A 71,894-nucleotide genomic window follows, 5' to 3' on the forward strand; every position below is an offset into this window, starting at 1 on the left:
GTCTTCTTGTTGTAGTTTTCCCTTGACCAATATAAAGTGACCATCTTTGTCTTTTTTGACTTTAGTTGCTTTAAATCCACATGTATCTGAAAATAAGATTGCAACTCCTCTTTTCTTCTGAATGCCATTTGCCTGAAAAATTGTCTTCCAACCCTTGACTTGGAGCTTTAATTTGTCTTTTGAAGCCAGGTGTGTTTCTTGCAGACAGCAAATGGATGGCTTGTGTTTTTTTTTTTTTTTTTTTGCTTGTACAAAAGATTTTTATTGGTGAGGGAGGAATGCAGCAGAGCAGCACCAAAGAGGAGAGAAAAGAAGAGAGAGGGGAGAAAAGAGAGAGAGAGGAAAAAGAGAGGGGGAGAGAGAGAGAGAGAGAGAGAGAGGAGAGATTGAGACAGAGAGAGAGAGAAGAGAGAGGAGAGGAGGGGAGAGAGCTGGCTTGTGTTTTTTAATCCAGTCAGCAAAGAGCTATGACAATCTATGTCTCTTCCTTGGGGAATTAAAGCCATTAACATTTATTGAGATAATTGATAAGTGTGGTAGTATTCTATTTGTCTTATTTTATGAGAGTCCATTGCTTAGTTTTATCTTTTGCATCAGTGTGGAGGTTAGGTTCTGTCGTTTAATTTCTGAGTTCTTACTTTGCTGCTGATCCATTGTGGTGGTCAGTGTGCAGAACAGGTTGAAGTATTTTCTGTAGAGCTGGTCTTGTTGTGGCGAATTTCCTCAATGTTTGTATATCCGCAAATGATTTGATTTCTCCGTCAATTTTGAAGCTTAGCTTAGCAGGGTACAGAATTCTGGGCTGGAAATTGTTCTGTTTAAGTAGATTAAAGGTAGATGACCATTGTCTTCTTGCTTGGAAAGTTTCATTAGAGAAGTCTGCGGTCAATCTGATGGATTTGCCCCTGTAGGTCAACTGGCGCTTACTCCTGGCAGCTTGAAGAATCTTTTCTTTTGTCTTGACTTTGGACAGGTTCATCACAATGTGTCTTGGAGAAGCTTGGTTAGAGTTGAGGCGACCTGGGGTCCAATATCCCTCTGAAAGCAGTGTGTCAGAATCTTTGGTGATATATGGGAAATTTTCTTTTATAATATTCTCTAGTATGGTTTCCATTCCTTTGGGGCATTCTTCTTTCCCTTCTGGAATTCCTATAATTCGTATGTTGGAACGCTTCATAAAGTCCCATAATTCTGACAGTGAACGTTCTGCTTTCTCTCTCTTCTTTTCTGCCTCTTTTACTATCTGAGTTATCTCAAGAAGTTTGTCTTCTACCTCTAAAATTCTTTCTTCTGCATGGTCTAAGCTGTTGCTGATACTTTCCATTGCATCTTTAAGTTCCCTAATTGACTGTTTCAGTTCCTTCAGCTCTGCTATATCCTTTTTATATTCTTCATATCGTTCACCTCTTATTTGATTCTGTTTTTGGATTTCCTTTTGGTTATTTTCCACTTTATTAGCAGTTTCCTTCATTGTTTCCATCATTTCTTTCATTGTTTTCAACATGTGTATTCTAAATTCCCTTTCTGTCATTCCTAACATTTCTTTATAGGTGTAATTATCTGCAGTAGCTACCTCATGGTCCCTTGGCGGGGTTGTTCTGGACTGGTTCTTCATGTTGCCTGGAGTTTTCTGCTGATTCTTCCTCATGAGTGATTTCTTTTATCTGTTTCCTTGCCCTAATTTTCCTTTCACTTCCTCTTGCTCTTTAAGTTCTCATGCCTGTGGACTAAGGGTTACAGGACCCGAAGGTTGAGAAGGTTGAAGAGCAAAAAAGGGATGAAAGAAAGGAGGACCGAGTGATAAGAAAAAAAAGAAAAATAGAGAAAGGAGAGGGGGTGGGTAAAAGGAATATTGACAAAAAGAAGAGAGGCACAGAAAGAGGGAGACAGAGCAATATAGTTGTACAGTAGGGTACTTTGACACAACCTTAAAAAAACCCCACCTTCTGGGTGTGCCCAGTTGGGTGGTTCCCTTGAGGTCAGCAGCTCTTTGCTAACCTGATCAGACACAGTACCCCACCTCCACGAAGTAGAGAGGAAAGACAAAAATGCTATAAATCAAACCAAAACAAGCAAACAGAAAACTTTACGGGATAAAATTGGGTGAAAAACCAAATAATAGTGGTAGAAACACTAGCAAAAATGAAGTTCTAGTTATTGAAAAAGGCAGCAATGGGAAATTATAATTAAACTAGAAAAATTGAGAAAGAAAAAGGATCTGTATGGAAAAGGTTGAAATTAAAAAATAAAACAACATCAACAACATCAAAATAAACAAAAAAAACAACCAAACCGAAAAAGAAAAAAAAAAAAAACACAACCAAAAACAAAGCAGTATGTATATGTTATTGAATATTGTCTGGGCAACACGTGATTTTCCGGGGTATGAAATGTTAATCACAGTTCTGATATGACTGGAGGCTGCTGATTTCTCAAACCCCAGCAGGTAGACACCCTAAATCTCTCTTCAGCCCACTTAAAAGGCATTTTGAACTTGTAAGCTTGCTGAGCAGAAGCTTTCCCAGGAAAGTGCTTGTCTCTGGAATCACTGCTGAAGTGGCTATCCACTTACCCAGTGTGCCAAAACCGGTCTCACTCTGCCCCTGAGGGTTAGGGCTGCAAGGTGGCTCAGACCCCAGCCTTAGGCTACTTGGTCGCTGGATTACCAGCTCCCACCCGATTCTAGCTCTGCGACCCTGAGGGCAGAGCTTGCTGGGGCAGATCGCTCACAATGGCTCCCTGTGACCCACAGCCGAACACTATTAGCTCCGTCTGGCTCAGCAGCTCAGACTGGGGCCCTAGACAACGGCCAAAGTTCTCCGCAATCCCGCTCAGGCTCTCCCCAAGGCAGTTCAACTGAGTGCCAAGTCCAAAGACACCAAAACAGTTCACAGGTAAGGCCTTTCTGGTTTGCAGTCTCGCTGCTACTGAACTTACCGTTGCAGGCGGGTTTAGACGGATTGAACACACGCGACCACTTGCCATTTTTCCACTGTTTTAGTCCTCCTCTTGGGGTCCAGAAGTCTCTCGCTGACTCCCTGTGTCCTCAGAGGGGTGATGATAGGCAGATCCCACCAGCCAGAGATGCCTGGAGTCCTATCTCCCCAGACTCACAGTGCCCAGATGCAAGGAAGCTGTTACTCAGCTGCCATCTTGCTCCGCCTCCCGATGTTGAAAATCTTTTTTTTTTTTTTTTTTTTTTTTTTTTTTTTTTTATTGTTGGGGATTCATTGAGGGTACAATAAGCCAGTTACACTGATTGCAATTGTTAGGTAAAGTCCCTCTTGCAATCATGTCTTGCCCCCATAAAATGTGACACACACTAAGGCCCCACCCTCCTCCCTCCATCCCTCTTTCTGCTCCCCCCCCCATAAACTTAATTGTCATTAATTGTCCTCATGTCAAGATTGAGTACATAGGATTCATGCTTCTCCATTTTTGTGATGCTTTACTAAGAATAATGTCTTCCACTTCCATCCAGGTTAATACGAAGGATGTAAAGTCTCCATTTTTTTTAATGGCTGAATAGTATTCCATGGTATACATATACCACAGCTTGTTAATCCATTCCTGGGTTGGTGGGCATTTAGGCTGTTTCCACATTTTGGCAATGGTAAATTGAGCTGCAATAAACAGTCTAGTACAAGTGTCCTTATGATAAAAGGATTTTTTTCCTTCTGGGTAGATGGCCAGTAATGGGATTGCAGGATCGAATGGGAGGTCTAGGTTGAGTGCTTTGAGGTTTCTCCATACTTCCTTCCAGAAAGGTTGTACTAGTTTGCAGTCCCACCAGCAGTGTAAAAGTGTTCCCTTCTCTCCACATCCACGCCAGCATCTGCAGTTTTGAGATTTTGTGATGTGGGCCATTCTCACTGGGGTTAGATGATATCTCAGGGTTGTTTTGATTTGCATTTCTCTAATATATAGAGATGATGAACATTTTTTCATGTGTTTGTTAGCCATTCGTCTGTCGTCTTTAGAGAAAGTTCTATTCATGTCTCTTGCCCATTGATATAAGGGATTGTTGGCTTTTTTCATGTGGATTAATTTGAGTTCTCTATAGATCCTGGTTATCAAGCTTTTGTCTGATTGAAAATATGCAAATATCCTTTCCCATTGTGTAGGTTGTCTCTTTGCTTTGGTTATTGTCTCCTTAGCTGTACAGAAGCTTTTCAGTTTAATGAAGTCCCATTTGTTTATTTTTGTTGTTGTTGCCATTGTCATGGCAGTCTTCTTCATGAAGTCTTCCCCCAGGCCAATATCTTCCAGTGTTTTTCCTATGCTTTCTTTGAGGATTTTTATTGTTTCATGCCTTAAATTTAAGTCCTTTATCCATCTTGAATCAATTTTTGTGAGTGGGGAAAGGTGTGGGTCCAGTTTCAGTCTTTTACATGTAGACATCCAGTTCTCCCAACACCATTTATTGAATAGGGAGTCTTTCCCCCAAGGTAAGTTCTTGTTTGGTTTATCAAAGATTAGGTGGTTGTAAGATGTTAGTTTCATTTCTTGGTGTTCAATTCGATTCCAAGTGTCTATGTCTCTGTTTTTGTGCCAGTACCATGCTGTCTTGAGCACTATGGCTTTGTAGTACAGACTAAAATCTGGTATGCTGATGCCCCCAGCTTTATTTTTGTTACTAAGAACTGCCTTAGCTATACGGGGTTTTTCCCGGTTCCATACAAAACGCAGAATCATTTTTTCCAAATCTTGAAAGTACGATGTAGGTACTTTGATAGGAATGGCATTGAATAGGTAGATTGCTTTGGGAAGTATAGACATTTTAACAATGTTGATTCTTCCCATCCATGAGCATGGTATGTTCTTCCATTTGTTAATATCCTCTGCTATTTCCTTTCTGAGGATTTCATAGTTTTCTTTATAGAGGTCCTTCACCTCCTTCGTTAGGTATATTCCTAGGTATTTCATTTTCTTTGAAACTATGGTGAAGGGAGTTGTGTCCTTAATTAGCTTCTCATCTTGACTGTTATTGGCGTATACAAAGGCTACTGACTTGTGGACATTGATTTTATATCCTGAAACAGTACTGTATTTTCCGATGACTTCTAGGAGTCTTGTGGTTGACTCTTTGGGGTTCTCTAAGTATAAGATCATGTCGTCAGCAAAGAGGGAGAGTTTGACCTCCTCTGCTCCCATTTGGATTCCCTTTATTTCCTTGTCTTGCCTAATTGTATTGGCTAGAACTTCCCGATGTTGAAAATCTTAATCATTATAAAGCGTAAATAAAAATACAATGTTTCAAGCATTAACTATGACTTTCTAAATTAGCTGTGACATTATTTTTGATGACTCTACTTAAAATATCTCAAATCAAATTCCCTCTTCAAGATCTAAAGAGTTACTCCAAATATATAAAATATATTCATTATATATTATATACATACAATGCATTATGTATATTGCATATGTAACATATATATTGTCTTCATAGTTTGATAACTTCTGAAGAGTTGCCTGAAAGGTAAGACCTTCTCTATTAACCACAGCATAAGTCAAAAGAATTCTAGAACCTCAAGTCTCATAGCTTGACAAGGAGTCACCCTTGTTCTTTTTCTTTTTCGAGATAGAGTTTTACTGTGTCGCCCTTGGTAGAGTGCCATGGCATCACAGCTCACAGCAACCTCAAACTCTTAGGCTTAAGCAATTCTTTTGCCTCAGCCTCCCAAGTAGCTGGGACTACAGGTGCCCGCCACAACACCCAGCTGTTTTTTTGTTGTAGTTGTCATTGTTGTTTAGCAGGCCTGGGCTGGGTTTGAACCCGCCAGCCCCAGTGTATGTGGCCTGCGCCCTAACCACTGAGCTACGGGTGCTGAGCAGCAATCACCCTTTGTTTTTAAAGGGAGTGTGAATGGTACTGTCGGGGTTCCAGATCCTGGCTCTCATATTTACCTGCTGGGCAAACACCCCTTAACCTCCCAAGTCTCAGCTTCCTCACTTCTAGAATGAAGATGATGAGGCTTACCTGACAGGGTAATGCAAAGATTAAATTACATTTCCTACAGTGGCTGGCACACGAAAAGGGCCTGATAAATGGTAGTCATCATTGTGAGTAGATAATAATTATAACAATAATAAAGTGTAATAAGACTCATAAAAGTACAAGAGAGCTAGGTGTAGCTTGAAATGCTACTAAATCACTGCCCAAACACGATATAATGTTTACCTACAATCCAGTTTTCCTTTTAGCATTAAATAAAGTCCAGCTGCGCAACTGAGAGGTTGTGAATGTGAGAAGAATGATTTTAAGTCACTGTAAATTTATCTTCATATTTAAACATAAAATGAGCTGGTCTACAGACAACTGAGTTGGCTTGTGCTGACATTTTTTACTGAGGATCTGAAGGGTTTTGCAAAGCACTGGACGTGATGTTCAGCTTCAGAAAGCTGACAAGGCCTCAGCAACATGTTGCCTTGTTTTAAATAGCAAGTCAGTGTCATGGTCTTCTCTTCCCTTCACCAGATTATACACCAGATTATAGGCTGGAATAAATAACCGTGTGTTAGATGGAAATAGATCTAAAAGCAACATTTCAATATTTCTTATAAGTCAGATTTTTTTTCACCACTAACACGTCTTTATCTTAATATTACCACCTGAGTCAACCAGAAGTTGTTTAGGGAATAGCCAGTGTACAAAATATTTTACAAAATGGGAAGTCAGTTCAACGTATGGATTCCAAACCAGCCCGAGCTTGTCTCCGTGGTTGGTATCTTTCCTCCCACGTGGTCCTCTGCCAACTCATCTGCATATACTCCCTGGTGCTGCTTGGGCGGAATCCAGGTGCAAATCCTCATTTAGGAGGGGTATTTGAAGGTTTATTCTTCAGTCGGCCAATCTTCATTTTCTGTTGCTGTGTTCAGCTATAGATATGTAAGCAAGTATGAGGAGGAACGGAGGGCAGGGAAAATAAAATGACAGGTGCTTTTTCTGAACTGGTAAAATGTCCTTCTCCAGCAACCCCCACCCCCAAACCCCCGCCCCTGTAGAATGGTTTTATGACAGTGAGAAGTTGTGGGGGTGGGGCGAACAGGGTAAGGTTTAAACAAAACTTTCTTTTTGAAATATTTTCTGATTATTTAATTTTTCCCCTTTGAAAGGAGAAAGTCTTCTTTTCCTTCTTTTTTTGCTCTCTACTCAGCTGTTTTATGCTTTAAGTCCACAAACAACAATGAAGGCACACCTGTCTATATTTAGACAGATGGAAAGAAGCAGAGAAAAAGACAACTGCTGAAAAGACTAAGTTGATGGAAATGGTCAACTTTTATCACTTACACATTAAGTTCTTGTGAGGGTAAGAAGAACAGTGGCTTGGAGGAAGGTTTGAAGATGCAAGGGGAAATCTGACAGACTCTAATGTGGAATAACTTAAAAATTTTTTTTGAGCAGGGCGGTGTCTGTGGCTCAAAGGAGTAGGGTGCCGGCCCCATACACTGGAGGTGGCAGGTTCAAACCCAGCCCTGGCCAAAGACTGCAAAAAAAGAAAAAAAAATTTTTTTGAGCAAGTGTGTTATTATATTTTCATAGAATTGCAGATTCACATGTAGCAGTGAGAAACCAATACAGAGAGCTCTTCCCCCAGCTTCCCCAATGGCAAACTCAGAAAGTTACAGTACAGCATCACAGCCAGGATGCTGACATGGACACAGGCAAGACACAGGACAATTCCATCAGCTCAAAGGTCTCTTAGGGTGCTCTTCTACAGACAGCAACGCCCCCTCCCTTCCACCCTGGCCCGCACCCCTGACAACCACTAATCTGTTCTTCATTTCTATAAAGTTGTTATTTCAAGAATGTTATATAAATAGAACCATACTTTGTGACATTTAGGGATTGGCGCTTTCTCTTAGTGCAATTCTTTGGCGATCTATCTAAATTATTTTTATTGGTGAGTGGTATTCTGTCATGTCCACGTACTACGTGTTTATTCATTCTTTGAACGACGTCTAGTTGTTTTTAGGTTTTGACTATTACAAATACAGCTATTATGAACACTCATGCCGAAGTTTTAGTGGGAGCCTAACTTTTTGTTTCTGTGGGATACCTACCTAAGAAGTGTTATGGTACTTGCCTGTTCAGTTTTATAAGAAACTGAAAAATGTTTTTTGGTATGTTTATACCATTTTACATACCCACCAGCAAAGAATAAGTAATCCGCTTTTTTTTGTTTCCTCCCTAGTAGTGTTGTCACTTTTTAAATTTTAGCCAGTTCAACGAGTGTTGACAACTGTATACATTCATGTAGTCACTGCCCATGACAACATATAGAATGTGTCTATCATAACAAAAGTTTCCAACATTTTTTGTACCTTTTCCAATTAATTTTCAATAATGTCTTCAAATCTACTTCATAATTTTTTTTTATTTCTTCTAGAGTTAAAGTCTAATCCATGGAATTATACATAATCTTAGAATAGATGATTTCACATAATGGAGACTATTTGCAACAATTTATGTTGGAAGAATAAGATATTGATATCAATTGATACCTTTGTGGCTTGGTTTAAAAATGTTCATTAGTTACTGAAATTTTAAAAACATTTTCTTGTAAGAGTATAAAGATACCTTTTTTTTTTGTTTGAGACAGAGTTTTACTCTATCACTTGGGTAGAGTGGCTAGAGTGCCATGGTGTCATCATATCATCATACCTCATAGCAACCATAAACACCTGGGCTCAAGCAATCCTGCCCCAGCCTCCCAAGTAGCTGGGACTGTGGGCACATGCTACCATCTCCAGGTAATTTTTTCTATTTTTAGTAGAGACAGAGTTTCACTCTTGCTCAGGGCTCAGGCTGATCTCAAACTCCTGAGCTCCTCCTGCCTCCCAGAGTGCTGGATTATAGGTTTGAGCCACCCCCAGGCAGCACCATTCATTCTTAAAGGAAAGCTGACTTTTGTCATTTTCTTCACACAATCTGACCACTCTGTCCCACATTTTCTGCTGTATTCTTTATTGTAGGAATGGAAACAGCTTTGGAGCACACTTGCTTTGTGATGACACCAGCACTGCTCTGGTTTGGGTTGTTGGGCCTAGAACCACCGCATGGATGTCCATCTCTGTGCCCATCTCTGTCACTTTTCATTAGAGATGAAGAAAAGTCTCACATCCTCATCTGTCATCTCACGGACAGGCTCCCCTTTTGGACACATAGACATAAGAACATCTGCATTCAGCTCCAGGTCTGCTTTGAGTAGTTCTCCTTCCCCAGAGGGCCACATCTTCCAGTGGAGATTTCTATTCTAAAGCAGTCAACTGAGAACATGACACTGGATGAGGTCTGCAGGTCCTCCCAGGTGGCTGCCTCCGAGACTCGAGATACCTGAGCTCTTGCAGCTCCTAAGGATCCTGGTGGGACGGCTGGTGTGCCCACACTTTACGTGGAGCTAAGAAAAGCCTTGGGCACGTACAGAAGTCTTGATGTGGTTTAGCTGCTCCCTTTCCCTGGCAGAATCACAAGTATAGCCATAAGTAGGCTCAGCACACAAAATAAAGACACACCCTCAAGGATAGCACAGTCACAGCAAGTGTACTAATTAACCACAAAACCAGATCCAACATATCCACCTCTTGGGCATAATGTTATTTATAAAATGTTTGCTGGGCACCATGGTTCATGCCTATAATCTCAGCATTTTGGGAGGAAGGCAAGGCAGGAGGATCTCTTGAAGCCAGAAGTTTGAGATCAGTCTCAGCAATACAGTGAGAGCCTTTCTCTGCAAAACTAATTTTAAAATTTAGCATGGTGTGGTGACTCATGCCTGTAGTCCCAGCTACTTAGCAAGCTATGCAGGAGGATCATGTAAATCCTGGAGTTTTTGTCTCGACACCTGTAGCTCAAGCGACTAAGGCACCAGCCACTTGCACTGCCAGGTTTGAATCCAGCCCGGGCCGCCAAACAACAAAGACAACTTCAACCGGCGTTGTGGCGGGCACCTGTAGTCCCAGCTGCTTGGGAGGCTAAGGCAAGAGAATCGTTTAAGCCCAGGAGTTTGTGGTTGCTGTGAGCTGTGATACCACAGCACTCTACCTAGGGTGACAGCTTGAGACTCTGTCTCAAAAAAATCCAGGAGTTTGAGGTTGCAGTGAGCTATGATGGCACCACTGCACTCTAGCTAGTTGACAGAGCGAGACCTTGTCTCAAAATAAAATGTAGTAAAATAAAATGAAGTTACCAGAACTGATACGCAGATAAGGACAGCTCAATTAGACCCTTTTGACACTTTATTTCTGAGGATAGTAGCACTATGACTATGTTAGGAAATTAACTGCAAATTTGTTAAAATTTCTCATTTTCTTTTTTTTTTTTTTTTTTAATTCTAGAGCAGCAGTTCCCAACCTGTGGATCGCGATCCACAGGAACTTATTTTTTTTTATTTATTTATTTATTTATTTTTTTTTGTAGAGACAGAGTCTTACTTTATGGCCCTCAGTAGAGTGCCGTGGCCTCACACAGCTCACCACAACCTCCAACTCCTGGGCTTAAGCGATTCTCTTGCCTCAGCCTCCTGAGTAGCTGGGACTACAGGCGCCCGCCACAACGCCCGGCTATTTTTTGGTTGCAGTTTGGCCGGGGCTGGGTTTGAACCCGCCACCCTCGGCATATGGGGCCGGCGCCTTACTGACTGAGCCACAGGCGCCGCCCCAATTTCTCATTTTCTTAAAACCCATGAATCACATCTACTTCTCTGGGAGTTGGAAACTCAATTACTTTTAGTTGGAGTTTTCATTGTAACTACAGTCTGTGGAAGGCCTGAATGGCAGGTCACCTGTGGTATCACACAGATCAGTCGCGGGTCCTTTAAAAGATGCAGTGTGCTCTCTAGGATGTAAAAAGACCCTATGATGGATTGATGTAAGAATCCAAGTAAAAATAGGCATTCAATTATAACTACAGCTGAAGCAGAGTTCAGAGCAGCCTATTGCTATTAAATATTTAACCAAATATTTATATAGTATTTACTATATGCCAGGCCCTCTACATTTAAAATACCTTCAAATTAAGTAGTTAAAAAAATCAACACATTTAATCCTATAAAACCACCCTGTGTGTTTGAGTCTTCTTTTGGGCACATAGCAGATACCCCTCCTTTTTATCTTACCAATCCAGTTCCTATCGGATACTAGAGCCAAACCATGACCACAAACCACATTTGTTCTTTGAAGCAATTCTAAACCACTTTTTGAATTTTAATCAAAGGATTTTTTTGGTTTTTCTTTTTTTTTTTGAAACAGAGTCTCACTCTTTCCCCGTGGGTAGAGTGCACAGCATCATAGGTCACAGCAACCTCAAACTCTTGGGCTCAATTGATCCTGTTGCCTCAGCCTCCCAAATAGCTGGAAGTACAGGCACACACCACAAGCCAATTTTTCTTTTCTTTTCTTTTTTTTTTTAAGTAGAGACAGGGTCTTGCTCTTGCTTAGGCTGATCTCAAACTGCTGAGCTCAAGCAATCCACCAGCCTCAGCCTCCCAAAGTGCTAGGATTATAGGCGTGACCACCGCACCCAGCTAATCAAAGTTTTAAAAAGCAAAAAACCCTTGTCAATATTTTCTAAAATGGCTTGAACCGTTTCTTGCACTAAGCACTTCACCCCTAAGCCACCCTCCATACTAGGAGTGAGAAACCCAACATTTACTGAATACTTATTTTAAGCCAGACCTTTTCTCCCTGCCTGAGTCTCCCTCTGCCCCACTTTAACAGGTGGCAAGCGTGAGGCTCAAAGAAGTTACACAAAGGACTTACTTCTTAATCCTGGAAAGAAGCCCTCACAGTCCTAGGCCTTGATGGCGAGATTTCATTTGTCTTAGTGTAGCTAGCACTTCCAAAATGGGCAACATGTATTTGTTGTGTGAATGAACAGATTCCAATCCTCCTGACTCTAAGTTTACCACTCTCTCACGAGACTACTCCACAGCAATCTTTCTAAAATGCAACTCTGACGGCACCGCTGATGTGTTAAGTAATTACCACCACCGTGGCTCTTGATCTTACAGGACCTGGAGGATTCTGGAAGCTCTAGCACCGCCCTGTTTTTCACACTGCAGCTTGTGACTGATTAGGTCTTTACATTGTTACTTTTTTTTTTTTTTTTTTTTTTTTTTAATTTGGCCAGGGCTGGGTTTGAACCCGCCACCTCCGGCATGTGGTACCGGCGCCCTACCCGCTGAGCCACAGGCGCCGCCCATTGTTACTTTTTAAATGAAATGGAATGAACAGAAGAGCGTATGCAGGGAAATCAGGTAATTGTTTTGAGGCATATTTACTGTGCACCGGAAATGATGTCAAATGTCTTTGTCACTGTGGGTCATCGTCAAAAGGTTGAAAACCACTACTTTGGCATACTGAGTCCCTCCGGGGCGCCCTCTCTTTCTTTCCTTTGTATATATTGCTTCTTCGCCTGGTCCTCCCTTTCCTCTGCCTGGGGGGGATTTCTAGACATCCTCCAAGTTCTAGTTTAAATGTATCACTCACTCCATTCTCACTCGGACCTTCCTTTGTTGGGCGTCTATCTGATCCCACCACGCGGTAGGTAGTTTTGTGTTTGGTGGGGTCCTCTCAACTGTGGCTGAAGATAGGGAATAGCCGTATTTATTCCTGTCCCTTAAATGTCCACCACAGAGTGTGGTGTACAGAAGGGACTCTAAAATCTTCACTATTTTATAGAGCCCCCTGCAGTTAATCTTTATTGAACATAAAATTTATTACTTAATATATCTCACAATTTCCAATTATTGTTACATTCAGTTTTCGAAAAACAACATCATCCTGGCTCGGCGTCTGTAGCTCAGCGGCTAGGGCGCCAGCCACATACACCAGAGCTGGTGGGTTCGAACCCAGCCCGGGCCCGCCAAACAACAATGACAACTACAACCAAAAAATAGCCAGGCGTTGTGGCAGGCGCCTATAGTCCCAGCTACTTGGGAGGCTGAGGCAAGACAATCGCTTAAGCCCAAGAGTTTGAGGTTGCTGTGAGCTGTGATGCCATGGCACTCTGCCAGGGGTGACAGAGTGAGACTCTGTCTCAAAAAAGAAAAAGAAAAACGTCATCCCTATGTTACTAAAACTTAAAAACAATGAAAAGTTTTAAGACAGCCTGCCCCCCTGAATGTGATTTGGGTCTGTTCTGAATGAGGGGACACTATGCAACACAAGTGCAATGGCACATGCTCTTTGCTTGTCCCTGCTTCCAGGATGGAACGAGAATGCCACTGGGAGCAGATTTCTTTACACTTTTTATTGTCGAGAAACAGTGGTGCATCATAGCGGCTTATTAGCTCCCGGGAGAAGAAAGCCGAGCAGAGATGAGTGCAACTTAAACTTTTTTACTCAAATTAAATTTTCATCTTTATACAATTGCAGGCAACAATGGAGACTTAAAGGAAACAAACCCCATACAACTTGGGATAAATCTGAAAATAACCTTTCCCCATTAATTTTGCTGCATTCTTTAGCTTTTTAATTAGTCATTTAGTTTTCCAGCTGCCTTTAGGGACACCCAGACTTCTAGAAGAAATGTGCAAAATAACTTGGTTACTAATGCGACAGAGTGTGGATGGTTTTCTTTCCTTTCCACCTACACAGCACAGGGCTTCATGGCTGAAATGCTGCAAAAACGCCCGGGCACACGTCCCAGCCTTCACCACGCAGCCGCTTCATTTGTGAGCAGTGTGGTTCTGTGTTGAAACACGTTCAGCTTAAAGACCAGTGGGCTTGCATTCTTGGCACAAAATTTCAGGACAGTATAAATGTTTGAAGTCGCCACCTTTGTGGATACCGTCGCCAGGTTTGAAAAAAGACTGCCAGGTTTCAACTCTTCACACTGTAGCTTCAGGCTGTAAGTAGAGGAGAACAAGGTCATGGCTTTCCCTTGGCACACGCGCTGACAACAGTCGCAGTCAGAGCACAAAGTGACCTTGGGGATGAAGGAGCCGAACGTTGCAAGCACTGAGTCTTGCACTAATTTCGGTAAAGGAGAGTGGAAGTGAGGAAAGTGGCCGTACTTCCAGTGAGGCTGGTTTGTAGTTACACGGTTCAAATCATGTGACAACACAGAACATCTAAGAAATGACCCATTTCTCACTTGTCAACTTGGACCAGGGCTCCAGAAAGTAAAATAAAATAAAACTGAAAAACAAAGTCAATGCTGTTAAGCTATTATCTAGCCGCGTCTGTTTAATTGAAAGCAAAGAAAACCTGGATAATAAATTCTCTGCTAGATAGCAATCAGCGCACAAATTTGTGTTAACTTCCTATTACGCTAGGAGTTAAACACATGGATTCACAGAATCACCAGTATTTCAGTTTTGCCCATCATAAGCAAATGACATGAGTTCCCAGTCTGCAACAGGGATTTAAGACACTGGTTTGGTGTGCAGCTGTTTTGACTGCATTATTCTTTGATGCTCTGACCTGTAGGAGAGACTGCTATCTGTCCCCAAAGATAGTAGTTAAGATTGGCTAGGTTATGTTGCAGTAACAAGTTAATTTTATTTGTGTATTTATTTTTTGAGACAGAGTCACACGTTGTAGCCTTTTGTAGAGTGCCACATTGTGTCATAGCTCACAGCAACCTCAGACTCCTAAGCTCAAGCGATCCTCTTGCCTCAGTCTCCCAGGTAGCTGGGACTACAGGTGCCTGCCACAACACCCGGCTATTTTTTTTATGTTTGGTAGAGATGGGCTCTTGCTTTTGCTCAGGCTGTTCTCAAACTCTTGAGCTCAAGCGATCCTCCTGTCGCAGCTTCCCAGAGTGCTGGGATTACAAGTGTGGGCCACTGTGCCAAGCTAACAATAAAGAAATAAATAAATCTCAATACTTGGACACATTTCATGTTGTGTATAGATTGGCAGAGGCTCTGTTCCACACCATCTCTCCAGGATCTAGGTCAATGGAGGCTCCAGAGCCTTGTAGCTATGTCATCTGGAACCTGTGGTGTTCTTGGTTGCTGTGACAGGGAAGAGCTACTAGGAAGCTGTAATTTTTCCACCACATGTCACTTCCCTTCATAGCCAACTGGCTTGAACTAGTCACGTGGTCTCACCAAGCGGTTCAGTCTTCTGACGTCCAGAAGAGGAGACCCAGGTCTTGGCAAACACATCTACTGTGTCCTGTATCTAGTCTTCCCCTCCCAGGTGTTTGCTGGGCACAGGGCTTCCCCTCACCTCCAAAGATTACATTTCTAACTCTAAGTGGATGAGAGTTAAGGTGAGGGCACAACTTGCTGAAAGCATCCTGAAGGAGAGGAAGCATACCCTTTTTCTCTGTCTCTATCCTTCTTGCTGCCTAGTCTGTAGACATTGGGCTGGGCTCCAGCAGCTCTCTTGGATTTTAAAGTGAACTTGGAAGCCAAGCATGAAGAACAGCTACCTGGAAGGAACCTTGGTTCCTGACCTCTTGGAGAGCAATACCAACTCTGAACTGTCTCTAGACCTCGTATATGTGAGAGAGAAATTAATTTCCTACCTTGTTTAAGCCACAATTATTTGGGCTTTTTTTCTCTTACTTCATTTAATCCTTACTAATATGGGGCTCCAGTGCAAAGTCTGTTACGACTTCTGTTTCTGGTAAGTAATGTCCCTCTTTCCCTTCCATGTTCACAAGCAGCCAGTTGAGAAATCTGAGACAGAGACCAAAATCTCCCCACCGTTTCTAATACAGCTGATTGGGGATGCGGTCTTAGATGGGTGGAACAAAGGGCTTGGTAACACTTCACTCCTGAATTGGACGGATTCGCTCCCATTGTTACCGACATAACTTCAGTTTTGCAACCTCTCAGCACTGGCGAGGCTTCGACCTGGGTAACTGTTGTGTGGGTTCATCGTGTGCAGCCTCCCTGTCCTCTATCCCCAGATGCTAGTAGCACTCCAGTCACGATGAGTGAAAATGTCCCCAGACTTTGCCATATGGCCCCTGTGGAACAAAATTTCCCTCAGTTGGGAACAATTGGCACAACTGAACTGCAGAGCCCCTCTTGGGGGCCTATTTGCAGAGGCAGGAAATTCCCAAAGAGAGGAAACCCAGGAGGGACTGAGTCTTTAATGTCCAGTCCCTTTTTCCAAACTCAGAGAAGCTACCCTCTTTTCATTTTAAGAGGTGACTGAGGGAGGGGTAGAGTTGTTCTCATCAAAGTTTCTCTACATGGGAACCACAGTTCTCCCGAAAATGCTCCCCTCTTTTGTTACAGTGAGTCATTTTTGCTATAGCCTAAATTTTCACAAACATTAGCTAAAAATGTGAATGGTCAGGTACTTTCATTGGAAGTAAAGAATGGCAATTAGAGGGCGGTGCCTGAGGCTCAGGGAGTAGGGCATTGGCCCCATATACAGGAGATGGCAGGTTCAAACCCAGCCCTGGCCAAAAACTGCAAAGAAAAAGAAAAAATGGGAACTAGAAACCCTCAATGAGCAAGATATTAGGCCATGAGATCAAAGCTACATTTTCTTTTGTTTAAGAGTAGTTGGCCACTGCTTTGAATCCATTTGTTTTTGTTTTTTTGAGACAGAGTCTCACTTTGTTGCCCTTGCCTCAGCCTCCCAAGTAGCTGGGACTACAGACCTGAGTCCATTTGTTTATCCTCAGAGTCACTGCGGGTGTTTGGAGAGAATGTATTATGTGTTTGTGTGTGCACTAGCACAGACCTCGTGAGGCCAAGACATACGAACCCTTTGGCTCTCTCAAGAAGTGGAGGAGTGCCCCGTAGTTATGTGGGTCATTATGAGAGTTTTGAGATAAACAAAAATCAAAAACATAAAATCCATACAGATGGAAATGAATCAAGCCCTCCCAGCAAAAGTGACAAGCCAAACAAATTGAAACTTTTCATGGGTGAATCATAAAAGACACTGTGGACTTTTCTTGGAAGAGCAATAATGGAGCATACCACACTGTGTCTCCACTTTCCTAGTGACATATGTACCAGCCCTTGGGCAAAATAAGCTAGTACAATAGTTCTGAAACTTTTTGGTCTCAGGATCTTTTTAAATGGTGAAAAATGGAAGATCCCAAAAAGCTTTTGTTCACATGTAGTCTATCAACTGATATTTAAAGTACTAAAATCAATACAAAAATTTTTATATGTATTAATTCATCACAAAATAAGCATATTATGTTAAATTATGTTTTGATGAAAAGTAACTACATTTTACAAGATAAAAACAATTAGTGAGGAAAGGCATTATTTTACATTTTCACAAATGTCCTCAATGTCTGGTTGAATAGAAGACAGATGATGAGTTCCTGTTATCTGCTTCTGCATTCTGTTGTGATATGTTATTTTGGTTTAAGTATGCGAGGAAAAATCTAGCCTCGTTTGGAAAATGAAAGCTTCTCAGATCCTGGAGGATATCCTTTCTTGAGGCCGACATCCAAACTTGACAAGTGATGGTTTCTTGAAGGTTAGTTGCAGGAAGCCAGAGGGTTGGGGCCCTCTGGTCTGGGCCTCTTTTCTGGTCACGAGGACACCTGTTGCTCAGGCCACATGGTCACTTTTCCTCACTTCTCCCATCACCATTCCTTCACACCTCATCCCCTTTTCTTCTCTCTCCCCCTCTCCTCCTCTACCTTCTCTCAGCAGATTGCCACTTGCTGCTCGAGCCCCCACCTACTGTCCCCCGAAGGCCAGGCTGAAAGCCCCAAACATCATCCCTTCCTCACCCTACCACGGGGAGAACGGGGCATAAAGCTCACAAGGTGCCAGACGTCTTCAGTAGTCAGACATGCTGTCAGAGCAAAAGACAAGAGCCAGAAGGCCCTGCCTCCCTCCTCAGTGGGCACCTCGCCTGGCTCTGCAGGGCCTCTAAGAGTGGGCTAAGACAATTGCTAACGGAGCTGAAGAGCCAACTCTGAAACAACATAGTACAATGAATTGCTTTTATTCTGATTTTCATTTTTAATTATGTTAAATAATTCAAGTGGCAGATTCCTGACATTTTTAGACACAATTTATCACTCACGCATAAATGAAAAAGCCCTTCAAGGCTTCACTGGCACCATCATGACTTGTTCACTTTGGGCGTCCAACTTGAAGCCAGTGTCTCTGGGGCCAAACAGGTCAAAAGGGAGAGACAAAAGGGATCCTAATGGTTTAAGTTTCAAGCCTTTCTCAGAATAAAAGCACGAAGGTGTGCATCTTCTGCTGAGGCAAGGGGCAATTAGACATGCTGTAACATCTAACAAAACACAAAATTAGTACAGTCATATTTTCTTAGTGCAAATTCAATTTATTGGTTTGTGCTTTTTTAAGTCGTGGTTTTTTGTTTTCATATTCTTGGGAGCTGGCCTGAATGTAGTCAGGTCATTTACCGAGCATTACCTACATATGGGGAATATACACGTGTTAGCCATGGTCCCTACACCGCGACAGCATGTACTGCCAGGTGGAAAACTCCGTCCACTTAAGAGGATAACGACGGCCACCAAGTGCTGTGTGCAGATCGTAGGCGGGAAGGGAGTGAGCCAGGTGCAGACTCTGAAACACAGAGAAGGGGAAGAGAATTCCAGGAAGGAGAATAAGAGCAAAGGCTGGAAGTTGGGAAAGTACAAGGTGTATTTTAGGCACAGTGATGAGACCAGTGTGGTTCGTTTGAAGGTGAGCATCAAGACCAGACGGAGGGCGAGGCCGCAGGCCTTCTGTATGGACGGTCTGGACCTGAAGAACAGATGTGAAAGTCAGCAGTAGTGTGCGTGTGGAGTGAAGGGACGGCGACGGCGGACGCAGTGAGCAAAGTGAGAAATGAGTGCACGGAATGCTTATTTTAGTGGTTCTAAAAAGAAGAGACCAAATACCGGCAGATGGAGTGACTTGAGAGATACTTCATTTATATAACACATCTACAATTTACAAAGGATTTTGCTTACATGATCTCATTTTATCTTCAGAACCATCTGTAAGGTAGAACATTTGTCACATTGCTTAAGGAACGGCTGCTCAGAAATTATGCTACACCTTTGGCAAAGCCTTTGTTTTGGGGACACGACCTTATTTAGTTTTTTGGTTTTTTCCTCTTTTTATTCCTTTTCAAGAAAGGCTTTTTATTCTGTATTTCTGCCCCCCCCACCTTTTTTTTGAGACAGCGTCTCACTATGTCGCCCTCAGTAGAGTACTATGGTGTCACCACAGTTCACAACCACCTCAAACTCTTTGGCTCAAGCAATTCTCTTGCCTCAGCCTCCCAAGTAGCTGGGACTACAGGCGCCCACCACGATGCCCAGCTATTTTTTTGTTGCTGGGCCAGGTTTGAATCTGCCACCCTTGGTGTATATGGCTGACGCTGTAACCACTGTGCTACAGGCGCCGAGCCTATATTTCCCCTTAAATGTAGATTAAATATATAGATTCTTTTTTTTTTTTTTTTTTTTTGTAGAGACAGAGTCTCACTTTATGGCCCTCGGTAGAGTGGCATCACACAGCTCACAGCAACCTCCAACGCCTGGGCTTAAGCGATTCTCTTGCCTCAGCTTCCCAAGTAGCTGGAACTACAGGCGCCCGCCACAACGCCCAGCTATTTTTTGGTTGCAGTTCAGCCGGGGCCGGGTTTGAACCCGCCACCCTTGGTATATGGGGCCGGCGCCCCACCGACTGAGCCACAGGCGCCACCCTTAAATATATAGATTCTTGCGCCTCTCTGCTCCTGCTATGCGCTCGTCAGATGAGCTCATCTATTCTCATGGTAAAAGTGTCACATGTAGACTGACAGCTGCCGATTCTACTTCGAGTGCAGATCTTTCCCCTGAGCACCTGACCCACATACACATTATCACCTGTCTAGATTCTTTCATCAAACATGTCTAGAATATAATTTTTTGCCCTACAGTTGCTGTTTCTCCTGTATTCCCTATTTTGTCACCACACCATACTAGTCCAATAGTGATCAACAGTGCCCCCTGTAGATTTTCTTTGGCTAATTTCAAATAACATTCTATATAAAACAGAAGGAGTGAGGAAAAGCCTCAAGGCTCACCACACAGACAGCAGCACCGTCAGCAGTGCCTAGGCAAAGAGGAGCCGGCAGGGACTGCTATGGGAGGAGTGTGCTCAAGGACGGGAGACTGGCGTCAGCCGCTGGAGCTCAGAAGTACGTGAATCCTAAACACTCAGCAGTCATTTTTAAGACTTTGATTTTGGATTTCTAGTTTAAATCTTTTTATGTGTGGTCTGAATTTCAAGTTGCTTCAAAACTTTCTTTAAAAGCAATAGGTTTAAAATAAGAATTCAAGTGGTATAAGAACCCATGACAGACAAGACAGGTATTACTAGTCTAATTTTAATTTTACAACTCACTCACCCACTCACTGATTTGTTCAAATATTTATTAAGCACTTTTTATGGGCCAGGCATGGTGCAAGGCGCTGGGATATAACAATGATTACAACAAAGTTCCTCAAGGAGCTCACAGTCTAATGGTAAACTACAGAGTAAACTGAGGCACAGAGTGGTAAATGACTTACCCAATGAGGTAGAAATAGCTAGGAACATGGAAATGTGGGACTACAGCTGGCTGGAGAGAGGGCAGGGCACAACGTGTGATATGTAAAACCCCTTTGATTGGAGAGCAAGGCTGCATACAGAACATATTACAAAAATCTGCTCACAAAAAACTTAAAATAGTTCCCAGTTTTCACCATGATTGCATTCATATCTCGTAATGAATCACATTGCTACCTGATGGCTTCTCTGTACTTGTCCCCAAAGCCTTGGGGCATGCCAGCAATCTGCTGGGACATACAATGCTACAGACAGCTTAAAGACAAGATGTATCCAATTCCAAGTTCAGCACTGGGAACCTTATTAAAATACTTTAATTTAATCTATGAATGTAAATGTACAGCACATTTATGATACTTCTACATGTAGAAGTTTGGAAAAACTCTCTTCTAACCCTCATCCAGAGGATTCTAATAAGTTATAGATACCAAGGAAATTAGAGCATTTGTCTGTCACTTTCCATATATACATTATTTTGGCTGTACAAGGGTAAAAAGTACCCCTTAGACATATTTTACAAGTAATCTAAACATTATACAGATATATACATAGACATCACATTTCGACTTGTGTGTACAGCTATCCAGTGTACAACAGTTAACTGCAAACATGAACCAGTGTAAGGCAATTTCTTTTGTAATACACAATATAATCCTTGCAGGAAAGGGTCAAGTCCATGAAGAACTGTCCATTTCAGGCCTGACCCATCTGTTTTCATGATACTCTTTGTGATGAAGTTATTTCAGGTGTAAGATGACTATTTTGCTGACCGAAAGCAGTGAATAATTATAAGAACAGCTGTTTTCAAATTTGGAAACCATAATTATCTAAGTAGTGAACTACTCAATATACTACCATCCTTAATGTTGCTAGCAGAGAAGGAGACTGCAGGGACAAGTTATTGCTCTGAGAATCAGACTGATGCATGATCCACCCATGAAGGATGTTCTCCACAAAAACTCAATACATGAGTTCTGAAATGCTATTAGTTGCTTACTTCAAGCAATTCTTCAGTTTGCTGAGGATTTTCTTCTGAAAAAGAACATATTAGAGGAAAATTCTTGTGTGTGAAGTGAAGGTTTGAAAGGTAGACATGTAACAGAACATATAATTCTACTGCTTACAAAAAAATTGAAGATTGCCTACTCAATCTCATGTTAATACCATAAGGCTAATTTTTTCAATCTTACAGGTATAACTTGCACCTAAAAACCCGTTAGAGAAGGTAGAAGGGGCGTTCTTTCGCTAGGGCTTCACTGGTTTCTTTTGAGAGAAGTCATGATTCCCTCGTTACTTGTTAGCCTCCTGTCCTTATGAATCTGAGGAGACAGCCCCCTCTTCTGGCCTTTACAAGTGTTGTCAGGGGACAAAGCTTCCTTATTTAGATGGGCCTGTGATTTTGGAAGGACCAGCTGGTGACTACCAGGGAGGCAGAACTTGCTGTTGGCTGGGTCACTGCCTTTGCTCTGATGTCAGTGGGGCTGCTGGTTGGGTACCACTGTCCTATGAGGCCATTGCCTGGGCTCTGCCATCTGGCGAGACCGCTGCTTGGGCCCTGCCATCCGGGGAGACCACTGCATGAGCTCAGATGTCTAGTGGAGTTGCTGGCTGGGAACTGCAATGGCGTCTGCTCAGGCTGGTCACAGGGTGTATTCCCGGGCCATGCAATTCCACTATTTGGGATCTGTAGTCGGACAAGGCTACAGCTTGGGTTCTGAGGTTAGATGGAGCCAGGTGGGACCAAAGGCCATGCTTCTCAGAAATTCACAATTAAGAATTTCTTTCCATCCTGAGGGAACTGTGGAGTGGGCTCTTGGCTGAGTTGGGTGGCTATTTGACCTCCTGGGTCAAATAGCTCTACTGCAGCGGTTCTCAAACTGTGGTTCGTGACCCACAGGAACTGTATTAAAGGGTTGCAGCATTAGGCACTGGTCTAATGCCTTTCCTTCACCAAGATGTGCAGTAGTGTGGGCAGTCTCCCTGCTGGGCAAGGTCACTGGGCAGGGTTCTGAGGCTTTTTGCTGCTTGGAGGAAAGTCTCCCAATTCAGATTCCTATGCCATGGGACCAGATATAATTCTAAGCTTGTAGAAATATTTAAACTACAGTAAGAATCACCTTGTAATTCTTATTTTTTTAAATTTATCTTTTTGTAGATAAGAAGAATAAAAATATCTTAAGGCCTTAATACACATTCTTAAGATTATATATACTTAAAATATCATTAGAATCTTAAATCTTCCTACTCACAAAGCTGGTGTATTTACCTTCCTCGGAGCGTTCTGGATGTCTGTCCTCAGGTGAAGAGGTGACACCTTCAGACTTTTTGTGAGCTGAGTGGCCTTGCTCCACTTCACACAAGTAGACATCGATAGGCCCATTGGTGCTCCTTATATGTACTGTGATGGAATCCTAGCAAAAGAGACAAACCATCAAGATGAAGAATTCATCAACATTGCAAGAAAACGCTTCTGAAAACTAACTTCCGGTGGTTTCCTGTCTATCATACATTTGAGAAAATCATCATCTTAGCTGTAGTCACTTCAATCACTGGACGGTTCACACAGTAAAGACAGCTGGCTACTTGATCCTGTGGTAACAGTTTCACGGCCATCAGGTGAACCTCAGTACTCAAGAGCCTGTTTTTCCCTATTCAAGAAGTTGATCCCTGGCTCGGCACCTGTAGCTCAAAGGGCTAACGCGCCAGCCACATACACCAGAGCTGGCGGGTTTGAATCCAGCCCGGGCCCCCCAAACGACAATGACAACTACAACCAAAAAATAGCCAGGCGTTGTGGTGGGTGCCTGTAGTCCCAGCTACTTGGGAGGCTGAGACAAGAGAATCGCTTAACCCCAGAAGTTGGAGGTTGCTGTGAGCTGTGACCCTACAGCACTCTACCCAGGGCGACAGCTAGAGGCTCTGTCTCAAAAAAAAAAAAGAAGTTGATCCCTTGAAAAAGGCCATATTGGAGAGTCAAAAATCAGTGTTCTGACAACAAAAAACTCTAGAATACCCTACAGTTTCTTAGGGATAAACTATGTTTGGATTTTCAGACCAATGAAGTAGTATGGAGATAACTGGAAGGGCAGTACTTTTGTCCAGTTGAAAAAACTGAGGAAAAGATCAAGTCAAAATATACCTCATGTACTTTCAAACAATAAAAACATAAAAATCATAACAAAGGACTATTATTAACTCATTATGATTTTTACATTCTTTGGCTTCAGATTTATTGACACAAGATTTAATTAAAATACTTTTTCCATACGATGTCAGGAAATTGAGTGTTTCCACTGAGAATTAAGCTAAACTGTCCCCACACACCAAGTCTCACTCTGTTGCCTCCGGCTAGAGTACCATGGCATCAGCTTAGCTCACAGCAACTTCAAACTCCTAGGCTCAAGTCATCCTCCAGCCTCAGCTTCCTGAGTAGCTGGGACTGCAGGCACCTGCCACCACAACTGGCTAATTTTTTCTAGCTACTACAACCAGCCAAATTAAGCTAAATTCTTAAGGAACAGTCATAGTTATGAACGATTCCTGTGTTCATAAACCAGTAAAGCTGGTTCAACTTTAACATAAACTCCACTCTCTCCATTTCTGTGTGTTTAAGAGTGGGCTGGACAGCCCTGTGCTGTCCTGCCCCACATCTCACTGTGATCTTATTAACAAAGTGAGTTCAGTGAGATGCAGCATCGCAAAGGGTCTCAGAAACCTCATCTGTCATCCTTGCTATGGTTTCCTGATTCCAGGAAGATATGGACTCAGCTTCTAGAGTGCTAGGCCAGGTCTGGTTTGAATAGTAAACTTTGTACAATTTGATATTAGTAAACAATAAACCAGTATGATGCCTGAATTGGCAGCCATCTGAGGACTTCACATTCCACTAAATCAGGGACTGGCAAACTTCTTCTGTAAAGGGTAAAGTAGCAAATATTTTTGGCATTGCAGACCATACCATCCCTGTCACAACCTCTTTACTCTGCTAAGGTAGCGGGAAAGCAGGCAGAGACAGTATCTGAACAAATGGGCATGTGGTTGTGTCCCAAAAAAATTATTTACAAAAAGGAGCAGGATGCATTTGACATGAAGGCCGGTTTGTCCACTATTGCGTCAGGTCCCCAGGTGTCTCCCCAGATCTTGTGGAGTCAAAGCTCTACTGAACCCAGCATGCACATATCTGTTGCTGAGAATGGCTGGCCAGAGGGCCCTTGTGCACAGACTTTAAATAGGACTCACAAAAGAAGCCTTGGCATGATCAAAGGCTCAGCAAAATTCAGCAGTTACAGTCTGAAGCACCTCATACCATAGGGAAAAAACCAAAAACCTATTCATCCCTGCAGAATGCATCATCACACTCCATAGTAAGCATGTGTTTGAGGATTAGTGGCTCCTTATTTTTTTAAAAAATGAAATCTGTAAAACAACTCATATTAAATATAAATGTTAAAAATATGGACACTTGGAATGTATCTAAATCCAGATAAAACAAGTAGGAAACATCACCAAGAGGTAAAATTTGAGTGTGACTGAGATGAAAGAAAGCTGTTTCAAATGGACACACTGTCAAGTGACATGGGGACAGTGGTCATGGACAGTGGTCTGCTGGGGATAAAAAGAAAGGTAATGGTAGGAATGCTCTTTACAAGGAGGAAGGCAAATCCCTAAAGCAATGAAAAGGACTTTAATATGAGCACCAACCACCAACATGTCTTCAGACGGCCAGACTCTATGATAGGTCCCAATAATGGCCACATTCCTTGGTTCGGATTCCATCTTTATCAAGCAACTTGATGGTAATTACCTTTCAATACAAACTTTCCTTTAAGGCAGTGGTTCTCAATCTTCCTAATGCCACGCCCTTTAATACAGTTCCTGTGGGTCGTGACCCACAGGTTGAGAACTGCTGCTTTAAGGGAAACAAAGTGCTAGGCAGATAGCAAGAATATTTTCATTCACATAGAAATTTTACTTTGCATTTAAAATTTATAACTTAGTGTTCCGGTTTAAAAGTGCTAGGCAGATAGCAAGAATATTTTCATTCACATAGAAATTTTACTTTGCATTTAAAATTTATAACTTAGTGTTCTGGTTTAAAAGTGCTAGGCAGATAGCAAGAATATTTTCATTCACATAGAAATTTTACTTTGCATTTAAAATTCATAACTTAGTGTTCTGGTTTATTCATTAGTTTCTTATGTATTTGGTTAGGTTAATTTCCCAGAGCCTTGGTGATTCCTCTAAGAAACATTATAGGACACTGGTTAAAAATACACTTTGAGCCAAGCTACCTAGATTTGAATTCTGGTTCTCACATTTACTGTGTGATCTCCAGAAAGGTAATTCATCTTTCTGTGCTTTGGGTTCCTCATCTTTAAGATGATAATACACCTATGTCCACTCAATTTGTTGTGTTACTCAAAACAAGTTAAAACGTGCAAAGTGCCTTGAAAAGTATCAGCTGACAGCTATTAAGTTACTGGGATTGCAACTGCAATAGAGGATAGCCTAAGCACTTGGCCTACGTCCCTCCTCAAATAGTTAAAATGCAGGACTACCTACTTCTCTGGGAGCTGGAACATCCAATCTGGTTTCTGCTGGAGCTTTCACTGCAATAACGATCTGTTCATGGAAGGCTTGAATACTATGAATATCTTGATATGTTACATAGGCTAGCGTAAAAATCAGTCAAGGATCTCTAAGCAGAGTATTATTTGTTAGGAAGATAATTTATCTCTTATTACTCATTAATGTAAGTGTAACATTAGAATATCTAAGTTTTTATGGGATACAAATTCATAATTATGCAGAAAATAATTACTTCATTGATAAGTTGTATTCATGTAAAATACTTAAAATATTATAAAGTGTTTTACACTATTTTATAACTCAGCTTAAAGAATTCCTTTAAAAAATATAAATAAAGCAAAACAAACAAATAAAAAAATATAAACAGGGCAGCGCCTGTGGCTCAAGGAGTACGGCACCAGCTCCATATACCAGAGGTGGCAGGTTCAACCCCGGCCCCAGCCAAAAACTGCAAAAAAAAATAAAAATAATAAAAATTAAAAAAAAAAAAAAAAGGATTTAGGGGGTACAGGTTTTTTTAAAACACAGCTGAATTACATAGTGAAGTCACCTGAATAGGGTACACTATACCCCCCAAAGGTATTTTTCATCCTGTACCCCTATCTCAATCTCCCCATGCTGAGTCTCCAGTGTGTTAAGTCACTGACCATGCGTACCTACTGCTTAGCTCCCACTTGTAAGTGAGAATATGTGGTATTTGATTTTGTTGCTGGGTTACTTCACTTAAAATAATGGCCAAAAATTCCTTTAGACTACTCCATTGGCATTATGACAATTTCTGGAGAAAAATATTAATAAAGTCCAAGTCCCTAACACAAACACAACTTAGGAAGAAATTCAAATTCCCCTCCTAGTCCCTATTCATTGCCATGTCTTACTGTAACTTCAGGAAAACTCTTCAGGGTTTTTAATAAGAAAATGAAAGATGGAAAAAAATCCATAAAAAGAAGCAACGTAAGAGGGCAGCTTTCTCAGGACTGTCACACGTCCTCTCATCCAAAATTATTTTCTCTTACTACCTGAATGTTTTTGTCTTGACTGTGTTGCCTCATATTTTGCCAAGAAAGTGATTTATTTGGCTTCTCCAGCGTTCTCTTTTAGTAAACAGAGTTTTTGGTTGTATACAGTAACATGTGTTTACTTGTAGTTTTCTTAACAACTGTGTTGTGGGAATAGTTTTAAGTGCTGTGGAGAGTTTAAGTAAATCTGAAGTACGGAATAGCTCAGAATCAGTGATCCCCTCACACAGGTGCCCCAGAGTAGGTCAGCAACAAAGACAAACCCTCTCTTAGGTCCCAGAGACATTAAGCTTCACAGAAGTACTGACATTGAGCAACACTGGCCTTCTGTGGACTCGATGGCAGTTTAAGTACCACTTTACTCTGCTTGAGAAATATAGGTCATAAATTAGAGAAAATATGAATTTCACAAAAAACAACAAATATTTTACTTGTAGCATTCAGACTGCAAGAATAAAAACACTCTACTATTGTAAGTGGCAGTATCAACCTTGGTTTGCTACCATTGCAATACTGCAAAAGTCAATGATATACTATTAGTGTGTATGAAGCTAGACTACCAAGTTCTACTTTAACTTTTAAAGGTCTATTTTATATTTTAAATATATAAACTAAATTCGCAAGCTGACCCTACTACTTTAAGTAAGTCATTTGCTTTGGACACAAATTTTAAAAAGGTATAGACTTAAAGGATATCTTTCATTTTCTTTATCATCTGTTAATTCAAATAACTGCTGAGCACAATCCTTAATTAACTCATCCAAAGCGTCTTCCATTGCTGATAAGTCAGAAAGTTCCTCCTGTAGCTTCTTTTGTTGGGGTACTGCTCCAAAATTGCTAAGATCAGATCCTCTTTAAAAGAAAAAAAAATCACCATCAACAACATGTAGGAGAGATTGCAAAGGTCAATCGCAAATTCTGATGACCTAATTTCAAGTTAGGTCATCAGAACTTCAAATGTTTATATTTGGTGTTTTCCAAAATAACAGACAAAGATGACTTTGACTTAATTCATGCCTTCTCTTTATTCTATATAGCCATTTCTCCTCCTGTATATTGTATATAATTATTTTTTGTTCCCATGTATAATTTCTCATCTTACATGGGGACTTTTTCAAAAAACATATTACAACCCCATGGAAATGAATAATTATACAGATATTTAAAGAGTCAGTAACACCCAACTCAAATGTTTATAGCATAACTTTTGACAAGTCATAATCTTTTAGTATCTTAGTTTCTACATATGAAAAACAGCCATGCATGGTGGCTCACACCTATAATCCTAGCACTCTGGCAAGCCAAGGTAGGTGGATTGCCTGAGCTCACAGGTTCGAGACCAGCCTGAGCAAGAGACAGACCCCATCTCTAAAAATAGCTGAGTGTTGTGGTGGGCACTTATAAGTCTCAGCTATTCGGGAGGCTGAGGCAAGAGAATCACTTGAGTCCAAGAATTTGAAGTTACTGTGAGCTATGACACTATGGCATTCAACCGAGGGTGACAAAATAAGACTCTGTCCCTCTGCCCAAAAAAGTATTACATATGAAAAACAGAAATATTGGTGAAATGACAGTACCTCAGCTCAAATTTTCTAAGTTTGTATTTTCCCATACTATGTATATTCTACCTGAATATAATGATTACTGTTAAAAGACGTATTTTCTTTAGTTGTTAGTGTCTACTCCAATATGACATGACTAGGCAATAACCAATATTCACTTTTTCCCTTCAATTTTTATAAACAGAGGAAAGACTGCTACCTTTGTCTTTTACCTTTTGCTTGCTAGTTTTCAAATCTGATTCTAGTGTTTCAGAATGCAATCTGATATGAACCCCTAATTTGTTTTTTCATGTCATTTTGTAAACATGTTCAAATTAGAATTTAATCTGTATTTCTGTACTAACCTTTCCTTATGAAATCCATTTCCTCTAATAACTAAATAAATTACTTAGAGTCATCTTATCTTTGCTGGTAGATTTTCATTTACCTGAAAGGTCTTTATGTACTTACACACTGGTACTGTTTCTTCCTGATCAAAATACTTGCCTATTCTAACTGTAACCGCTTTTTCCTTCCATGCACGTGCATACAACATGCCTTTAGCTACCTCAGTTATCTTGGTCCTCTTTTCACAGTATCCTTCCTAATCATGTTAAAGCTTTAGTAATCACCTTTCAGACATTAAATCTGCTTTTTTTTTTTTTCTCAATATTCAGTGCCGTATGTTTCAAAGTACAATCCACAGCCCACCTGCTGCCTTCCCCAGAATTACTGCATTATGATTCCAGAAGTGGGAGAGTGTAGGTATTTACTATAGTGTGAAAAATCACTATTGTATAACCTTCCAAGATTTCCCGATTCCAATAATCAGCTGGAACTAAGGAAATACTTTTTAAAAAAAATTATGTATTTTGTTGGACAATGCAAGAAAACTTATAGGATCCTTTTCTAACAAGAAGTCCTATCTTACTTTGTTTTATATTATCAAAACTTTGCTATTATCTAGTTTTAAGCATAGAATTGTCACTTAATGAGAAGGGAAAGAAAAGCCACGAAAAGTTTGCAAACAACTCACATCCATCGAATATGGTTCTTAGATTTTTTTTCAACGAGGTCGATTCCATCTAAGACGTTGGTGATATCATACACTCTTCGTTTCCGTACTCCCAGTTTTGTAGCAACCTTGTTTAAGTCAAGAATACCCCCAGGAGCAGATCTGACAAGATCCATAAATTTTCTGGTTAAATACACCAGTGATACATCAAAACGAGGTCTCTTCACTTTTAGAGCTTCTAGGAAACAAAATAAAGACATTTGTAAATTTTAATTAATTAATTATGAAGACAGACTCTCACTTTGTTGCCCTTGGTAGAGTGCTGTGGTGTTGTAGCTCACAGTAACCTCAAACTCTTGGCTTGAGTGATCTTCTTGCCTCAGTCTCCTGAGTAGCTGGAACTACAGGCGCCCTCCACAATGCTGGGCTAGTTTTAGAGTTGGGGGTCTCCATGTTGCTCAAGCTGGTCACGAACTCATGAACTAAAGTGACCCGCCCGCCTTGGCCTCCCAGAGTGCTAGGATTACAGGCGGAAGCTACTGTGCCCGGACTTTGTAAAATTTTAAATAACATATCTCAACTCATTTAAAAAATCACTTATATCTCCTTTATCAACAGTACATCTGCAGAAATTCCTACATACTGACCAAATCATAGCTGATTTCTATCAAATAAGTTTCTCAAAAATGGATGAGAAATTTGTCTTCTCTATGTCTACATAAAGTCTTTAAATAAAGGAGTATTTGAAAAATGTAGTCAGTTTCTAATACACTTGTGAATCTTCAGAAGTCTACTGCATCTTAGCAGGCAAAGTGGTAACTTTACCTTTGTATTCATACCACCCTAAGGAATAGAATTAGAATTGATTTTCAAAATTAAATTTCTCATCTAGTCTTCAAGTTGAGGGATTCTTTACCAAAAAAAAGGTAGAGATTTGGCTTAAAAAAAAAAAAAAGTCTGATGAAGTTTTTAAAGGAGCTTGAACTGTTTTTCTACTAGAAAAATTATAATACATCTCAAGGAAAAGTGGTTTACCTATTTTTTAAAATGTTCATTACCATCAACACATAGGTAAATGAAGGGAAAAATATCTCTTGAAACCTCTCACTCATCTAGTACAATAATTTTGGGTTTTCATAAACACACCTCACAACACACACATACACACAGAGTATATATGTAAAGTTCTTAAAAATAATAAAGACAGAGCTGAGTGAGGTGGCTCACAACTATAATCCTAGCACTGGGAGGCCGAGGTGGGTGGACTGCTAGAGCCCAGACTAGCCTGAGCTGGTTTGGTGCCCGTAGCTCAGTGAGTTGGGAACCGGCCACATATACCAAGGCTGGCAGGTTCGAGCTTGGCCTGGGCCTGTTAAACAACAATGACAACTGCAACCCAAAATAGCTGGGTGTTGTGGCAGGTGCCTGTAGACCCAGTCACTTAGAAGGCTGAGAGGCAAGAGAATCACTTAAGCGCAAGGGTCTGAGGTTGCTGTGAGCTGTGATGCTACAGCACCCTACTGAGGGTGACATAATGAGACTCTGTCTCAAAAAAAGAAAAAAAAAAGACGAGCCTGAGCAAGAACAAGGCTCTGTCTCTACTAAAAATAGAACTAGCTGGACATTGTGGCAGGCACCTGTAGTGCAGGAAGCTGGGGCAAGAGGATTGCTTGAGCTCATGAGTTTGAGGTTGCTGTGAACTATGACATCCAGGACCCTACTGGGCACAACTGAGACTGTCTCAATAAATAAATAAATAAATAAATAAATAAATAAATAGAAACATACCATTTTGTAACATGCTCTTTCAACGCAATATTTAAAATTCCTGACATTTCAACAAATGTATTTCAACATTATTCTTAATGGCAGTATATTTAACTACATGGAATATTTGTCAAAGTTATGCCAGTGTTGGAAATTCACCCTATCTACAACTTTCTTATTTCACGTTAACTTCAATGAACCTACTTGCTGCTGAATTACTGCACATGCCCTTATCTGTTTCCTTCCGATATATTCCAAAATGTTAAGCTGCTGAGGAAAAAGATATTTTTAAGAATTTTGATATGCACAGCTAAATTGCTACCCAGGTTCTAGGATCTATCAATTTTAAGCAGTGTACAAGGGCTTAGTCTCATGTACTTGCCAGAACTAAATATTATTTTCATCTTTTCTAATGTGATACTAAGAAAAATTTCTTCCAGCTTGATTTGCAGAGAAAATAACTTCTAAAGGAACTCAGTTGTCATTCTCTTTTCCCTATGCCCTAGCATACCAGTCAGTATGCTTCAAAAGAAACGTCCACCCTCCCTTCAGTGACAAAGGCCCCTACTCAGAAACTTCACAATGTCACATTCGGTTTAAAGACCACTGGTGGTTACTCCAGGAACACAAGTGCAGAGTTCATAACATAAGTGACTTCTCTGTGGAGCCCATTACTACATTTAAGATTAAACAGGAATAAATGAGGAATTCAAAAAGTATTTTTAATTGGAAGAAGAAGAAAATCATAATTCTACGACAAACCTTAGAAGATTGCAAATAAGAAATTCTGACTTTAAGAAGCATGTATACTAATTAGTAACAAGGCAGAGTCTTACAAGCTCAGGATAAGTACATTCCTATGTTAGTTATAAAGAACAAATAAATACCTACAACATGGCAGTTGCTGAGAGGATAGAAATATGATTAAAAAGATCTTCAAACTAAAGGAATCCCATAGTCCAATGAGGGATTGTATAATCTCCTGAGGTGAGTGTTAGCGAGATATTCAAAGTTACTCCGTAACATGAAATAAAACCTCTGCTGCAGTGGGAACTGAGATGGAAGGAAGCTGGGCATGGAGCACAGAACGATAGGACGGCGGCAGGTGCTGGCTCACTCTGACCGACAGGGTGAGGGGCTGAAGTGAGGGACAGGAAATAACAGGTCAAGCAATAAAACAGCATTTGAGAACCTGGTACACTTAGGGGATCCTAGCAATGGATAAGGGCAGTGGAGTGCTGAAGACGAGGCTGCAACATTAAGCCAGAAATGATCTTCAAGGGCCTTGTCTTTCTGCCTATCCATTCTCTACTGCCTAGTTTAAGGATATGAGGCTGCTTCTAAATTTAGTACAAATAAAATCAAATATGAGTCCAGGTTTTTTCTGTCTGTAATGGAGCACCACTAAATCTAGGGTGAATGATATCATAACCCCATTTCTGTATTAGAAAACTCACACTGGAGGCCAAGTGCAGTGGCTCACGCCTGCAGTCCTAGCACTCTGGGAGGCCAAGGCAGGTGAACTGCTTAAGCTAAGGAGTTCGAGACCAGCCAGAGCAAGAACTAGCTGGGTGTGTGGTAGGCCCCTATAGAACCAGCTGCTCGGGAGGCTGAGGCAAAAGAATTGCTTAAGCCTAGAAATTTGAGGTTGCTGTAAGCTACAACACTATAGTACTTTACCAAGGGTGACAAAGTAAGACTGTCTTAAAAAAGAAAAGGAAAGAAAACTCATACTGGCAGCGGAATAGAAGGGGCAGAGGGTTGGAGAGCCTGGAAGCTGATAGCCCACTCAGAAGACTGTCCTACTTCAGCTTGAGAGTTAGACCCTCAACTATTAGAAGCAATTTTTTTTTTTTTTGAGACAGAGTCTCACTATGTTGCCCTCTAAAGAGTGTCTCAAACTGTTGGGCTCAATTGATTCTCTTACCTCAGCTTCCCAAGTAGGTGGACAACAGGCGGCTGCCACAACGCCCAGCTATTTTTTTGTTGCAGTTGTCATTGTTTAGCTGGCCCGGGCGAAGATCGAACCCACCATCCTTGGTGTATGGGGCTGACGCTGTAACCACTGTGCTACAGGCACTGACCCAAGAAGCAAGTCTAACACAGTGGTTAGGACTCTGGGCTCTTGAGTTAGAGAGACAGGGGACTAAATCCTGACTCTGAGCAAGTCACTTTACCTCCCTAGGCCTCAGTTTACTCATTTATAAAAAATGGATGATAATCCACACCTGTATTTTGAAGGTTTACTGTGATGATCCACATAAAGAGCTTAATACAGCACCAGGCATTATATAAGCTCGGCAAATCTTCAATTCAAAACTAAAGCTGAACAAACCTGGTGACCAACTATGGGTAAGTGTGCAGCAGGGGTTGAAGAAAAATTAAAGGTGATATCTGTAACATTTATATTTGGGCATCTTTGTACCATCTACCTATTGAGATTAGCATCAAATTAAGAGGAAATTAGGACTGGGGTAATCTCTCATAAAGACTTCCAGAAGGATAGGGAACTAGAGCGACTGATACCCTATCTCTTTTAACAGACGCCTTAAACATTAACCTAAGGTAGGAAACAGCAAATTTCTCTCACAGAAGGAATTCTCAGAAAGTATCTTTAGATATATAGACTGTTCTGTGATGAACAAATTGGCACCTGTGCACCTTATTCAACCCACCGACTCCAGGAGTTTTTACTCAAATTCCACACTCTATATTTCAGTGTACAAATAATACGTTTTACTTCAGTTTCTCATCACCTCACATGCATTCAAAATAAATCATTTTAAATCATATTAAATTCAAACTACTTTATTCAGAATCAACTTACTTCTCATGGACACATATTGTACATTATCTTCTAAATTAATTCTTATTTTTGATGGCTGAAAAAAGATAAAAAAAATTTAACTTAGTAATTTAAAAACAACAATGCAAATGAATAGCATTTTACTCTATCATATAAACAACTGGAGTTATTCCCCCCTAAAGTAATTAGCTGGGTGTGAGAAGGATAGTTCTTTCAAACTATGTGATTGAAACTAATCACATCTGACGATGTCCATAGATTTAAATTTCTCAGAATGCACGGGCATGCAAATTTTAGAAGTAGTAAAGAGAGAAAAAGAAGGGAGAGGGAGGTGGAAATATGAACCTGAGAATTTATTACTGAAGAGACGTTTATTTGTTAACTGAATCAGGTGCTGAGGATAGAAAGAAATACAAAGATCATTAAGACACTGTCCCTGACTCTGGGAAGCTCAGTAGAGGTGGAAGATTTGTCTAAACTAACAAATGCTATTTAAGTATAAGCACTTCCAAAAAATTTGCTCATAAACTTTTGTAGGCAGCCTTCATTCCCATTACAATTAATGTAAAAACAGTCGCACTTCTAATACTGGAAATAATGCATGCTGTGGATAGTTAGCAACTTCCTTACTAACTAGATAAATTTTAAGAAGGCTTTTTAATTACTTAAACAACCAGGAAGTTAGTAGCTGCTTCATTATCAATCCTCAACATCTTACCAGCTACTTGGAAGCTATAGTAACATTTGCAACACATTTAAAATCATCATTTCTTGTAAATAATAAAATAAAACCTCAAGATAAAACTGTGTAAACAGAAATACCTATTAATCTCAATGCTTGGAACAAGATGTGTAATGTCACATGATACCACAAAGGATGTAAATAGGTTCAACACTTGTCTAAGTGAAAGAATTGGCCCCAAAAGCAAAACCAGGGTGAGGGAATTCCATCGGTTCTCTAAGGAGAACATCAACAGGAGCACCATGGATGCCACCAGAACGGGAAGTCACAGGATTCACAGGAAGTGCCCCCAGCTGAGCTTTGACAAGTAAGGAGGGAAGAAAAAGACTGTTGGTGTAGAAAATGAAACAAACAAAGGTGTGAAGACAGAAACTGAATGGTATGTTTTTGAGAATACACTTGTGTGACCAGTGTGAGACTTGATTTTGAAGCTGGAAGGGCATGCTAGCACCACATAAAATCTTGCTAACGAATTTGGACTTTATAACCAATGGAGACTTAACAAATGTTTCTGAATAAGACCGACACAACCAAGTTCATGGTTTAGAAATATAAGTAAGGACTGGGAAATTGAGAAGACTTAAGGCAAGGTGAACAGTCAAGAAGCTCTTTGTTAACAAATCCTTGGCACAATGCTTTCCTTATCTGTGATAAGATGATAGCATCAGTTAGCAAGTTAACCTGACATGATGAAATAATTCCACCGAGATGGAATCCCACTAAAAGTAGTTCTTAGTCTTGAAAGGAGACCTGCTGAGGTGTGCAATACTGAAGATAGGAATGCTGCGTTGGGTGCAGGGACCAGGTCTGGCCAGCTCTCTTAAACAGCCTTGACAACAGTGACTTGCAAACATGGTATCCAAGAGCAAAACTCTGAAGCAGTCCTTATTAAAGTCAGACATTAGACTAGTATGACCCACTGTCATTGCTATTTTTACATTTGGGCTCTCTGCTAATTTAGTATTGCAGTGAGACTCTTGAATGAAGAAAATATCTACCCTTATCACATTGACTAGAAACACATAAATTGTCACAGATAAGCTCTGAGGTGACATGCTGTAGAGGCTTCTGTTCTTAATTTACAGCAACAGGGCCAGGCCCTCGGTACACAGTCCTTACCGGTTCCAAACAGGCTGCACCACTATCTGCTGGCTGCACCGTCTTTTGAGGCATCTTTTCTGCTCTAGGCCTCCCTCTCCCTTGTCTCCTCATCTAGACAGTTACTCACAGGTTGGTACAGTGATTAACACTTCAATTAGGCTTAACACCACAAGAAAGGGTGGCTTTCTTTTCCCAATTCTGCTATAAATACAGTTCTATTACACATTGGCTATATTGATACATGCAGGAAAACAGGCTCCAACAGCCTTCATTCATCACCCCGCCTCTGAATATGAAAGCACTGTATCGTACACGAGTCACAAGAGTACCACTGCCCTGAGGAAGCAGACATCCTTCACACACACACACACACACACACACACACACACACACACACACACTTTCCAATTTTTCAATTTATATCTCCTGTTTGCATATTACCTGCAAAATGGAGAAGGCAGAAACCTTTAAACTGAAAACTACTAAGGATGATCTCAGTGCCCTGACAGAGTACACAGCTTTCTGGGAACCAGCTGCTGATAGGTAAGTAGGCACAATTTTTCAAGTTCCAAGCTATTTCACTACTGCCCCAAAGCCCCATCCTAAAGATGTCTACTTTAGGGCGGCGCCTGTGGCTCAGTCAGTAAGGCGCCGGCCCCATATACCGAGTGTGGCGGGTTCAAACCCGGCTAAACTGCAACCAAAAAATAGCCGGGCGTTGTGGCGGGTGCCTGTAGTCCCAGCTACTCGGGAGGCTGAGGCAAGAGAATCGCTTAAGCCCAGGAGTTGGAAGTTGCTGTGAGCTGTGTGAGGCCACAGCACTCTACTGAGGGCCATAAAGTGAGACTCTGTCTCTAAAAAAAAAAAAAAAAGATGTCTACTTTAAAACCTGAGAGAATCTTTGAAGAGCTTCTTCACAAGTGGTAGGAGAAAAAAAAAAAAAAAGTGAATGTTAATTTGGTTAATTTTGGTTAATAACCAAAATTCTAAGCACTGCCTAGTTAAAAACGTACAGGCATCTCTGTACAGATGCCTCTTTGTACCAATCCCATTTTGGACAGCACTATTCCTTCTAGAGCTTTAATACCTTCCTCAAGGTGACTGCATTCTTCTCATCCATTCAAGGGGGGGAATGCCTAACTCAGTCTTGAGAGGTTAGGGAAGGCTCTTCAGACAAAAGACTTAAAAATCTAGAGGTAACGGAAACATGTATTTTATTTTTAATTTTTTAAAAAGTAGTTTTTTTTTTGTTTTTTTTTTCTGAAGGGGACATGGGGGTAAATAGGGGGGTTAACTTAGGTAGAAAACAGCAAATTCAATGACCTGGAGGGTATGAAAGAATATAGAAACATGGAAAATTCAGCAACAATAAGTAGTTTAGGAAAGGTAAATCCAGGAACCAGATTATGTTAATAAGCTTCTATTTTATCCTGAGAGTGCTAAGGAACCCTGACAGATTCTTTCTGCCAAATGACATGATTAGAAATACATTTTAAAAAGATCTTTATTGTGTGCGGTGAACATATGGACAGTGAGGGGCAAGACTGGAAGCTGGAGAGCTGGTTTGGAAGGCACTGCAACAATCTGAAAGGCAGATGATGACTAGAAGTGATAGGTATTGGTGATTAATTTTAATTAGATTGTGAGGCTAGATAGGGTCAGTTTGGAAAAGGGAGAAGGGAAGAACGATGCCTAGGACACTGGCTTGGGCAATACAGCAGGTGTGGTACCATTTATTAAAATAGCATATGGCAAAGTTGTTGCTTGCTTAGGCAAGAAGTAATTCTGAAGGTTAATGTTAGGTGTCAACTTGACTGGATTAGGGAATACCCAGAAACCTAGTTATGCCTTATCTGGAGGCATGTCTGTGAGGGTGATTTCAGAAATCAGCACATGAGTCTGAATGCACTACAATACAGATGGGCATCATCCAATCTCTGGGGCCTGGAGATAACGAAAACAGAAAAGGCAAATACATTGAGGTGTCTGCAGAAGCAGAGATCCATCTCCTGATCTTGGACAACTCCAGGCTCCCTGGCCTTTGGACTTACACCAGCCAGCCCCCAGGTCTCAGGCCTTTGGCCCCGGACTGAGAGTTGCACCACCACATCTCATAGTCTCCACCTTGGGGCCAGCCTCTATAACCGTGAGCTGATCCTGATTCCCCTAACAAGTCCCCTCTCATACATCCCTATATAATTGCATGCCCCTTAATGATCCTTAAGAAATGCATTGTTAGATGACTTCACGCTTGTACAAATACCAGAGTGCACTTGCACAAAACCGTATGGTACATACCTAGACTATCTGGTAGGGCCTACTGCTCCTAAACCATAAATGTGTACAGCGTGTCACTGTACTGAATACCAAAGGCAATTATAACACAATGGTCAGTATTTGTGATAGAAATATTTCAGCTTCACTGTAATCTTGGGCCACCACTGAAATGTCACTATGTGGCACATCACTGTATATATATCCCACTGGTTCTCTCTGGAGAACCCAAATACAAATTTTGGTACCAGAAGTGGGGTGTAGTGGACCTTCTCATGGGCCATACTTTGTACTTCACCTTTGGAAGCCACTGGGACTTGAGTCTAGTTAAAGGTCTAGAACAGCGGTTCTCAACCTGTGGGTCGTGACCCACAGGAACTATATTAAAGGCCCACGGCATTAGGAAGGTTGAGAACCACTGGTCTAGAAGCAAAGAGGGGTTGTGGTTGGGTCTCAGGAGGCTCAGTATTGTCGCTGGGAGGCCAATACCATTTCCTTATGCAACGCAGAGTTCAATTCTTTGAGGCAGGTGGAAAGGATGATACCACTGTGGGTACTCCTGCCCCTGGGGGTGAGGAGGTCACTTCTGAGTGAGTCTTAAGACTCACCAGAATTTAGAAGCTTGATGTGCCTCATCAGATTCTTCCCATATGTCCCCATCCCAACTTACAGATCCCATTCTTCCCCAATCAATGCCCTCATTTTCTTTTTTTTTTTTTGATACAGAGTCTCAAGCTGTTTGTTGTTCTGGGTAGAGTGCCATGGTGTCATAGCTCACTGCAACCTCCAACTCTTAGGCTTAAGTGATCCTCTTGCCTCAGTTTTTCTACTTTTAGTAGAGACTGGGTCTCGCTTTTGCCATGGTTGGTCTTGAACTCGTGAGCTCAAGCAATCCACCTGCCTCAGCCTCCCAGGGTGCTAGGATTACAGGTGTGAGCCAGGGTGCCTGGCCTGCCTTCACTTTTTAATAACAGATACGCTGCAAGGCTAAAAAGAGGTCAACTTTCATTGTAATCCAGCCAGTCTCCTGATGAATGAGGGCTTGTGTTTGATTTCTGCAATTCTGGCCCTGTGGCTATAGAAGATTCTGACCTAGGGCCCACTTAGAAACCCTTAGATCAGGGCTCCTCAAACTACGGCCCGAGGGCCACATGAGGCGGTGACTGTATTTGTTCCCATTTTGTTTTTTTTACTTCAAAATAAGATATGTGCAGTATGCGTAGGAATTTGTTCATAGTGTTTTTTTAAACTATGGTCTGGCCCGCCAACGGTGTGAGGGGCAGTGAACTGGCCCCCTGTTTAAAAAGTTTGAGGATCCCTGAGATCATTTATACAGAGCTGGGGCCAAGAAATGGAATCCTTGAGTTTATCTTTGTCCAGTGACACTAGGAACAACCCATCAATGTCATTATATTCCTTGGTTTTCCTCTAATGTGCTATCTATACTACTAGAAGTAGAGTCCTTAGTATTTTTAGGTTTAATCAGATTAGAAAGCCAATTCCCAAATCCCCCCAAACAATTAAAGAAACTCAACCTTAAGATTCTGTTCTTCTAGAGTAGTGGTTCTCAACCTTCCTAATGCTGTGACCCTTTAATACAGTTCCTGTATTAAATCTCGTTCATAACAAGGGGAATGCTTGCACAGGAGTCCCCATTTATGCTCAGAAGACCTACTGTGAACAGTAATGACCCCCATATACACTATGATTTTTCCTACGCATACAAACCTATGATAAAGTTTACTTTATTAATTAGGCACAGTAAGAGATTAACAAAACGAACAATTAGAATATACCACGATAAAAGTTATATGAATGTGGTCTCTCTCTCAAAATCATCTTATTGTACTTAGCAACCTCACATACAATTTTTTTCTTCCCTTTGTGAGAACTTTCACCTTTTCACTTAAAGTACTTTCTGGCTTCTCTTTGGCCTATCTGAATTGCCAGCATGACTACTCTTGTGCATGGAGGCTACTGTTAAGTAGTTTCTTGAATATGAGCACTGTGATCCTGTGACAACAGATCTGAGAACCAAGATGGCTAATAAGTGACGAACAGGCAGGTGGCTTCTACAGCAGGGATACACAGGACAAAAGATGATTCACATGCCAGGTGGGATGGGAGAGCAAGACCTGAGATTTCACCATGCTACTGTAGAATGACCAGCAACTTAAAAGTAATGAATTGTTTCTTTCTGGAATTTTCCATGTTATTATCTTTGGACCACAATTGACTACAAGTAACTGAAACCAAGAAAAGCAAAACCTTGTGTAAGAGGGGACTACTGCAGGAATTTGAAATCTAAGTAAGAATGTCTAGTAGACAGTTGGAAAGTCCTGACCCAGATTTACAGATTTAGGATTTACTATAACATGACTGAAACAACCAGACTGGGTAACAATCTGGTTACCAGATTCAAGGGATGTGGGTATTTTGATGCTAGATGCAAAGTTAAATAGTTTTTCCATAGTGAGAGTTTATCGTTTTTTCATCAAATCCTCAAAAGATTAAGATTACCAATACAGACTGTATAAAGTTGACCCTCAAACAAGGGTTGAACTGCACAGATCCATTAATATGCCATTTTTTTCTGCCTCTACCACCAAGATAGCAAGACCAATCTCTCTTTTCTCCTCCTCCTCAACTGATTCAATATGAAGTTGAATGACAATCTTTATATTTTCTCTTACGATTTTCTTAATAGCATATTCTTTTCTCTAGCTTACTTTATTGTAAGAATAGAATACATAATACATAAAACATACATTAATTGACTGTTCATGTTATCAAAAAGATTTCCAGTCAGCAGCAGGTTATCAGTAAAGTTTTTGGGGAATCAAAAAGTTACATGTGGATTTTGACTAACTCTTACACTGTTTGAGGGTCAACTGCAGACGGTAACACAAGACATGGGAGTAACAAATAAACTTCCATCCGAAGAATGAGTAGAGGAGGTGGATGAGAACCCTAACTCAACATGTAAGGAAGAAGCAGACAAGGAGAACAACAAAAAGAAGCCAAACAAGCTGATGGAGCACCAAGAGTAGGTGTGGTAAAAGCAACTCAATGGAGAATGTTTCCAACAAGAGTGGCCAAGTCTGTCTGCTTTGACAACACTGGCAGTGATCTTGGTTAGAACACAGAACAGTCTTATAAGTGTGCTTATGTCAGAGGTCCCTACAGTGGCTTGGGTGGGAATTACAGATGATCAAGTGAACACAGAGATTACAAACAACTTTTTCAAGAAATCAAACCATGAAGGGAAAGGGATACGGTAAATAGATGTGGATATGGAATTAAGAGAGGTTATCTTTTAAGGCAGGATTGGATTTAGAATGCAATTTAAACAGTCAAGAATTTATCGGGCAGCGCCTGTGGCTCAAGGAGTAGGGCGCCAGTCCATATGCTGGAGGTGGCAGGTTCAAACCCAGCCCCGGCCAAAAATCACAAAAATAAATAAATAAATAAATAAATAAAAAATAAAAGTATTAAAAAAAAAAAAGAATTTATCATCTGGAGTCAGACATTCTAAGGTTAAACCTAGGTTTCTCCACTTACTATCTAACCAAGGGCAAGCCACATAACATCTCCAAGTCTGTTTTGGTAACTCTAAAAGGATAAATAATCTCTTAAGATTGCTGTGAGGAATTAAGTGAGATAATCCTCATGAAAAACGTGGCAAAAGAACTGAGCATAATGACTTGGGTAAATGTTTAGTTACTACGAGTTACGGGAAGATTTCAGCAGAGAAGTCGAAAGTTTGGGGGGAAATGTAAAAGGACAGATACACCAAAATGGAATGGCACGGGAATACAGCATCTGGTCTAGAGCAAGAATAGAGGAAATCAGACTTACAGGAAGGGAGCTAAATCTCCTACCTACTTTCTCCGTCAAACAAAACGGGAGGTAAGGGGAGTTGCAGCGTGGGACATGTGAGGTGTTGACAAGGTTTTAAACTGCTGCACCCAAGAAGAATGGGAGAGGCGGCAGAAGATGCACACGCAGGGTCTCGTCGGGGAAAGAAAATGCGGACTTTGTAACTCAAAGTTAACAACATCCTCTAATAGGGCTCTCTTCTCTGTTGCCCCAAGGTAAAAGCCAAGGAGGCTGACAACATGTTTTTGAGCAGGCATAGAAAGGAGAAGACGGGAGAGTGTGGTTGGCAGCACATAAAGGACATTGCCTGGTTCAGGGAGAGCCGGCACCTTAGACGACGGACAGCCGGGCTCGGGGCAGCGCGTAGGAGCCGGCTGGACCTCGGAGACCCCGCCGCACCGCCGTCTGGCACTTACCAGCAGGCTCTCCACGTTGATGGGGTCCCGACACCGGCGGCGCACGGCCTCCTCAGCCGGGTCCACTAGCAGGCTGGGCAATTTCCTCGCTGGCCGCTGCTGACTCATGCTGCCCAGCCGGGCGGCTCGCGCCCCTCGCACCCCGCGAGCTCTCCCGCCTTCTCCCGCCCGATTTGAGCGCGGCCCCCAAAACGCCGATTTTCGGGGTTCCGGCACGAAGCGGGTCCACAGCCTGCTCAGAGGCGACGCTCTGCGAGGCCGGCCCCTCCGCCCAGCACACGCACCACGGCCCCACGAGCCCGAGCGCTCCCAACGCCGACGCGCGGGGAACGGGGCGACCGGCTGCTCTCACGGATCCCGGACCGCCATCTTCCCGCATGCGCAGTGTGCCGCCCCTGTGCGCATGCTCGCCGCGCCGCCGCGCTCCCGCCCACGGAGTCCTTCCCGGCGGCCGGCACCCGGGAAACCCGGACCGCGGAATCCGCGGAGAGGGTGGGGAGGGAAAAGGAAGAGGTGGAGCTGGGATTTCAGAGGAAGGGAGCGAGGGCGGGCGGAGGGAAAAGGCAGTGGCCTTCTGGGAAGTCTGGACGCTGATAACGGAAAGTTATTTATTTATTTATTTTTATTAAATCATAACTGTATACATTGATATGATCACGGGGCATCATACACTCGCTTCATAGACCATTTGACACATTTTTATCATAATGGTTAACATAGCCTTTCTGGCGTTATCTCAGTTACTGTGCCAAAACATTTACATTCTACATTTACCAAGTTTCGCAAATACCCCTGTAAGAGCGCGCCCAGGTGTTGGGTCATTCCTGAGCTTCCTCCGCACGTCTCACACGCCTCAGTGTTGATGCTTAGTAAATGTTGATAACCAAACTATTGTGAAATTGTTTACTTCTGGACTTCCATCTTTCTCTTTTTCCTTCCTTTCCTTTGATGAATGAGGTATTGATTACCTACTGTGTCAAGTATTGGGGTGGACACAGGAGATACTCATTGGAATATGGCACAGATCCAATCTCAGATTCCGGTGGAGAGACAGAAAATAGGGCGTTTTAAGCTGGAGCCAGAAGGTGAGATTTCAAATCCTGGCTCCCTCTGTTTGTAAATTAGAAGAGCTCAAGCCAGTTTCTTGATCTGTAAAATGAGAATAATGACAGTGCTTGACTCATAAGGTTGTTGGGAGGATTAAATGAATTAATGAATGTAGATTATGGTACTAGAACAGGGACTAGCATATGTTTGAAATTAAAAGGCAAGATAATTTGCTAAGTACAGGCTTGGAGAGAAGCAACTGGGCAGACCAGGAGCTTCTACCCAGCCTGAGGTGGGGTAGGAAAGGCTTCCTAAAGAAGTTGCCTTCCTGCTAGACTATAAACTTCTTGAGGTCAGAAGTCTTCATTAATCTTTGCATCTCTAACATCTAGCACAGTACTTGGCAAACAAAAATGCTCAGTAAATGTTTGCTAAATGAATGACTTGAAATAAAAGTGACCTAGGGAAGGTCTTTAGAAGATTGCATTTTGTTGGTTGGGCGCCTGTAGCTCAGTGAGTAGGGTGCAGGCCACATATACTGAGGCTGGTGGGTTTGAGCCCAGCCTGGGCCTGCTAAACAATGACAACTGCAACCAAAAAATAGCCGGACATTGTAGCAGATTCCTGTGTTCCCAGTTACTGTGGAAGCTGAGGCAAGAGAATTGCTTAAGTCCAAGAGTTTGAGGTTGTTGTGAGCTGTGACACCATGGCACTCTACTGAGAGCGACATAGTGAGACTCTGTCTCAAAAAAAAAAAAAAAGATTGTATTTTGTTGCAGAAGGGAGAATTTCCCAGACTAGTTAGAAATGGCTGGGGTTTTTGTTTTGTTATTATTTGGGATTCATTGAAGGTACAAAGAATTACACTGATTGCATTTGTTAAGTAAAGTCCCTTTTATAAGTGTGTCTCACCCCCAAGAGGTGTGCCACACACCATAACCCCTGTCCCCCTCCCTTCTTCTCTCCCTGCTCCCTTATTCCCCTATCCCCCACCTTACATTAGATCATCCACTGCTTCATAATAAAACAGAGTACATTGGATGCTTGCTTTTCCGTTCTTGTGATACTTTACTAGGAAGGATGTGTTTCAACTCCATCCATGTTAATACAAAAGATGTAAAGTCACCATCTTTTCTTACAGCTGAATAAGTAGTCCATGGTATACATATACCACAGCTTGTTAATCTATTCTTGGGTTGGTGGCATTTAGGTTGTTTCCACATTTTGGTGATTGTAAATTGAGCTGCGATAAACAGTCTAGTGCAAATGTCCATATGATAAAATGATTTTTCTTCTGGGTAGATACCTCGTAACAGGATTGCAGGATCAAATGGGAGGTCTAATTTGAGTTCTTTGAGGATTCTCCATATTTCCTTCCAAAAAGGTCGTATTAGTTTGCAGTCCCACCAGCAGTGTAAGAGTGTCCCTTCTCTCCACATGCAAGTCAGCATCTGCAGCTTTGAAACTTTGTGATGTGGGCCATTCTCACTGGGGTTAGGTTTTGAACCATCTCTGGGTAGTTTTGATTTGCATTTCTCTGATGATCAGGGATTTTTTTTTTTTTTTTTTGAGACAGAGTCTCACTTTGTCACCCTCGGTAGAGTGCTGTGGCATCATAACTCACAGTAACCTCAACCTCTTTGACTCAAAATGATTCTCTTGCCTCAGCCTCCCTGGTAGCTGGGACTATAGGCCCCTGCCAGAATGCCCAGTTATTTGTTTTAGAGACAGGGTCACCTGCTACAATGCCTAGCTATTTTTTTTTTTGAGACAGAGTCTTACTCCTGCTCAGGCTGGTCTTAAACTCCTGAGCTCAAGCAATCAACACCCCTAGGCCTCCCAGAGTGCTAGGATTACAGGCATGAGTAAGGCCACCATGCCAGGCCTTTGTTTTTGTTTTTGAGAGGAAGTGTCATTCTGTTGCCCAGGCTAGAGTGTCAGCTTATCTCACAGCAACCTCAAACTCCTGGGTTCAAGTGATCCTCCTGCATCTGCTTCCTAAGGAGGTGGCACTTCAGGCACCCACCACATGCTGGGCTAATGTTTCTTTCTTTTTTTTTTTTTTTTTAAGTAGAGAGGTGATTTTGCTCTTGCTCACAGTGGTTTCAAACTTCTGAGCAAAAGGGATCCTTCCCACTTTGCCTCCCAGAGTGCTAGGATTAGGGGTGGGAGCCACCTCATTCAGCCCTGAAACAGCTGTTTTAAAGACAGTTCTTCAACGTCTGCTATATATCTGGCCTTCTGCGTACATTTGCTTATGTAAATCTCATATCAAAACTGAAAGAAAGGTATTTAATTTTCTGCCTAATTTACAGATCAGGAAAATGATGATCAGCAAGATTACAAAAATTATCCAAGATTCTAGGGAGGCAATGGTAGAGACTCCACAGTTGATTAATTTGGTATTCAGATCCTTGAGAGATTCTTGAAAGACAACTAATTTCTCCACAATGCAAGACAGGGTCAGGCAAGTGAAGATAGGGTGTGGATCAGGTGGCAGGCAATGCAAGTGAAAGAAAGAACATGAGCACAAAACCGGGAAAAGTCAGGCCAACAGCACAGGCCTCAGACACTGCACCTGTTACATGGCTTTACCCTGAGACTTCATCATTGGCCTGTTATTGAGCATCTATCATGTGTCTCGCAGTAGGATAGGTGCTGAGGAGAGAACTGAATCTGGTGGGGCCTTACCTTATCCTGGTGGAGACATGTACCCAGAAAACATATGTACTAAATTAGAATGTGTTCAACTCGCTGTAACAGCAGAGAGAAGGAAGAAAAACATGATACTGAATTTGGTGTAAACTGAGTTCCTCACACACTAGCCATATTTTGCAGTGTGGAAATATTTTACATATTTTACATGTGCTTTTTCACACATATCCTGTAAAATAGATATTTCAGGTATATTTTATAAATGGGGGTCCAGTGTCTCAGAGGGGTTAAGTGATTTGCTTAAGGCCATCTAGGAACTCAAACATAGGACTTCAGCCACCAAATTAATTGCTTGTCCACCTTCGTCCTACACTGGTACAAAGATACAGTCCCCAATGCAGAAATTCTACTATTTCCATTTCTGGTCCTGCTTTTGTGTGAGCTTCTTGGGGCAACATGGTCCTAGGGTAGACTGGAGGGTGGGCTTTGGGACTCTACAATTAGGGCTAAAATATAGCTCAAGTTCACAGGTGTGCCTGAGCAATGTGGAAAGGCCTTATCAGTCAGAGGATGTTTCTACTACACTTCTACTTTAAAATGTCCCCTTTAGGCTCGGCACCTGTGGCTCAAGCGGCTAAGGTGCCAGCCACATACACCTGAGCTGGCGGGTTTGAATCCAGCCCGGCCCACCAAACAACAATGACAACTGCAGCCAAAAAATAGCCGGGCATTGTGGCGGGCACCTGTAGTCCCAGCTACTTGGGAGGCGGAGACAGGGGACAAGCTTGAGCCCGGGAGTTGAAGGTTGCTGTGAGCTGTGGTGCCATGGCCCTCTACCCAGGGCAACAGCTTGAGGCTCTGTCTCAAAAAAAAATAAAAATAAATAAATAAATAAATAAAATAAAATGTCCCCTTTGGAAATCTGTGAGGAAATGGCCACATCTAACAACTTTCTGTAATGATGGAAATGCTCTGGCCATCCTGAGCCATCGAGCACTTAAAATATGGCTAGTGTGTCTGAGGAACTGAATTTTAATTTAATTTGTAATTTAAATATCCACATAGGTAGTGGGTATCATACTAGATAGCACAGGTGAAGAAACTACAATTGTTGATCTTAACTAGTCCAGTTGCTATGGTCTGAATGTTGTGTCCCCCCAGATTCCTATACTCAAACCTAATCCCCAATGTGAAGGTTGGCCTTTTAGCAGGTGATTAGGTCATGAAAGAACAGCCCTCAGGAGTGAGCTTAGTGCCCTGTAAAAGAGACCGCAGGGAGATCTCTTGCTCATTCCACCGTGTGAGATTCTGTAGCAAGAAGGAGACCAGCTCTAAACAAGGAAGTGAAGTGGACCCTCACCAGACGCTGAACCTACTCCTACTGGTGCCTTGATTTTGGACTTCCTAGCTTCCAGATCTTTGAGAAATAAATTCTTTTGTTTATCAGCTCAGCCAGTTTATGGTATTCTGATAGCAGCCTGAACGGACTAATATACAGTGCTGCCCTAGGTGTGGTCTGTGGGCCTTAGCATGGCCACCACCTGCTTGTTAGAAATGCAAATTCTCCAGCTCTACCCAGTTCTACTGAATCAGAAACTGAGGGTTTGGGTTTACTCAGCAAGGCACTGGCCTCATCCATCCCCTTATTTTCCACATGAGGAAACTGATCCCTGCCCTCCTTAAACTGATACTTGGCAAAATGAAGCCCAGCTAACTTTTCTAGCCCAGTGTTTTAAGATTGAGGGCTTAGAAAAAATTTTCAATGCTCACCACTTGTCTTAGTCCTTTTATGCTGCTATAACAGAATACCTGAGACAGGGTAATTTATAATGAATAGAAATTACTGGCTCACAGTTCTGGAGGCTGGGAAGTTCAAGATCAAGGCACCGGTATTTAGTGAGGGACTTTTTGCTGGGTCATCACACTTTCCATACCATAATACTTCGCATTAGATCCCATCTCCCATCACTGTCACACTGAGGATTCAATTTCCAACAAATAAATTTGGAGGGACACATTTAAATCCTAGCACCAGCTGGGCACAGTGGCTCACGTCTGTAATCCTAGTACTCTGGGAGGCTAAGGTGGATGGATCGTCTGAGCTCAGGAGTTTGGGACCGGCCTGAGCCAGAGCAAGACACTGTCTCTACTAAAAATAGAAAAACTAGCCTTGCATTGTGGTGGGCACCTGTTGTTCCAGCTACTCGGAGGCTTGTTTGAGCCCAAGAGTTTGAGGTTGCTGTGAGCTATGATGCCATAGTACTGACTCTGCCTCAAAGAAAAGAAAAGAAAAATAATAAAATAAAATATAAATAAATAAATCTTAGCACCACTATAACTTAATATTTTCTAGATGTTGTGACTTTCTACATATACCACTCATGCCGGCATAGGCATTCTTAGATCTCACAGATTGTTGTGATAGGTAAAGGTGGAGGTTGTAGTGCAAAGAATGTAGGAGAAGAAGTCTAGTTGGAGGCGAGGAGAAATGATCAGGTTGCTGCCATAGCCACTGAACACACAGCCGCTAGTGACTTAGACTGTGCCGGGGTAGTGAAAATGGAGATACAAGGACAGATTCAAGGGATAGGAGGTAGTGGTTGAAGGAACAGAGTGTGGGGGTCGATTGGATTCAAGGGAAGATTTGGCCTGAAGATAGCAATTTGGCTACTTGAGGTTTAGCCATGGATTATTCAGGGAATGTGGGTAAGGCAGGGCAAGGCCAGAGGATGGGACCCAGGGGAATACCCAGATGTAAAGGACTGGTAAATGCTATTATAATTGGTTACAATAAGCATGTTTTGCCTTTTCTTTTTAAAACCAAACAACAACAAAGGTAACTAGAAGGAGTAGCCAGGAAGATAGGGGAGTAGCCAGGAAGATAGAAGATAGAATCTAGATTATGAGTTCCTTGGAAGGTAAAAGCTTGATTTTTTTTTTCTTTTTTTTTTTTTTTTTTTTTTTTGCAGTTTTTGGCCGGGGCTGGGTTTGAACCTACCACCTCCAGCATATGGGGCTGGTGCCCTACTCCTTTGAGCCACAGGAGCCACCCCTGATTTTTCTTTTTCTTTTGCTGTATTTCTTACCTCTTTCTTTCTTTCTTTCTTTCTTTCTTTCTTTCTTTCTTTCTTTCTTTCTTTCTTTCTTTCTTTCTTTCTTTCTTTCTTTCTTTCTTTCTTTTTCTTTCTTTCCTTCCTTCCTTCTTTCTTTCTTTCTTTCCTTTCTTCCTTCTTGTTCTTGTTGTTCTTCTTCTTTTTAAGATGGAAGAGGTGGCACCTGTGGCTCAGTGAGCAGGGCGCCGGCCCCATATGCCGAGGGTGGCGGGTTCAAACCCAGCCCCGGCCAAACTGCAACCAAAAAATAGCCGGGCGTTGTGGCGGGCGCCTGTAGTCCCAGCTACTCGGGAGGCTGAGGCAAGAGAATCGCGTAAGCCCAAGAGTTAGAGGTTGCTGTGAGCTGTGTGATGCCCCAGCACTCTACCCGAGGGTGGTACAGTGAGACTCTGTCTCTACAAAAAAAAAAAAAAAAAAAAGATGGAAGAGTCCGTGAGTTATTAAATATCAATGAGAAGGAGAAAGGGCAAGTTTGAATATGCAATAGGAAAGGGGTTAACTGAAGGATAACTGTCCCCAAGAATGCCAGATGAGATACAGAGGATAGAGAAGGGAATAGGAAGGAAGAGGAAGGACTCCAGTTCCAAAGTGATAGGAGGAAAAAAAGAGAAATGTAAGGACAGATGCAAATAAGCAGGTATTTTAGCAGGAAGTTGAAAGCGTTCTTATTCTCTGAAGAGGAGCTCAGGTCATCTGCTGAGAGTCAGGGGTAGAACTGAAGATTTGGGAAACATAGCAGGCGCTCAGCCAATCTCTGTGGATAGCTGGATGGGCAGGGAACAGTCTTGGTAAGATTGTGGGGCCTCACTGGGGGGTGCCTGTGTACGTCTGTGGCTCACAGGGTCTGACACAGGCACAGACCCCAGTGAGAGTCGGAGGGAGGAGAGGCATGTGGGTATGTGCAGGGAATGGCAGAGAAGGGACTGTGGCAGCAAGGACCATTCCATCAGTTTTCTGTAATAGGTAATAGTCTGGGTCACAAAACCTTGAGCAAGAAGAGGTCTTGGGAGGTCTTGCACAACTCTCTCACTGCACAGAGGGGAGGGCAGAGAACACAGAGAGTGACTTGTCTAAGGTCAGTAAGTTGGTCTCTATCAGAGCTGCCATCTCAAGGCTGGTCTTGTACTTCCCAGATCAGTCACTTTTTAAGAAGGTGAGATGAAGGTGTCAGAACAAACTTGGCAGGAGAGGAGTGGGAAAGAGAAGGAAGAATGCTGGAGGAGGAGGGGTGGCGTGGGAGGAGCAGATGACCCTGGGCTGGAATGAGTCCTGGATCAACCCTGATTACCCCCTGCAGTAAGTGTCTTCACCCCTAGGACCATCAGTTTCTCTGTTTGTAAATGGAGGCGATACATACCTGCAGTTCTCTTGCATGAGAGATAACAGGTGTCAAGTCCTTGGGGGCAAAGTCCAGCCTCCATGGTAACGGCTTTACAGTCTCACAGAGGCCATTTCTAATCATGTTTCAAAGCTCCTACTCTAGTGACTAAGAATCCTCTAAAATGACATCAGATGGAACAAAGAGAGGTGTGTTTATTGGTAGCTCTTTGTCCTGAGGTTTTGTTCAAAACTTGACCAGTGTTAGGAAGCGCTTCCAGGAAGACAGTGGCCCAGCGCAGTTTTCATTGGTTCAGGCTCAGGGATTCAGTCCCTGCACTTAGCAACAGTATCTGCCTCCTGCTTTGGAAAGGGAACAAAAAGACAAGCCTGAGACCAACACACTCACAAGGGCAAATCCCCATGACAGCCATGGACAAAGAGCTGGGGGAAAGATGACCTATTGGTGTCCGCCTCAGTGAACTCCAGTGAGAAAGTGACAAAAGGAAGGAGAGGCGGTGGCCGGCTGGTCAGCTCTGCTTCCATCCCTCCACCCACTGCTGCCGCCCTCATCACTGCGCGGGGACAACTATGGCTGCTTCCTAGCCCATCTCCCTGTCTTTCATCTCTCCATCTCCAACTGCCTCTGCACCGACACTGGCAAATTAAGCAACTGCCTTTTTTAATTTTAATTTTTTGCAGGTGTTGCTCTCACACCGCCAGAGAAATCTTTCTGAAGTGCAGAGCTGGTCCCATCACTCCTCTACTTGAAGTCTGTCTCGTAAACTTTGTATTGCTCTCCAGGTTTGTATATCCTCGTGTCACTTGCCTGCCCGGCTGTCTCCCCAGCACACCGCGGCTGCGGAGGAGCTGGGTGCTGGCACTCAGTGTCTCTGACCACCTTGTTGTGGGTGTGTGGGGCGCATCACTCCCTCTGGTCCAGTCACACTCAAACTCCACTTCTCAAAAGCTTTTCCTCACTACTGAGTCATCTCACATGTTTTCTTTGCCTAAAACATTAGCGCTTTGATGCTTCCTCTAGCAAGCTCCTGGTTTTCATTCCCAACATCATTCCCTCAGGGAGGCCGCCCTAGACATCCAGGTGAGGCTCGCACCCAGCCTCCTCTTCACAGGTAGTCTGAAGAGCCCCAGATCTGGACTGATGAGGCTTCACTGAGCATAGGAACGTTACATTATAAGTAACCAAACTGCATTTAACTATGCTGGCTTCGAAATGTAAAGTCCAAAGAAAATATGACAAGACGAAGCATAAAGATAATATATTGTCTTAATTTTTCTAGACAAATCTCACCATGGATTTTGTTTTGATTCAATATTATCTAGCTATTGGCAAGCATACCAACTTTTATTTTTCTTCTTGCTTGATTTTTATGCTGAATGATACTAATGTTTTAATATTTCTTAGATATTGTGGATTTAGGGCTGGGCACAGTGGCTCCTGTAATCCTAGCTTTCTTGGAGGCTGAGATGGGTGGATTGCTTTAGCTCAGGCATTTGAGACCAGCCTGAGCAACAGTGAGACCCCCATCTGTACTAAAAATAGAAAAAAATTAGCTGAGCATTGTTGGGGCACCTGTAGTCCCAGTTACTTAGGAGGCTGAGGCAAGGGGAGGGCTTAAGCCCAAGAATTTGAGGTTGCTGTGACTCCATGGCACTCTGCCCAGGGCACAGAGTGAGCCTCTGTCACACACTCACCCACATACAAATTGTGGATTGAAATTAGTTTTATTTTGGGGGAAAAAATGGTATATAGTCAGCATTGGGAATTCTCATAAATAAAATTAGTAAGAAACACATTGCAGAAAAATTTGCTTTCAAGTTGTAATATTTCCCATAATTTACCTGCATACATTTGTAGGGTTTTTAAAAATAATTTTAATTTTTATATATACATGTGTTAATTAGGTTTCCATTTTTTTTGCCTTCACAAAATTAAAAAGACTTAAAACTAATAACAATAACAATGTTTAAGATAAGGATTAGAAACAAAAAACCTTGTAAAGAACGAATGAACGTAAATACATTCAGAAAAGGAATCAGACAATTGCTTCATCGAAATATTAAGTAATAATAATAATAATGCAAAGAAAGTAGCATTCACATTGTCAAATGAGAGTATGTCTATTATAGAATGCTTTGACTCTGAGATTCAGTATGGAGTCATCAGTTAACTTCTTATTTTTTTTTAAGTATCAAAAAATAGACAACTAATATTTGTAAATAAAAGTAAAAGATAATTTCAAAAAACAGATCATGCTAAATCTTATAGACTGTAGAAAAAGAAGAAATACATCAAAATCATTCTACTTGATCTGGGTACACCTGATATTAGAGTTGGAGAAAATATATTATTATAAAGGAGAAATTACAAACATATGTCACTTATAAATGAGGATACAATATCCTAAACAACATATTAACATGTTGAGTTAAGAATTAATGTTTAAGTAATATACTTTGGTCAAAATTAAAACCAATTTATGTGAAAATTAGTCACTATTTTCTTCTCTTTTCTTGTTTTTTTTTCTTTTCTCTCCCTCAGTCCTTCCCTCCTTCTCTGTCTGCTCTCCCTTCCCCCATGCTCCACCATGTCATTAATTGTCATTAATTGTCTTCAAATCAAAATTGAGTACATAGGATTCATACTTCTCCACTCCTGTGATGCTTGCCTAAGAATAATGTGTTCCACCTCCATCCAGGTTAGTACAAATGCTGAAAAATCTCCTTTTTTATGACTGAATAATATTCCATCCGATACATACACCACAGCTTACCCATCCATTCCTGGGTTGAAGGACATTTAGGTTGTTTCCACATTTTGGCAATTGTGTATTGGGCTGCGATAAACAGCCTAGTACAGGTGTCTGTATAATAAAAGGGTTTTTTTTTCCTTCTGGGTAGATGCCCAGTAATGGGATTACAGGATCAAATGGGAGATCTAGGTTGAGTTCTTTGAGGTTTCTCCATACTTCCTTCCAAAAAGGTAGTATTAGTTTGCAGTCCCACCAGCAGTATAAAAATGTTCCCTTCTCTCCACATCCACGCCAGCATCTGCAGTTTTGAGATTTTGTGATATCACAAAATATCCCAGCCATTCTCGCTGGGGTTAGGTGATATCTGGGGGTGGTTTTAATTTGCATTTCTCTAATAATTAGGGATGATGAGCATTTTTTCATATAATTGTTGGCCATTTGTCGGTCATCTTTGGAGAAGATTCTATTCATCTCTCTTCCCCATTGATGTATGGAATTGTTGGTTTTTTTCTTGTGAATTAATTGAAGTTCTGTATAGATCCTGGTTATTAAGTGTTTGTCTGATTCAGAATATGCAAATATCCTTTCCCATTGTGTAGGTTGTCTCTTTGCTTTGGTTGTTGTCTCCTTGGCTGTACAGAAGCTTTTCAATTTAATTAAATCCCATTTGTTTATTGTTGCTGTTGTTGCTATTGCCACGGCAGTCTTCCTCATAAAATCTTTCCCCAGGCCAATATCTTCCAGTGTTTTTTCTATTTTTTCTTTGAGGATTTTTATTGTTTCATGCCTTAAATTTAAGTCCTTTATCCATCTTGAAACAATTTTTGTGAATGGAGAAAGGTATGGGTCCAGTTTCAGTCTTTTACATGTGGATATGCAATTCTCCCAGCACAATTTATTGAATAGGGAATCTTTCCCCCAGTGGATGCTCTTGTTTGGTTTATCGAAGATTAGGTGGCTGTAAGTTGTTGATTTCATTTCCTAGTTTTCTATTTGATTCCAAATGTCTACATCTCTATTTTTGTGCCAGTACCATGCTGTCTTGACCACTATGGTCTTGTAATACAGCCTAAAATCCAGTATGGTGATACCCACAGCTTTGTTTTTATTGCTAAGAACTGCCTTAGCAATACAGGTTTTTTTCTGGTTCCATACAAAACACAGAATCATTTTTTGCAAGTCTTGAAAATAGGATGTTGGTGTTTTAAAGGGATGGTGTTGAATCGGTAAATTGCTCTGGGAAGTATAGACATTTTAACAGTGTTGATTCTTCCCAGCCATGAGCATGGTATGTTCTTCCATTTGTTAAGGTCCTCTGCTATTTCCTTTCTTAAGGTTACATAATTTTCTTTATAGAGGTCCTTCACCTTTTTTTGTTAGGTATATTCCTAAGTATTTCATTTTCTTTGAGGCTATGGTAAATGGAGTTGTGTCTTTAATTAACATCTCATCTTGGCTGCGTTTGTAGAGTTTAAATAGGATTTGTTAAAGATTTTACCAAACCAAAGTTTCATTGGTAATAATTCATATGAGTCATTTACATTTTTCTCCTGCATTTCCCTATGTGGGAGCATGTGCTATAAAAATCCATTTGAATTGGGGGCGCGAGGTTTCAAGATGGCGGTGGCTGGGAGGTTGACCGAGAGGCTGACTTAAAGGCCCTACCAAGTAAAAGAGGCTGGGAGTCATCCCTTCCTCGCTTCTCGCAGCCCTGGGAGCCCCGCAGAAGTGTTTTTTTCTTTTTCTTAATGAAAAAGTAAACCACACAGATTGTCAACATGGGATGGAGATCTACATCATCCATCAAGAGTGGAAAATTTATGAACCCTACAGACCAAGCTCGAAAGGAAGCCCGGAAGAGAGAATTAAAGAAGAACAAAAAACAGCGCATGATGGTACGAGCTGCAGTTTTGAAGATGAAGGATCCCAAACAGATTATCCGGGACATGGAGAAATTAGATGAAATGGAATTTAACCCAGTACAACAGCCACAGTTAAATGAGAAAGTCCTGAAAGATAAGCGTAAAAAGCTACGTGAAACCTTTGAACGTATTCTACGACTCTATGAAAAAGAGAATCCAGATATTTACAAAGAACTGAGAAAGCTAGAAGTAGAATATGAACAGAAGAGAGCTCAACTTAGCCAGTATTTTGATGCTGTCACGAATGCTCAGCATGTGGAGGTGCAGAGTATCCCTTTGCCAGATATGCCACATGCACCTTCAAACATTTTGATCCAGGACATTCCACTACCTGGTGCCCAGCCACCCTCCATTCTTAAGAAAACCTCAGCCTATGGACCGCCAACTCGAGCAGTTTCTATCCTTCCTCTTCTTGGACATGGTGTTCCACGTTTGCCCCCAGGCGGAAAACCTCCTGGCCCTCCCCCTGGTCCACCTCCTCCTCAAGTCTTGCAGATGTATGGCCGTAAAGTGGGCTTTGCCCTAGATCTTCCGTCTCGTAGACGAGACGAAGACATGTTATATAGTCCTGAACTTGGTCAGCGGGGTCATGGTGATGATGTTTCCAGCACCAGTGCAGATGATGGCTATCCTGAAGACATGGATCAGGATAAGCATGATGACAGTACTGATGACAGTGACACTGACAGATCAGATGGAGAAAGTGAGGGGGATGAATTTGTACACCGCGATGACGAAAGAGACAACAATGAAGAAAAAAAGTCAGGTCTAACTGTACGATTTGCAGATATGCCAGGAAAATCAAGGAAAAAAAAGAAGAACATGAAGGAGCTAACTCCTCTTCAAGTCATGATGCTTCGCATGGCAGGTCAGGAAATCCCTGAGGAGGGACGGGAAGTAGAGGAATTTTCAGAGGACGATGATGAGGATGATTCTGATGACTCTGAAGCAGAAAAACAATCACAGAAACAGCATAAAGAAGAAGCTCATTCTGATGGCACATCTACTGCTTCTTCCCAGCAGTGGGCTCCCCCACAGTCTGTTCCTCCTTCTCAGATACAAGCACCTCCCATGCCAGGACCACCTCCTCTTGGACCACCACCTGCTCCACCTTTACGGCCTCCTGGACCACCTACAGGCCTTCCTCCAGGACCACCTCCAGGAGCTCCTCCATTCCTGAGACCACCTGGAATGCCAGGACTCCGAGGGCCTTTACCCCGACTTTTAACCTCCAGGACCACCACCAGGCCGACCCCCTGGCCCTCCCCCAGGTCCACTTCCAGGTTTGCCTCCTGGCCCTCCTTCTCAGGGACCTCCACCAAGGCTACCTCCCCCTGCACCTCCAGGCATCCCTCCACCACGTCCTGGCATGATGCGCCCACCTTTGGTGCCTCCACTTGGACCTGCCCCCCCGGGCTTTTCCCACCAGCTCCCTTGCTGAACCCTGGGGTTTTAAGTGCCCCTCCCAACTTGATTCAGCGACCCAAGGCGGATGATACAAGTGCAGCCACCATTGAGAAGAAAGCCACGGCAACCATCAGTGCCAAGCCACAGATCACTAATCCCAAGGCAGAGATCACTCGATTTGTGCCCACTGCACTGAGAGTACGACGAGAGAATAAAGGGGCTACTTCTGTTCCCCAAAGAAAGTCAGAGGATGATTCTGCTGTGCCTCTTGCCAAAGCAGCCCCAAAATCTGGTCCTTCTGTTCCTGTCTCAGTACAAACTAAGGATGATGTGTATGAAGCTTTCATGAAAGAGATGGAAGGGCTACTGTGACATCTTTTGATGCCAGACCAGGCTCCTGTTCACAACAGTGGCCCATGAAGAAACAGGCTCTTGTTAAACTTAGCTGAAAGAGCTACTTCTACTGTCAGGGTATTTTCTAATTTCAGTTCAAGGAATATCCTAAAGTTTAGCCTTGTTCAGAATCTACTGCATATAAGAGAGAGTATTTCATACAGAATAGATTGGTTATTGAAGCAGTGCTGCTAACATCCATTCCCTGTCACACCAATGTTTCCATCCCATTTCTTCCCCTTCTCCAGCTCTTTGGAAATTTGTGATCAGGGGGATCTTAGTTCCTTATTTGTTTTGACTCCCTTCTTGTGTGCTGTGGGCACTGGAGTAGAGATTTCTGAAAACCCAGTTTATGTCATCTTGCCTTTTGTGTTTTGAGTTATTTTTAATATTTTCCTGTAAATACTTTGTAATATTTTACCTGTAGTGAAATGAATCACAATGTCATTTCCTAATACAAAGCAGGATATGTGGGAAGAAAATGTACAATTCTTTGATTAAAATTATTTCCCACTCACCTAAACTTTGAGTGTTTCCTGGAAAAAATAAATAAATGTTCTACACCAAGAAAAAAAAATCCATTTGAATTAATTGTATTGAAAGAGGAAATACATTCAACAAACTGGAAATCTTTTGTTTTATTAGGTAGTAATATATCATTTACATTATAAAAAGATAAACTGAGTATCTTCTCCTAAAAGAAAAGAGAGTTGCCAAATTTTGGAGGATAATCATATCACACTGGATTCAGGCTTACAATACCAACTATTTTAAATGTCATTTGAACTTTGAGAAATTTTGGTCAAGGCAAATTAAACAAATAAGAACAACAAAAAGACTTTTATTTTTTTTGAAGTGGTATATTTACATACTCAAAATTCAAAAGTTACAAAAAGTGACAGTGGAAAAACCTCCCTCTGATTCCTGGCTCTTAGCAGCAAAGTTCTCTCTTTGAAGTCTACCAGTTTCTCACACATTCTTCCAACGATGTTTTATGCACAAATATTCATTGATGTTACCCTTCCCCTTTTTGCACACTATTGACCATTTCTTGCCTTTTTATTTTTTTATTTATTTTTATTTATTTTTTTTTGTAGAGACAGAGTCTCACTTTATGGCCCTCGGTAGCCGAGGCATCACACAGCTCACAGCAACCTCCAACTCCTGGGCTTCAGTGATTCTCCTGCCTCAGCCTCCCAAGTAGCTGGGACTACAGGCGCCCACCACAACGCCCAGCTATTTTTTGGTTGCAGTTCAGCCGGGGCTGGGTTTGAATCCACCACCCTCGGTATATGGGGCCGGCGCCTTACCGACTGAGCCACAGGCGCCGCCCTTCTTGCCTTTTTAAACCTAATAAAATACCTTGCAAATGGTTCTTTAACAATGCAATAAACATCTTTCTTATTCTTTTTTTTTTTTGTCTTCATAGTATCACTGCGTGCATGTGCCATCAATCCCCCACACTGTTTCCCAGTCTGGACATTAGGTTATTTATAATCTTTTGCCACCATGAACAGCGTTGAATATAGAACCAGTGGAATCCTAGTACTCTGGGAGGCGGAGGTGACAGGACTGCTTGAAACCAGGAGTTTGAGATTAGCCTGGGCAATACTGTGGGACCTGGTCTCTACAAAAAAATCTGAAAATTAGCCTGGAGTGGTGTCATGTACTGGTAGATCCTGCTGCTCCTGAGGCTGAGGCAGGAGGATTGCTTGAGCCCAGGAATTTGAAGCTGCATTGAGGTATGATTGTGCCACTGCACTCCAGCCTGGGCAACAAGAGCAAGACTCTGTCTGAAAAAAAAAAGAAAGAAAGAAAAACCTTGTGCAGACATTATTTCACATAGATGTGTGTGTATCTATATGGCTAGAAGTGAATTACAGGGCAAGAGGTATATGCCTTGGTGATTTTTATAATTGGCAATTGTCAAATGGTCCTCTATAGAAGTTGCACCAATATACTTTCTTGTATCTAAAAGTGTGAAAGTATAATAAAACAAATAACTTTTCACTTAGCTTTTAAGAAACAGTATTGTTTGTTCTGTATTAATACATTTTTCCAACAAAAGCATCCTTATTCTTTTGGATAGAAAGAGGTTATGTAGGGTGGCACCTGTGGCTCAGCGGGTAGGGTGCCGGTCCCATATGCCGGAGGTTGCGCGTTCAAACCCAGCCCCGGCCAAATTGAAAAAAAAAAAAAAAAAAAAAGATATCTCAAAAAAATATCATTTCATGTTTAAAAAAAAAAAAAAAAAAAAAAAAAAAGAAAGAGGTTATGTATCAAAAGGCTACCAATTGCCAGAACAGCAACTTTTTCTTACTGACAGTATCAAAGGTTTTCAATCATTTTAGCTTAAGGTCTGCCACCTTGCTGAGCTATACACATCAATGTTTGAATATATTACAATAACCCAGGTATATCATACATGTATATAACATACCTCATTCTATATGGATGTAATATACATCATGTGTATTATAGACTATTATATTCTTGAGAGAATCAACTCTGAAGAGCTGTTCTTTGGAGAAAAAGAGAAAAAATGATGATGTTGCATGTGATAGGTACAGACAGTAAATGTGCTTTTGTGTACAGTCTTTGCATTTTCTTCAGCCCTCTGCAATTTTGTCCTGTAATGGCCATTAGTAGTTAGGAGGCAGTCCTGATACATTGCTACAGAACTGTCAGAATGATTTAGTTCGGTACATGTTATTGGAACAGAGCATCTGCTCATTCAAACCTTTACATAATTTCATCCTCTGGTCATGGAAGACCACGTCTAGTGTGCAACCAGACTTTTAAAAAAAGTCCCATCCAAGTTGAATTATTACTTTCTATTCTACTTGGTATATATAGTATAATTTACTTTGTTTGATAATGTCTTCTTGATAGTCGAATGTGTTTGATTAAATGTTCACCTCCCATGCACCACCCCATGAACTATATAAGTTGCACCAAATTCACTTTGCCTCTTTGACTTCACTCATTTTATGCACCTAATATTTAACACCAGTATTTAAACCAAGATGAGTTTGGCAGCGCTGTGAACTACCAGCTGGTCTCTTATTCACAGGTGTGTAGAGAATTCAAAGTGTTCTCCACCAGGTGGAGCAGTTTCCCCTTAGGCTAGGGAGTCTTCTGAACAGCACATCTGAATTTTGGGGTTTCAAGTATACCTGGTTAGAGACAGAGGTGAGGCAGAGTGAAGTCGGGTACTTCTGGATTTGAGTTTAAGGTTTAAAAGGAGGAACAGCCAAACCCAGGCCTTAGATTTATTATGGATCAAGGTGGAGTTTAGTATTTCTGGTCTAAACTTGACATAGAAACAAACCAAGCCCTAACCCTGCTGTTACGGGTCAAGAGGTGTCCTCCTTGCACCTTCCCTCCAGGCCCCCAAGCTTCATGTGTTGCAGTCCTAGCTGGTACCTCAGAGTGTGGCCTTATTTGGAGATAGGTCAACAGCATTAAAATGAATTCGCTAAAGTATCCCTATCCGATATCCTAAGGAGGACATTTGGACACAAAGATGTAAGAAGAGAAGATGGTCTAAGAGACACAGGGAGATAATGGCCGTGTACAGCCAAGAAGACAGGCCTGGGACAGACTCTTCCCCACAGCCGTCAGGAGGAACCAACCTGCCAACACCTTGATTTTTGGCTTCTAGCCTCCAGATCTGAGACAAGAAATTTCTGTTCTTTAAGCCAAGCAGTGTGTGCTACTTTGTTATGGCAGCCCCAGCAAACTACCCTGTTTCCCCGAAAATAAGACACCCTCCAAAAATAAGACCTACTTACAGGAAAGATAAGATGTCCCCTGAAAATAAGACCTAGCGCATCTTTGGGAGCACACCTTAAAATAAGACACTGTCTTATTTTCGGGGAAACAGGGTAGTATACCTTCACGGTCACCCGATGGGATAAACAAGATGGGTTTAAGCATTCACCTCTGCTGAGGGAAACATTTTCCACATAGAAAGTCACACTTCACAACACAGACCTGGTTATAGTTCAGAGACATTTATTCTAAGAGAATAAATATTAAGTACCCTCATGCCATGTAGATGCCCCCTTAATATAGAAACAAGTGGCAAGCGTAGAACGCGTGATTCGAACTGTCTCCTCCACTCCACATCACCGCGTGTCACCTGGGTGGTAGGTATTTGTGTATATGGTAAGATATATAAATACACAAATACAGGAGAGAAGGAGTTTGTTTCTGGGGTCAGGGGTGTGAAAATATGCAAATGGTATAAAGAAAAATGTATAAGAAGAGTTGGGTCTGAAAGAAACAGAAATATGGGTGCAAGAGAGAATGTGTGTATCAAGGGAAGAACTGTCTGGGGGACAAGGCATGTGCGTGTGAGCATGTGAGAAAGTGTGTGTGAGTTGGTGACAGTGTGTGAGAACGCGTGGGAGAGAGAAATTTAGTGTTTTCGAAAAGAAGTACTTGTTGCGAGACATGGATATATGTGATAAGAGCTGTGTGTACTTGAAGCACGTGTGCTGTATTTGTCTGAGGAACTGGGTTTGTGTATAAGGAGCTAATAAGTGTAGTGCATGTAAGGTGGAAATGTGTGTGAGGGTGTATATACGTGAAGGACAGAAGGCAGAGAGAGAGAGTGTGTGTGTGTGTGTGTGTGTGATTCTTTAGGGTAATGCTGGGCAAAGACACAAAGGTGTCCAGAAGCCATGTCTAATTGCTGTGCTGACCTCATGGCCTCTGGGAGAAAGGCCTCCGCTTACTGAATGGGCTTGGAGAATGACAGGTCCTTTTTGCACGTTTCAGGTTGCCAGCAAAGTTTTTTAGTTTGGCTCTATTCTTGTCAACATTTTAAAACAGGCAATTTGGCTCACTGAAGAAAATATCTTGAAATTACTTTTTAAGTTTTGCTTCAAGTTCAATAAAGATGTTAAATAAGTGGGTCAGGTTCAGTTCCAGGAAAAACAAATCAGATAATTTGTATTTGTGTGCTGGTGTTTAAATCAATGAACTAGGAGCAGGGAGATGATTCATGAAGCAGCAAAAAATAACATGGAATCTCATTTCTTTCCTACTTAATTTTTAGTTGGTAGGAGTCTATGCATTTCTAAAATTCATTATAAATCCCTAGCAACCTAGGAGGCTGGGGATTGCTTGAGCTCAGGAGTTTGAAAGCAGCCTCAGCAAGAGCTTGACTCCATCTCTACTAAAAATAGAAAAAAATTAGCCGCACATTGTGGCTAGTGTCCCAGCTACCTGCCAGGTTGAGCCAAGAGGAACTCTTTAGCCCAAGAATTTGAGGTTGCTGTGAGATAGACAAACACCACAGCACTCTAGCCTAGACGAGAAAGTGGAGACACTGTTTCAAAAAAAAAAAAAAAATTCACTATAGATCTTCAAAAGTAAGATTAGGCCAGGCAAAGTGGCTCATGGCTATTATCCCAGTGCTTTGGAAGGCTGAGGTAGGAAGATCTCTTGAGGCCAGGTGTTCAAAACCACTTAGGCAGTATAGCAAGACTCCGTACAAAAAACAGATGTGGTGGTGTGTGTCTAGTTTTAGCGACTTGGGAAGTGAGCTACGATCATGCCACTATGCTCCACCCTGTGAAACAGAGCAAAACTCTGTCTCTAAAAATAAGTAAGAAGTAAGTAAATAAACAGGTTAAATGATTTCTCTCAAAGTCATTGTATTAGCTAGTTAAGGTATGGGATCTCTTCCTAAGAGATTTCCCCTAAGAGTAACATCATATTCACTTTGATTCTTCCATTAAGCCAAAGTATTCTTGTCTTTTTTTTTTTAAGAGATAGAGTTTCACTTTGTCGCCCTGGGTAGAGTGCTGTGGCGTCACAGCTCACAGCAACCTCCAACTCCTGGGCTTGGGCAATTCTTTTGCTTCAGCCTCCCGAGTAGCTGGGACTACAGGTGCCCACCACAACACCCAGCTATTTTTTGTTGTAGTTGTCATTGTTGTTTAGCTGGCCTGGGCCGGGTTTGAAACCGCCAGCCTCAGTGTATGTGGCTGGTGCTGTAACCACTGTGCTACAGGTGCTGAGCCTAAAGTGATTATCTTTTTAATGAAAAGAATTCATTTTTGGAATTACTTTATTCTATAGTAAGGATGGGCAAACTATTATTCATGGGGCAAACTATGGTTTTATGGGCCAAATCTGCTCAGTTGAATGTTTTTATTTTTTGCCACAAGACCACCAGAAGTCTAATCAGTTGACTGTTTTTTGTTTGTTTTATTTTATAGCCCATGAGCTAAGTATGTTTTTAACTTTTTTTTTTTTTTTTTTTGAGACAGAGTCTCACTCTGGCACTCTGACTAGAGTACCGTGGCATTATAGCTTATAACAACCCCAAGTTCTTGGGCTCAAGCAATCCTCTTGCCTCAGTTTTTCTGTTTTTAGTAGAGGTGGGGTCTCATTATTGCTCAGGCTAGACTCAAACTCCAGAGCTCCAGCAATTCACCTGTCTTGGCCTCCCAGAGTGCTAGGATCACAGATGTGAGCCACCGAGTCTGGCATGTTTTTAACATTCTTAAGAAGGTACATTTTAGATGGTTGTAAGCACTCAACTTCTAATTTTGCCACTTGGCCAGCAGAACCTAAACTACATCTTTCCCTTTAAGAAAAATGTTGTTGACCCTTATTCTATGGGATTTTCTTTGCTTACTAAGACAAACACTGTCAAAGTGTAAGGAGGAAAAGAATATAAGGACATTGAGGTGATTATTGGTTTAGCAATTACAGTAACTAATCGAAACCATAAAGGAAACATTTGATGTCAATTTAACATAGTTATTCTGTACATGTTTTTACTGAAGTGGTTGAAATGGGCTACACCCTGGAAACACAAATGCAGGTCAAGAATGTTTACTGCTGGCCAGGTGCGGTGGCTCACGCCTGTAATCCCAGCACTCTGGGAGACTGAGGCTGGTGTACTGCTGGAGCTCAGGAGTTGGAGACCAGCCTGAGCAAGAGAGACCCAGCTCTACTAAAAAGAGAAAAACTAGCCAGGGGTTGTGGCACTGGCCTGTAGTCCCAGCTACTTGGGAGGCTAAGGCAAGAGGTTTGCTCAATCCCAGGAGAATGAGGTTGCTGTGAGTTATGACTCCAGGATGTTCTACCCAGGGTGACAAAGTGAGACTCTGTCTCAAAAAAAGAGAGAGATTCATTCAGGCAACACTTTTACTGAGGGCCTGTTAGGTGCTGGCATTTGTTGGGAGCTAAATGCTCCTCGCCCCCTTTCCTCATGGACCCCTTGAGCTTCTGTACTGTGACTTCCAAGGTGTTTTCAAGACTATGGCTGTTAGCCAGGCCCAAGGCTTGACTGGAGGTCCTGGACAACTGACGGGAGGGTGCAAGGCCATTCTCCTGACTGTGGTTCTGTCCCTATCTGCTTCCTGAAAACACTGGGGCCCATCTTTTGCTAAAACAAGAGTGAGGGGGAAAAAATCTTTAGTTCTTTTTGTTTCTTCTCTCAGCGTGTGCAGTTTCATTCCTTTGCCCTGTGCTCATTGCTTGGGGTCACCTCTGTAGCAGCAGCCTGCAAGGTCTGCGGGGACTAGTCTGAAGTTTGTTCCTTCACCCATCTTCATCAGCAACGGCACCAAGAAAAGCCGGCCAGGTTCCACCTGCCCATTGTTCCAGAATGTTCCTCTTCCCCTGTAGGCCTCAGGCAGGCCTCCTCATGAGCCACGCACCGACCTCAACTGGCTGTTGGGGACACGGGCCTGACCACTCATGCTGCTTCAGCGGCCGGTCGCGAGAGGGGCGCAGGGACCACTGTTCCTGCCGTCCCACCAGAACAGCGCCTCAGCCCAGGTGGCCGAGGGTGGGTGCTCAGGGCCCTGGTAGTGGAGTGGGGAGGCCCAGGCTCGGCTCCCATCTGGCAGCCTCACAAACCTGCCATGTCCCCTCTGGATACCTGAGTCCCGCGCGACGAAATGAGCTCTGTCCTACCAGGGTTCTTCCGACTTCTGCCCAGATTCCCTCCCGCGCCAGGTCCCGGATAGCTGCAGGGTTTCCAGTGTGGCCCGGCGCGGGTGTCCGGGTGCGCGGGCACACGGGCGGGACGGAGACGCCGCGGGAGAATCTGCCGGGGAGAGCAGAGAGGCCATCCACGTCGGGGAGCTAAGGCGGCGCACGGGGCGGGGCTCCCAGAAGACCGGAGTTCCTTTCATCTCTGAACGTATCCAGGTGGGTGCGGATCGGGACCAGGGCAGCCTCCAGGGCGGGGGCTTAGACCTTTCCTAAGGCGCAGAGACCCGAGCACTGGAGAGGGCTCCGCGTCCTCGGAGGGGCAGGGGCAGCTAAGACTGAGGCTCCGGGGCGGGGACGCGAACCGGCAGGCAGGCGCGAGGCTCCGCTGCTGCCTGCGTCACCTCCGCCCCTCGTCCGACGCCCCCCGGGGTCCTGGCCCCGCGCCCCGGGCCGCCCTCACTCAACCCTTCCCCAGCGGAGGTCCCGGTGCGGCTGAGCCCACCGCCCGGCCCTCCTCCGCGGCCGCCCCGAAGACCCGGAGAAGTGGACCCTAGGTGGCGGCCGGTGTCAGGGGTCGCGTCCTCGGCGCCGGCCGCGGCTCCGGAGATCCAGGCTTTGCCGGGAGCCCCCGAGGCCGGCCAGGGCGCTGCTGCGGGGGGCGCAGCCTGGAGGCTGGGCTGGCCCTCCGACGGCGGCGGGCGCTCGGGAGCGGGGACGCGGCGCCGCGGCGGCCGCAGGACAAAGGACCCGAGGTAAGAGCTGACCCGCTGATCCGCCCCCGGCGAGGGGCTGCGCAGGGCGGGCTGCGAGCGCGGCGCCGGGGTTCGGACCTTGCCCCGTCCCAGCTGCATGGGAGAGGCGCCTGGCTGGGAAAGGCGCGCGGTCGGACGTGGGCACTTCCCGGCCCTGGTCCCGGGACGGAGGTGAGGAAGCGCCGGGGCTCGGCCCTGACCGCGTATGGGGACCTGGGTGCTGCTGCCGTGGGAGTGTGTGTGTGTATGAGTGTGAGTGTGTGTGCGCGAGAGAGAAAGAGAGGGAGCGCGCGAGCTGGAGGAAGCGGGCGCGCAGAGCGCCTGGCGCAGCGCTGGGCACATGGTGAGCGCCCGGTAGGTGAGGGCTGTTAAAAGTGACAGAGAGAGTCGTCCTGAGAATCAGTATTTCAGAGGCGTGTGCGCGGCGGTATCAGTCTCAGTTTCTGTGTTTAGGAGGCTGTTTGGAGGCCGAGATGGCAGCCACATTTCCCTCAGCACTTGGGACACGGCAGAAAATGGGGCTTCTGTCCAGAGAGGTCTGGGACGGTCTTTGAGGGGCTCTGGCTCCCGGGGAGGCTGGTTCAGGGGAGATGGGGGCTTCGTAAGCGGATCTCTGTGTGGGTTCTGGGAACAAAGGCTGCTTCATTGAAGTGCAAGAACGTGTGTGTGTGTGTGTGTGTGTGTGTGTGTGTGGCCATGGCCACCAAGGCGCCGCCGGTGGAGGCCAGGAGACTCGCCATTCATGCAGAAGGATGCTGGGCCATTTTGCTGTCAGCCTTTTTTTGATCCTTGGTCATCCTGACCAGCAGAAAAAGAACTACTTTGTATACTGAGGCTTTTCTTTAATAAACTTTTATTATGGAGTTAAGTGTTACTTCAGGGCTTGAAAGGTTTTTTATTATCCCTTTAAAACAATAAATGTGTAAATTTAACTTGAATAAACACTCTTTTATTCCCAATCAGAACACTTTAATTCTGCATTTAACACTGACATAGACAGGGGATTCTCAGTTTCATCTTACTTTATGCTGGTCGTGTGCCTAGTTTGCAGCACTTTGTAAGAAAATGTGCTTGAGAGTTTTAAAGCCACTTAGAAACTCACCTTTTAAGTGTTTTCTAAGGGTTTCTTATATTTCTGGGCAGAATTGTTTACATGCAATATATTGTTTCCAGTGCACTTTTCTGAATGCTTGCTCAGAAAACTTTGTTTCTAGGGAATAAAAAACCAAATTTGAAATGTGAAATAATTAAGTGGAATGAACACAGGTGAAATGTTTTTATATAGGGGCAGTGCCTGTGGCTCAGTGAGTAGGGTGCCGGCCCCATGTACTGAAGGTGGCGGGTTCCAACCTAGCCCCAGCCAAACTGCAAAAAAAAAAAAACAAAAACGTTTTTATAAATCTTTTTCGGATTGAAAAATCTGGTTCATTAAAAGTCTGCAGTGAGGTCTGTGGCATTTTCAGTTTCCAGCAGCAGTCCATGAGGTGTTCTGCTCATTATGGGACAGGGAGTCTTTATGGAGTTGGAGAAGTAGGGTTAGGCTGCAACTGAATTTCCATCTTGGCCTTTTTGTTATTGCAGATGGTTTGAATAGTTTATTTGTGGTTTAAAATGTTTTTAATTTATGATGACAGTGTGTTGGATCAATAACTATAGTCTTTTACTGGGTAAGAAATTTAGGTTTTTTTGTTTGTTTTTTGTTTTCTTTTGAGACAGAGTCTCATTTTGTTACCCTAGGTGGAGTGCCTTGGTGTCATAGTTCACAGTAACCTCCAACTCTGGGGTTAAAGTGATCCTCTTGCCTCAGTCTCCCAAGTAGCTGGGACTACAGGTGCGCTCTGGCACACGTGGCTAGTGTTTTTCTATTTTTATTAGACACAGGGTCTCAGTCTTATCCAGGCTGGTCTCCAACTTTTGAGCTCAGGCGATTCACCCATCTCAGCCTTCCAGAGTGCTGGGATTACGGGCATGAGCCACTTTGCCTGGCCTAGGGGTAGGGAATTTGAAGCTACACTTTAAATGTCTGTATTTTTGTCTTGTCTTATCTTGTAATAGGGGAGTTAATGATCTCATAGTCTATCTAAAGGTTTCAATGCTTAATACAACGTTGGTGGTTTCTTCTTTTCAGTTAGTAAACAAGTTGCTGAACTACAGCATCGTAGATGTTTATTCTAGTACTACGTTTTTACTTGATATTAAAAACTTTTTTTTTTTAAGAAAACTGTGTCAAGTTAGGGAATTCAACATCTGAATTATTTAGAGACCAAAGACTGTTCTGAAACAATCTCAAAGTAGAATTAACAAAAGCTTGGAAATTCACAATGGGAAGAAAATAGAATGTAATATGAAGAGAGAAGATAAGCTCCCTCCACCTGCCCCATGCCTGGGCATAGTCATCATAATTGAGAGGGCTAGGGACATTTAAAGCAAAGACGGGGTGTGGGCTCGTCATACAGTAGGTGGATAGGGGAGCTTACTTTTAATGCTCTCGTCTTCACCTGTCTAGTTTTCTGTACCAGACTTGGCAAGGAAGCCTTCAAGGCTTTTGTGGGGGTAATTGGCCATTAGGGCATATCATGGAACCCTGGGCTGGCTATTCTAGAGAGTCAGAGGAGGGTCTAGGGACCTTTGAACTGCAGCAGTTGATCTTCTTAGCACATTTAGTCCCGCTGCTTAATTGGGACTCTTGGCTATTGATTCAGTTTCTGGATACACGGATAGACTGTAATACTTTAAAGCTAATTGCTCTAAAAATGGCAGGAGAGGGCTATTGTAGAAGTAATATATATGTGTGACATAAAATTTAAAAACTTATATAGAAGAGCTTTTTTTTTAAACCTGAAATTTGTGATTCAGATATAATTCCTGTGACGAGTTTGGTGTTTTTGTTCCTAATATAAAAATGAAATTTAAGGTTTGGCTCCTGTAGTACAATGGTTAAGGTGCTGGCAACATACTCCGAGGGTGGCAGGTTTGAACCCGGCCTGGGCCAGCTAAACAACATTGACAAGTGCAACAAAAAAATAGCCGGGCATTGTGGCGGGCACCTGTAGTCCCAGCTACTTGTGAGGCTGAGGCAAAAGAATCTCTTAAGCTCAAGAGTCTGAGGTTACTGTGAGCTGTGATGCCACAGCACTCTATCGAGGGAGACATAATGAAACTGTCTTTAAAAAAAAAAAGAAATTCAAATACTTTTTCAAATTAGTCAAAACGTGTATTATATGATATATGTTATTTATGTCATTTTGTATCTCATTTTCCCAGGTAATAATTATATTATGATTATTACCTATCTATTTCTGTGATGTGGACACATTGTCATTTTAAATAATTTTATATTCCATTTTGTCAGTAAGTTATAATGTAACTGTTTCTCTAGCAGATTCTTGAACTTTTCCTATCATTTGTACTTTGATACTTTCTATTTTGACAAAGCATCACTAATGGATGGCAATACACATTCTAAAGCCTGACTGCTCCTAGGAAGGGAGAAAAATGTTTAACTTCAAGGACATGAAATGAAAAGGGATGAAGTCTTAACTCGGTCTTCTTGCTCTTCCTTTTTTTTTTTTTAATTGAGACAGAGTCTCACTCTGATACCCAAGCTACAGTGCCATGATATTATTATATCTCACAGCAACCTTAAACTCTTGGGCTCAAGTGATCCCCCTGCTTCAGCTTCCTGAGTAGCCGGGACTACAGGCACCTGTCACAATACCAGGCTACTTTTTCTATTTTTAGTAGAGACAGGGTCTCACTCTTGTTTAGGCTGATTTTGAACTCCTGAGCTCAAGAGATCCACCTGCCTTCACCTCCCAGAGTGCTGGGATTATAGGCATGAGCCCCCATCCCTGGGCCCTCTTGGATCACTTTAATGCAAAGCTAAGACATTAGACTATTTAATGCCCCTGGTTTTACCCTCAATGGGAAACACCCAGGAGTTTCCCCCAGAATCCAGTGAGAAAGAATTGTTTTTGGGGTGCTCAGCAGAAGGTGACAGATTGTTCCGGAGGTTGTGTGACAGAAAGGCTAGTGATTTGGGGGTTGGGGACTCATCTAACTTGCTCAGTTTTGACCTTGAGAGAGTTGGTTCTCCTCTCTGAGGCTCAGGTTCTCCTCTGTTACTTGAGGAGGTTGGCCTAGGTCATCTGTAAGCTTCCTTCTAACTTTAGCTTTGTTGAAACATAAGCTTTGCCTTTTTGTCTACTATGGCAATACTCATATTGTGGTCCCTGGATCAGCAGCATCAGCATCGCCAGGGAACTTGTACAAAATGCTCAAACCCCTTCCTCAACCTACTCAGAAAATCGGGGCGTGGGGGGAGGTGGCCAGCAATCTGTGGTTGACAAGCCCTCCAGGGGTCTCAGACTTGAGGACTACAAATCCATGAAGAGTATCCCAGCTCATAAAAAACTATAATAAAACAGGGCGGCGCCTGTGGCTCAAAGGGGTAGGGCGCCAGCCCCATATGCTGGAGTTGGCGGGTTCAAACCTAGTCCTGGCCAAAAACTGTAAAAAAAAAAACAAACAAAAAACTATAATAAAACAACAGAACCAAAACTTCCTGGAATGTATGCATTTACCTGCTGTGCACCTCTCCATCTGCTGATGCCAGACTTCTTCCCTTTGGAATGACTGTCTTTGGAATGACTGTGATCTTTTTATTGATCAGGAACTCTTGATAGTTACACGTGCTCGACTTATAATGGTTTCGGAAAGAAGACTTACACCTGTAATCCTACCCTGTTTTCCCGAAAATAAGACAGTGTCTTATTTTAAGATGTGCTCCCAAAGATGTGCTAGGTCTTATTTTCAGGGGACGTCTTATCTTTCCTGTAAGTAGGTCTTATTTTTGGAGGATGTCTTATTTTCGGGGAAATGGGGTAGTACTCCGGGAGGTCCAGGTGGGAGGATTAAGCGCAGGAGATCAAGATCAGCCTGAGCAAGAGTGAGATGGTGTCTCCACTAGAAATAGAAAAATTAACTGGGTGGGGTGATAAGCACTTGTAGTTCCAGCTCCTTGGTAGACTGAGGCAGGAGGATCCCTTGAGCCCAGGAGTTTGAGGTTTCTATGAGCTATGCTGATGTCACTGCACTCTAGCTCCTGTGACAGAGGAAGACTCTTGTTTCTTTTTGTGTGTGTGTGTGGGGCAGTTCAAACCACTTTATTGAGGGGAATTGGGGGCAGGAAGCAAAGAAGTGCATAGGACAATGAGTTCCAACATCTTCAGCTGGGCCAGCACCTCCCTGGCCACTGAAAGGGTGACTCTTTTGAAAAAAATAGTTGAGAAGCACTTCATGTGACACACCATGTTTATAATGACAACTTTATTTGTTCGATGTCTCCCCTCATGTATGAAAGTGCTTTGAGGGCTCAGGTTGCTCACCATTGTATCCTAGCACTCGGTACAATGGTCGGCCAATAGTAGGTGCTCAGTACTTGATGAATAAATGAGCTTTTGTTCTTTAGGGAACTATGGAAAACAAGCTGCACTTTCCCCACTTACACTGTATTCTAGGAATTAAGCACTGAGAACTCGCCCAGTGCTCCGGTCTGTTGTGTGTCTGAGGCCTGGACCTCTCCCTGCAGCCCCTTTCAGGGGATGCTTTCTGGTGTCTCACTTGACGAAGTGACTGGTTCTCACTTCTTGGGACATATCCCCTTGTGGCAGCATCTTCCCTGACTCCTCTATCACTCTGGCCACCATGTGTTGTTTCCTTGGTCATTAATGTGTCACTTTACTCTGGGATCGTTCTTCTCATATCAGAACATCATAATGGACAGGCGCCTGGCCATGGTGGGGGCTTCTGTGATGCCCACTTTGGCTGGCTAAAAGCAACTGTCTCAGTTGGATAAAAGTCATTTTTTTTTTCTTTTTCTTTTTTTCACTCTGTTGCC

The 71,894-nt window shown here is 42.5% G+C and overlaps 2 protein-coding genes across 5 annotated transcripts; one reads left to right on the top strand and one right to left on the bottom strand.

Annotated features, from left to right (window-relative positions):
• Positions 1-13,817: 13,817 nt before the first annotated feature.
• Positions 13,818-43,029, bottom strand: E2F6 (E2F transcription factor 6). Of its 4 annotated transcripts, none has more exons than XM_053589743.1 (8): positions 42,651-43,029; positions 34,260-34,314; positions 29,687-29,903; positions 27,806-27,961; positions 26,064-26,178; positions 22,768-22,912; positions 21,499-21,533; positions 13,818-13,850 (listed from the first exon to the last, which is right to left on the bottom strand). In XM_053589743.1, exons 1-8 carry the CDS (start codon positions 42,756-42,758, stop codon positions 13,833-13,835), a joined length of 849 nt encoding a protein of 282 aa, XP_053445718.1. In that variant the 5' UTR covers positions 42,759-43,029; the 3' UTR covers positions 13,818-13,832. The 4 variants fall into 4 exon arrangements, with proteins under 4 accessions (XP_053445718.1, XP_053445717.1, XP_053445720.1 ...); XM_053589742.1 differs by lacking the exon at positions 13,818-13,850 and adding an exon at positions 20,313-20,574; XM_053589745.1 differs by lacking the exons at positions 13,818-13,850; positions 34,260-34,314 and adding an exon at positions 20,313-20,574.
• Positions 43,030-55,160: 12,131 nt separating this feature from the next.
• LOC128583215 (WW domain-binding protein 11-like) lies at positions 55,161-57,845 on the top strand. The gene is given in 3 exon segments (XM_053587289.1): positions 55,161-56,705; positions 56,707-56,881; positions 56,884-57,845. Coding segments are annotated over 3 exon segments (1,920 nt in total). The 5' UTR covers positions 55,161-55,334; the 3' UTR covers positions 57,258-57,845.
• The last annotated feature ends 14,049 nt before the right edge of the window (positions 57,846-71,894 follow it).

The sequence above is a fragment of the Nycticebus coucang genome, chromosome 4 (assembly GCF_027406575.1).
Source record: "Nycticebus coucang isolate mNycCou1 chromosome 4, mNycCou1.pri, whole genome shotgun sequence".
Classification (NCBI taxonomy): Eukaryota; Metazoa; Chordata; class Mammalia; order Primates; family Lorisidae; genus Nycticebus; species Nycticebus coucang.

Bases quoted from the DNA above. Each gene is read 5' to 3' on its own strand.
- E2F6 (XM_053589742.1), bottom strand. From the start codon at position 42,758: ATGAGTCAGCAGCGGCCAGCGAGGAAATTGCCCAGCCTGCTAGTGGAC. The intron at 22,913-26,063 runs GTAGGTAGTCCT...CTCTTTTGCTAG, and splicing joins ATGTTCCAGCTCCCAGAGAA to GATTCCATCACAGTACATAT. The intron at 20,575-21,498 runs GTAAGCAACTAA...TTCTGTATGCAG, and splicing joins AAACTGAAGAATTGCTTGAA to CCTTGCTCTCCAATCAAAGG.